A 72,089-nucleotide genomic window follows, 5' to 3' on the forward strand; every position below is an offset into this window, starting at 1 on the left:
TTATAGGTTGCGTCTCTTGGACGTGAGCCGAGCCCGATGGGGCTATTTGTGGAGACGCACGTGTGGAGTCAAGACCGCCAGAAGAAGGCGCAACATTTCGTTGATAACCGTGCTTAGCATTTCGTAGTATGTTTGTTCAACCATTTTATTTTGTAAGTTATTATGTTTATTGTATTGAATATGATGATTACTTTTTATTTTTATTTTCAGGAGACCTATAATAATCGATTGAGGGAGAGATACGGGGACGATATTTTGACCCATCCGGAATTCGATCCGGATTTGTGGATGGAGGTTGGCTCGTCAGGTGGACCCGATAAAAATCGGGTTTACGGGCTCTCTAACACTACAGCCGACAACTTGCGGTCGACCCGTAGTGTTTCAACCGTTGGGAGCTCCCAATCAATATCGAGCTCCCAATCTAAGGAGTTCGTGGCCTTGCAACAACACACGGCTCACCTCACCGAGAAATACAATAACCTATCAACGGAGTACGCACAACTCAAAGCGTCTCATGCACAACAAAGAGCGGAACAAAGAGCGGAGTTTGAGCAAATCAAAGCGTCTCAAGCACAACAAAAAGCGGAGTATGAAGCGGCTTGTGAACAACAAAAAGCGGCTTATGAACAACTTCGCGAAATGATTATGAACTTGACAAATAGTGGAACATGTGCGCCTAATCTTTTTTGGCCGTATAACCACTAGCCTCCTCCAGGATCTCCTCCTCCTCCTCTAGCTCCACCTTTATATTAATTTTAATCAAAATTATTTACCTTTAAAACTTCATTTAATATTTTTCTTGAAACATATTCAGTTTGTAATGAATATTATTTAACTTTGTTTTTTTTTAATGTTTAATATAAATTTTATTTGCATAATTGGTTTGTATTACAATTAATTTATATAGTTTTATATTATATATCCTAAATAATTTTTTTTAAAAAATATTACCGACGGATGAATTCGGTCGGTATTTTAAACCTCACCGACAGACTTACCGACATAATTAATCCGTCGGCATTTAACAGTAGCTGCCAACAGTACCGATGAATTTACAGACGGATATATTCCGTCGGTATTTCATACACTCACCGACGGATTTATTTCATATACTCACCGACGGATTTACCGACGGATATTTTCCGTCGGTCAATCACAATATCACCGATGGAATGAAAATCCGTCGGTATATTTCAAGCGGGAATCTTTTTTTTTTTGGCGCGCAAATTCCGTCTGTAAAACCATCGGCAAATGGTTTTTTTGTTTTTCCGACGGATATAGCGACGGAAGGGGGAATCACCGACGAAGGGAAAGCCGACGGACGTAATCCGTCGGTGATGACGTCGGTAAAAAAATCATCGACGAACTTCCTATCACACACCGACGGAATTGGTCCGTCGGTAAAACTGTGAAATCTTGTAGTGTATTCCTAAAGATGACACTTAATGAAAAAACTAAAAAATATCTAAGAACCCTGTTTTGTTAATATTTCTTTCTTCAATGAATTAGATTGTTTCAACTTCAATTTTATATGTGACATATTTTTTATTTCAAAAACAATTTCCTATATAACACAATAATTTTTCTTGCATGACCAACATTATTGACTTTTACTCATATTTATTAAATATATGGCCAAATTGATATATGTGCACCATAAATATCTCTAAAAAATGATTTTATTTTATATGGTTTGAGCTCCCTTCAACTTTTGCTACACATGACTTTATTAGCTTATTTTCAAACTAAAACGAAAAGATATTGATTTTATTAGATGATTTTTTTTACCTTATTAAATTTACTTCTTTAATATATAAAAAATAGCAAAATTTACATCTCTCTCTCTCTCTAAAAAGTTGTTATCCTATGTGATTTTAAGTACTCTTTTATGTTTTTTTTCCAAAGATCAGACTAATGATCATAAAAGTTTAATCTATATGCATGAAATTTATATGATCAAGGTAAACTTACAATTAAAATAAAATGTTAGCATGCATACTAAATATATAATGAAACTTGCATAAGATATTAAAATAAAATCCTAGCATGCATACTAAATATATATTGAATTTTGTATTTAAACAAAAAAAAATATAGGTACTTGTTGAAGTAATTAGAAATTGATTAAGCTAAATATTTTGTTGTCAATAATTAATTATTTGTTCTCGAGGATGTATTTCTCATTTCTTAGTGCAAATGGACTAATCTCAATAAGTTTTTAGGATTTTGATAACACCATTTTATTTAGTTTCACTTCTAAAGAAAGTCCATGAAATTAAAGAAATTTTCCTGAAATATCTCTTTAAAAAGACAAAACTTAAGTTTTAAAGTAGGTGGAAAATTAAAACAAATTCTAGCTTAAAACAAAAGAGAATAAGATGAAAAAAAAAAGGTGAAAAAGAGTCTACAAAATCTATAAAAAGTTTGTCCATAAATTGTCCATAAATACTCTTTCTTTATTTCCTTTTTATAGAAGACTTTGGAACCAAAATTGATAAAGAATTAGTTTTGTTAATTACTAGAATTAATTTTCATCATTATCAGACTTAATCACTTGCCATAAACTAGAATTAAACCTGAATGTTTTTTGCTTTAAAATAAATGTTTTGTTTGAATAAAAATTATTTAGAGGAAGAAACTGTTTAGTTTAATGAAATTGTTCATAGGCTAGAAAAACTAATGGGTTGGCAAAAAATAATTGTTTATAATCCAAATAACTATAAACTCAAACCCAAGCCAAAAATAGATTGGCAAAATATAATTCTTTGTTGTAAAAAAAAATTTCTACATAAACCCAAACGTAAGCCTAGCCTGAGACTCATGTGCGAGCCGATTCAAGTGAGCATGCTTGTGTGACTTAAGCTCAAAACCCACTTTGCTTAGCTCCTCTTTTCTAAAAGCTTTTGTGCCATTTAAAACTAATTTTAACTCTTTATCTTCCTACTATATAAATTACAAGAAAATCTTGCTTCTTTTCTATGTTTGATAAAAGGTTTTAGGTTCTACAAAACATGCAAATAAAAGGGCTTTTTGAGATTAATTTTTTAGTCACCCACAATTTATTTTAATAATGTTTATATAATATGTTAAAGAGCTTTTGTTGGATAATAAATTTCAATAAAGTCTTAACTCTAAAAGTTAGTGGACTTCGTTTTTAATTTGGCCTCAAATGTGCCAATTAACCATGGTTTCAAAAATATTTTTCAACAATTCTCCACATGAATAGAAATTATCCGACAAGAATAAAAGAATCAAAGATTCATAAGAGATACTAAGTTGGGGGATCATTAGATATGATAGGTAGATTTTGACTATGAATCTTTTTTAGTAAAATACTATCTGATATAGTTGTCTAAATAGTGAACACAATGTCTTGAATTATTCAACTTTTTATATAAATCAAGACAATAATATTCACATAGTTCTCTACCTAGTACATTGGGAATTGATAAATTCTTCATGTTCAAGTGTTCACCATCCACTTATTTGTAAGTGAAAAACATTATATTCTTCGTGCATAAATGTTTTGTTACACAAATATAAACCCATCACCACTTGAAATTGTTGATTTGGTTGACATCGAAAGCAAAAAAAATAAAAAAACAAATTCATTTTCAAAACTTCATTACGGAGGTGATCAACATCAATGATATTGGCTTGGGGAGTCCTTTCCTTTTTAGGGTTTCCTTGTTGAGTTTTATTTTTGCAATCCTTAGCCAAATATCCAGTCTTGTTGTAGATGAAGCATTTTCCATTGAACTTCTTGGCAATTTATTTTCTCTTTACAACAAGATTTTTCTTTTGATTTTTTTATTGGGACTTTGCCACTTGTTCTACAATGTTTGCTTTAGGGGTCATACCATAAGAGTTCACTTATCTTTTAGGCCACATATTTTCCTCTTCTATCCTTAACATCAAGATAAAGTCTTCAACTCTTATTTTCTTCAGCTTATGCTTAATGTTATTCTTGAAGTCTTTCTAATATTTGACAACTTTTTAATAATTACAACTACTTGGAAAGACTCATTTACAACAATACCTTCAAAAAGAATATCATGGAAGATGATTTGAAACTTTTGAACTTTGCTTATAATTGTCATTTAATAAACTATCTTAAAATTCAAAAGATTTTTTTACTACGAATGTTTTCATAACAACATCACAAACCTTGTACTTTTTATCCAAACCTTCCCATAATACTTTAAATATACACATTATATAATACATTATCCAGTCCATTCAAGATACAATTTTTGCATACAAAATGGTTATGATTCCAAGCATCAACATTTACCATAATAGTATGATTATATTCATTATCTAACAGCTTTGACATTTATTTAGTCAAGAACTTTGCTAAATTAAAGATGGTCAGATAGAACATCATCTTTTGCTACCACCTCTTGAACTTTTCATATTTCTCACCATGCAAGACGTTGATTGTAGAATCCTTCCTATTAAAATAGTGCTTGACAAATTAAAATTTTTTAAAAAATTGTTTGACAACTATAAAATGCTAAACAAATTAACAAACAAAAGATTTATAACTATGCAAAATTATATTAATCACGTTTTTAATAGTTATAATTCAATATTGTGGCCTTTTAACATGCATGAACTTATACCAAACTAGATAAAAATTTAATTTATAACTTAAATAAATGTTTTTAACAAGCTCCTGAAAAAATAAATTGGTTTGCATATAAGTAAAAGTATAAACTATAAGAGAATAAAACTTTAATATTGTTTTTCAAATATTAGACTAGTGATCATAAAAGTTTAGTTTATATGCATGCAATTTATTCAAGGTAAACTTGAGATCAAAATAAAATTCTACCATCGATTCTAAATATATATTGAAACTTGTATAAGAGATTGACACAAAATCGTAACATCAGTACTACCATATATATATATATATATTGAATTTTATGCTTCAACAAAAAACAATGTAGGTACTTGCTGAAACTATTAGAAATTAATTAAGTTGAGTATTTTGTTGTCAAGAATCAATAATTTATTTCAAGGTTTTATTTCTCCTCTCTTGGTGTAAATGAACTGACTATAAAAAGCTTCATAGGGTTTCAAGAATACCATCTTATTTAGTTGTACTTCTAAATTAGATCCACGAACTCAATAGAATTTTACTCAAATATCTCTTTACAAAAACTAAACTTAAGTCTAGAGTAGGAGAAACATTAAGAATAAAAACTAGCTTAAAACATAAGAGAACAAGCTTGAAAAAACTAAGGTGAAGAAGAGTTTAAATGTCTGTAAAAAAACTTTTTAGAAACCCTATTTTTTAAAACCTTTTTTTTAATCAATTTCTTTCGTTATCAGCCTTAATTACACGTTATAAACTAGAATTAAACATCAAAATTTTAGCTTTAAATCTAACATTTTATTTGAATAAAAACTGTTTAGGTTGAAGAAATTGTTCAGAATTTTTATTCATGAATTAGAAAAACTAATGGGCCAACAAAAAAAATCTTTATAAGCCAAGAAATTATAAACCCAAACTCAGTCCAAAAAATAAGCTTGCAAAATATAATTATTTATGATTCAAAAAATTATTTTACGGTATACACAAACCCAAGTCAAGCCTAGCTCTGGCCTTAGCACACACTTGTAGTTTAAACTTTAAATTCAAAGATCACTTTAATTAAATTCTCTTTCCTCTAAAAGATTTGATGTTTTTGGGGTTTAATTTTAATTTTTCATCTTTTTAACTAAAAGAAAATCTTTTGTTTTTTGGGATAAAAGGTTTTAGGTTTTTCAAACATGTCAAATAAAAATGTTTTTAAATTAATTTTTTATTTACTTATAATTTATTTAAATCATATTAATATTTCACTGTAAAAAGCTTTTATAGAAAGAAATAAAATTTTCAAAGTAAAGCACTCAATAATAATAAAAAATTGATAGGTAGATGAATTTTGTCGAACTCTTTTTTGTCCCAACTAATCAAAATCTACATACTATTTACCAACCCTTCCTCGTTATTGGTTTTCACCAGCGGCAAACCCTTTTTTCCCTCACCTTCCCCCGCCCGACAACCCTTGATCAAATACTTTTTTATTAGATATGTTGGTCTTTTAGTGTAAGATAAATTAAATACTTTCAAATATAAATCATAATAAAAATTAATAAAATATATACTTCTTGTCATAGTTTATTAATTGTTCAGGAAATTATCAAAAAGAAAACGTCTTCTAGTCTATGTTAATATTTTTAAATTAGGCTAGAACCCTCTTCTTAATTTTAATTTTTGCATTATCATTCATCTTAAATATACTCATATATTCTAAAACTTTAATTTATCACTTATAGATTTTATTTAAAAATAATAAATAATGCTAAATAGTATTAATTTAGAACATGGCATGGCTTATAGGAGGGAATTTAAAGGATATTTCTTACTTTTATCTTAAATAATGATGGATATTTTTTTTTATTAACATATATATTCTGGTTAGTTTATGCGCACTTCAACTAATTTTACAGGTCTTGAAATTAACAACCGTGTACGTTTCCAGTAGTTATGAGGTTTGTAAGATCGACTCGAACTGATAATTTATAAAAAACAAATATAAAACCTAACTAGTTAAATTATATATCTTAAGATTTAAATATAGAAGAGTTGTGTTGTACTCGTTAATTTTGTTTTTTATGTTTTTTTTTTAATTTTATTTTGAGAAATTATGGAAAATGTGTTTACGATTGTTCAAATCCAAATACTTCGTAGATGTACCAACGATGCAAAATTATTTTGGGCCCAGTCACGGTTTTGTTTTTTTCTTAATTAATTGTGATGACAAGTTATTTTTGAGCTCCCAGGATATGAAAAAATCTCCAAAAGGTTAAAGCTCAAAAAGAAACTATTTTTTACTGCAGTTTTCAATTTTTTTTCTTTCGACCACGGACCTTTTCTCTTTTATTATAAGCCAAACAAGCAAGAGAAAATAAAACATGAAACTCGTATAAATTTACTTTATATTAAATTTTTAATTTAATTAAAGAATAAGGTATAATCATTTAATTATCAAGGTTTAATGTCATATTAAATTTAATAATTGAATTTGTGTTTCATAAAAAAAATTAAGTTTTGGTGAGCAGTTTTTAATTTTTTTTATAGAACATGGTATTAGTTTTTAAAATTATATAGAAAAAATGCTATGAGAGAGGCATCGAGATATTAAACGTCAATTATAACAATACAGGGCCTTTATGTAATTGCGTTAAAAAAGAAGCTATGGTCGATTTCTATATAAAGGCACATGAGGAGCACCCAAATACCATCATTCCATAAAGCAGTTGCATTTATCTAAAGTATTCTCACTTTACTTAACACTTGAGCTACATAGAATGTCTACAGTCAATTTGGCAGCACTGCTGTTGCTTGGGCTGCTGCTGGTTATGCCACAGCAGTCCATGCAAGCGAGTTTGATAGACCCCATTGCTGAAATCGAGAGAAGCAACTGCAAAATCGCACACCTTCGCTTAGGGCTTGTTTTTACGTCTGATAACAACGAAAGGGCTCTGCAAGACTCTGGACTCTATAGCCCTGACAGTGAAGACTCTTCTGTTGACATTGCGGGCAGAAGGTTCCATAGCGGGACACTAAACGGTTCTTCTATTGTATATGTCAAGACAGGGAGTCATTCAGTAAGACTAACTCCACCTTTGTTTATTTTTAACGAAAGAAACTTGCATCTCTCGTGTTTTAAATATTTTTTTATGACAGGTAAATATGGCAACAACTTTGCAAATCCTTCTAGTTAGATTCAGCATTCACGGAGTCATCTATTTTGGGAATGCTGGAAGCTTGGATAAGAAAACAATGGTTCCAGGTGATGTTTCTGTGCCGCAGGCTGTTGCCTTCACAGGAGTTTGGAACTGGAAGGTGCGTAGGGCCTTTGCTATTATTTATGGTTTTCATTTTCTATTTTTGTTTTAAAAGTTGATTTTTTTAAATTTTTTTAAAGACGTACATCATATCTGACATAGTGACAGTGATGTGGTATAATATATAGCTAATAAGAAATAACAATGATAGATTATAATCTTGACAAATAACAAGAATAATCTATAAAAATAAAAAAAGTTATTACATTGTATATCCGCAGTGGTGCTGGGACTAATTACTACTACGTAATCAATTCTATATCATGCAGAAATTCGGATCGGAGAAAGGTAAACTGGTATTTGGAGATTTCAATTATCCAGAGAATGGAGAGAACTTGTTGGGGACTGTACAGTATGAGAAAATTAACATGTTCTCTCCAAGTGAAGCGCCCAAGGAAGTTTTCTGGCTTCCCATCACCAAATCCTGGTATAATGCTGCCACTGAAGCGCTCAAGGTTTGTCAATCTCAGAATATTCAGATGAATTAGCTGCATGTTTCTTCTTCATTACCATTAAAACTATCGCTAAGCCTATAATGATTTTATTGAGACCATGAATATTGAGGGATATATGTATCTTTGAATTTTCAAGTGGATTAACTACAATAATTAATTGATTATTCATTGCAGGATATGAAGTTAAGAAAATGCTATTCTGATGAATGCCTGCCCGGAAAACCCAAAGTTGTCTTTGGATCGAAGAGTTCTACTTCTGATTTTTACGTTCGAAATAAAGCTTACGGAGACTTCCTTAACGATAATTTTGATGCAAAAACTGCCGATACAGCAAGTGCTTCTGTAGCTTTGGTTAGTAAAAAAACCTTCTATGAGCTCAAAAGTTTGTGTTTCTTCTTCTTCTTCTTGAGATGCCTTTTAGCATGATTAATTTGGCTAACGAATTTGTTTGTGTCCCAATTTGCAGACATCTTTGTCAAATGAAAAGCTCTTCGTGGTGTTCCAAGGTGTTTCAAATGTAGCTGGTGAAACAAGTTCAAACAAAGGAGTTAGCTATTTAGCCTCCTACAACGCCTTCCTTGCTGCCACCAAGTTCATTAATTCAATTCCTACGCCACGACTTGCTTGTGAGTGATGAGATGATGAATGTCCTCGATCGTGAGTCTTGTGAGTCTTTTGAGTTGTATGATAAAAAAGGATGCCCTACTGTACTAGAATAAATTATATGTTATAAATGGCCTCCTAATTTAAATAAACTGGGGTGTATATCATCCACATGTACGTTCCTTTTTTGATGAAATATATGGGCGTACTTATGCTTGCAGTTTTTGTAATGCTAGATCTAATTATATGTTTCAAATGGATGTGCAAAATAGTTAGTGTTTGTGCAGAAGCACGTACCCTGCTAAGAAACAGCAAAGGGATAAAATGGCCAAAATGAAAGTTAGATTTTATTTTTTAATTGGAATTTCATTAATACACAAAATGAAAGCACATGCATAATAAAAAGAAATGACTCAGAAAATAGATTTTCATCTATAAATTGAAAAAATACAATTTTCTCCATTTAATTTTCTTAATAGTTGTTTCATACCATCACGCTATATATATATATATATATATATATATATATATACCCTACATCCTTGGAAAGTTAAAATATTTAAACTATATTATTTATTGAAAAATTCTTAATAGTTGTTTCATACCATCACCCTCTCTCTCTCTCTCTCTATATATATATATACCCTACATCCTTGGAAAGTTGGAATAAAAAAACAATCAACCACAAAATATTCATCCTCTTAAATGAGGAAGGACCTCTTGGATTATGAGGGATAACCTTGTTTGGAGAAATATTTATAATGATTGTATTTGCACATCATCTTTTAGGCCTCTATATATATATAGTTTGAAACATCATCTTTTAGGCCTAATTTGAATACCTTTCTAACCTCACCTAGTTATAGTGAGATGACCTCCTATTAAACCGGGTCTATAAAATCTAATGAGATGACCTCCTATTGGACCGGGTCTATAAAATCTAAATATAAAATTTGAGTACAATCCAATAGTTTGATCGAAGTTTATGGATTTGTTTTGTTGAGATCGGTTATTTGATGCTATCATGCCTCTTCTTAGGCTTAACTCTATCTCACCAATCCATAAAATCAATTTACTAAGCTTTTTATGTGATTTAGTTAGGATTAATTTGCAACTAATCGTTCAAAACCTTCAGATTCTCTAAACCTACCTACAATAGTATGTTAAAGAGTTAATATAAAACCATTGTAGATGATAACTCAACAACTTAAGTTTTTGTATTGAAATGGTTTTTTTAACAAAAATGATAAAATGGACAAACTAAGTGTTTACAACCCATAACATATATGGAGATTTCTTAAGCACTTATTATTAAATTGATAGTATTCTTGTTAGTGACTCATATTAAATCTTTTTTATTGAATGATATTCTTGTAATTAATATAGATGGGATATGTAGCCTAACACCTTTTTCACTTAGAAGTCATTTTTTTTATCAAGTGGCGTGGACTATAGAATCCTTGCTAGACCATTGAGTGTTTTTGAGACTTTGATACCATATTTAATTTGACAGTAGAATTTAAGTGTTATTCAATAGACTTAAGCTTAGTTCGTGGTGGTCTTTTCTTAATCTTTTATATTATTTTATTTTCTTATAATCACATGATGTGGGATAATCTCTAGTCATATATTATCTATGAATTCATCTTGTATGAGAGAGGAAAGAACAATGTTATGTATGTTGAATAATTTTTTAAAACCTTTTCTTATATAGTGACATATATCTCACTGTTCAAAAGTAAAAACTTGTAATTTATGCCATGAGTTTTGCAATAGAGAAGTAATTTTAACAAAAATAATAGAAAACAATAATAATATTTTCTTGTCCATGGTGAACTCTAGAAACTCCTTGCTCCGAAAGCCATAAATAGCTTTAATCACATATTTAACTAATCCTGGCTAGATATGCTTCCTGGTGGTGCGCTTTACTCAAACAGACTAAATTGTGTCCATTTGGGCCATAGCCTAAATGGGTGAAATAAAATAAAAAAAACAATCCATTTAAGTTATGGTCTAAATGAATTGAAATAAAAAAAAAAACAAGAAGAAAAAACCAGTTTGTTTGGACAATAACCTAAACAGATCAAAACAAAAACATTTGCATAAATCATTTAATACTCCACTTTCACCCATGCAAAAAGACTTCTTTCTATCTTTATGTACACATACATTTAGAGAAGGAAATAGAAATGGAAATATTCATTACAATGCTAATATGGCATGAGAGAAGAGAGATGAAAGATAAATGGAAGGATAAAAAAAAGGAATGAATGGATCACATAGGACACACTTTTATTTTCAACACCGTCAACACCATTAGAAAGAGCTTGATGAGATGATTCCTGAAACACCTTGGAAGAATATATTTGCTTTCTAGGTTTCCAACACCACTAGCATCTAAAGGAGACAACACTACCTACTCTCCTAGTGAGTTCATTGCACGAATAAGAAGGAGAAAAATAAAAATAAAAATTGACTATTTGGGCTTCAATTCAAATAACCAAATGTTTTCTAACCCAAATAGCTAGCACTTACCATCTCTCTTCTCTTCACTCTTATTTTTTCTCTCACACATTCTCTCTCCTCCTTCCTCTCGTATATCTTCTGCATCTCTCTTTTTTTCACCACATTGATTGTCCATTACGCATATATCTAAATATTTTTTCAATCTCTAAGGAGTCAAAATGTTGAACTAATGCACACAACATTTTCTTATGATGGTTGACACCATCTTTTCTAGCCAATGATCGACATTGCAAATACAAATCACTTTCCATGTAAATTAGTCAACTATTTCTTCATTATATCCAACGTATCACTCACATTCACCCACTTCTTCACCAATAAAGTGCAAGGTACTACAACCAATGATGGAAACTAATGTTTTCACCAATTATGAAACTCTTCACATCTTATAATGAGCGTGACCAAGGTGTATAAATACCTTGAAATACCAGGTTAACCCAATAGGTTGTAAGCTTCTTTGACTAAACATTTCAAACTTGGAATACCAAGTAAACCCAATAGGTTATAAGCTTCTTAGACTAAACACTTCAAACACAATATATTTTTCTCTCCATTGTTTCATACATTATTTTCTTCTCATATCCCTATTGACTTAAGTATCAAAGAGTCTCCCATTCTACAAGGAGCTTATATTTTTAGGATAACCAAGTCCATACACCAAGCTCATATTCAAATCCATATGTCTTCGCCTAGGATCATAGCTTGTAGAAAACCTATTTTTTATGAAAGTTTCTTCACGAGTTCACTAGGGGTATAATTTGTGGGAAATTGAACTAAAAACTAGATTAACACCTTTCATAAAAATATTTTCCATGCTAATGAAATTTTAAGATAAAAGAGAGTAACTAATTTCACCACTAAGTGGGAAAATCTCAACAAGCTCAGGATATTGAGAATACATATAAAATATGAGAAGCATCATAGAGCTTGTCATATAAGATAGTGACGCAATGTGTAAAGTTTTTCAAACAACACAATGTGGATCTACTCGTGTATGGTATCATAGAGTTACCAAAAATAATACCATTGAGATCTTCTCTATCACACATAGAGAAGATGAGAGCACTATGACCTATCTCCAAAGGTTCAAAGAGAAAATGTTCAACGTGGAAAGACTCGTTAAACCTATTTCCAGAGAAGCTTTGATTAATAGGCTTTATAACTTTGATTAAATAGTGAATGAAAAATTCTATTAGGATGGAAAAAGTCAACGTAACTAGTATCCTCAACATCACTAGTCTCTAACTAGATTATCTAAAATGAGCACCAAATGACACATTTATGATCGTTTGACATTCTCTAAGCTCTTGACTACCTCTCTAACCACCACACAGACTGAGATGTCAACTATTAATGGAGGGAAATAATTTATGAAATATCCTTATCCCATTAAAAATGGTGCAAACACGAGGAACACTAATAAGTTTTACCTTTTTTTTTTATCATGATCATGGGCATGACACTAAAGAATGTCATGCCTTGAAAAAGAAAGAAAAATTGATCATCAAAGGTTATTTTCACCAGTTCATGAAAAAGGAAACAAAACCTGAGAATAAAAGGACAAAAGTCTACACATGATTTACCTTAGATTAAATAATCCTCGAATTAGCTCTAGGAATTATATTTCCATATTTTCAAATCTTTAATAAAAACAATGATTTTCTTCATATCTCCAATGTCTCTAATAAAAACCTACATTAAAATATCTAAATATATCTCTATGAAAATCTTTACAGCGAGATCTTTAGTCTCCATACATGTCTCTATGAAAAATCTCTATGCCAAGTCTTTATATCTTTAAATATGTCTTAATTAAATCTCCTTATATGTCTCGAATGTCTCCAAAATAATTAAGGATCTTTATTCAGGTCTCCACGATTACTTATCTCTAAAAGGATCAAAGATCCTTCTCAAAAGAATATTATCAGAAATTTACATGAAGAAAGCTTTCATGCAGACACTTCATAAGACACAAATAGGTAAACGTTCAAATGTCTAGCATGGTAACATTCTCTTATCCACATCAGGTAAAATTTATATCTTAAGTATTTTTTTCCTCCACTTCTGCTAGTTAAGTCTTTTAAACATGTCCATTTGAAAGACTTAATGATGTATATGATGGTGCACATTAAAAAATATATATGTTTGGGCTATGACACAAACAAGCTGACATAAAAAAAATTCCATTTGGGCCATGTCCCAAATAGACTAAAATAAAAACAATTGCATAAAACATTTCACCTCCTACTTTCACCCCTGTAAAAACACATTTCCCTACCTTTATATACACATGCATGAAAAGAAGGAAATGGGGCTGAAATATTCATTATAATATTGATATGTCATGAGAGAAGAGAGAGGAGAGAAAAATAAAAAAGAGAAAAAAGAATGAAAGAATGAGCAACCAAGGACATGTCGGAACTTCTTGGAAATAACTTGATGATATGATTTTAAAAACACCTTAAAAGACCATATTTTGCTGTCTGAGTGGTTATACACACAACCTAAAAGCGACAACACTATCCATTATCTTAACGTTTATAATGTATGAACCAAGGAGAAAATAATAAATATAAAAGTCAGATGTTTGGGCAAACCCATATGGTTAGCATTCATCCTGTAACGCCCTGAATTTCCACAATATTGAAGGATACTTTGAGTATTGAACATCAAAGAAACATAAGGTCAAATATTTTTTCATTCCTTTAACATCAATAAATCTTATTGACTTTTTATCCACCTAATTATATTCTTATCATATTATTTAACTCATCTCTAGTCTTTATCTCAATCATACAATTATGATTTATGTCTCTTAATTTCTATCATAATTTCAGTAAAGTCTCCTCTATTCGAGTCCCTAAAATAATTATTCTCCTCATATATAACACTTGTTTATCAACCAATGGATATATAAATCTAACAATGTCTTTTAGTCCTTTTATTGTAATACAATTTAATCATAAAATTTGTCTATTACAACCACTTTACTACAATATCCCATGTGAGCACTAGCCATGTGTAACCTATCCATCAACCTGTAGGAATGCATATAGACCCATGTAAAACATAATTTTTTTTATTAACTCTTTTATTTTATGAATTAATAAAAATTATGACTTAAATGTCTAAGGATTGGCCATATTGTAATACAATTTAATCATAAAATATGTCTATTACAACCATTTTAGTATAATAGCTCGTTTGAGCATTGACCATGTGGTTAGCCCATCTATTCAACATGTAGGAGTACATAGAGACCCTTGTAAAACATAATATTTATATAAACTCTTTTATTTTATGAATCAATGAAATTCATATCTTAAACCTCACAAGTAAAATGAGTTAATTACCAATATCATAGACTATACATCACATGTGGTAACCTATATACCTATCAGCATAATTATGTTTTTTTTGTTTTTCATTTTAAGCCTTAGCAAGCATTTCATTCTTTATAACTCTTACTCAAGGTCTCATATATTGTATATTCGTTATCTTATATAGTAAGGTAAACACATAACTTGTTTGGAGGCATCATCATATATAGGAAGCCACATAAAAGAAATTTTCTTTAAACCCCCACCTCACCAATTTATCTTTTGCTTACTTAATTTCACAGCACTATTCTTTATAGAGAGGGTTATTTAGTATTTTTTTTTGTAGAAAGAAGAAGAAAAAGAATAAGAGGGGGAGGGAATTCTCATTTATAACTTATTTATATTTGCCGATTGAATAAATTGCATTGGATTTTACAACAAGTTTGTAAAATTTCAAAGGACTTTGGTCTATATTTAAAAATATTTTTTTTTTTGGGAAGAAAAATTATTCATTTTTAATATAAGGATAAAAAACCCTAAAAGGAATTCATATCCAAAATATTATTAGGAGTAATAATTATTATTTATTTTAATATAAGGATAAAAAAATATAAAAGGTGTTAATATCCAAAATATTATTATGGATAATAATTTTATTACTCACATTAATATAAGGATAAAAAAAAACTTGTATGAAGTTAATATCCAAAATATTATTGTGAATAATATAACTCATTCACTTCTAATATAAGGATCAAATCTAGAAAGAATTTTATCTGAAATATTATTTGCATTGACGCAACGAGTAAAAAGATTATGACATGAACCAAAAGAAATTATGAGGTTTAAAATCATGTGAACATGAAAGGATTAAATTAAAAAGCAATAAGTGATTGAAATAAATAATTACTAAAATAAAAGAAAAAAGGTTGAATCACGTGCACCTTAACATGCACAGTGCACCTCTATCTACATTAATACTAAAAATATAAAAAAAGAGAGTAAAAACCATTCATGGTGATGGTGAGGGAGGAGGCAATGGTATGATGGTGATAGTAGAGAAGAAGGAGGTTGTAATTGAATTGAATGATATTAAAAGTAAATTATTATTAGAAAAATATTTTACATAATATCATGAATTGAATATATTTTAAAAAAAATAAATTAAGTTTAAAAATTAACTGTAAAATATTTTTTATTAACCTATAAAATATTTTATAAAAACAAACATAAATAAAGATTTTTTTTTATTTTTTTTTCTAAAATTAAACACAGAAAAACTCGGAAATTTCTTTACCGTAAAATATTCTACATAAGGCCTTAATATAATAATAATTTCTAAAATTAAGTAACATTTTTTTAAAATTTTACTGACCGAAAAAAACCTAGGATGATGGAGGAGGTATAAGGTGGAATTTTCTTCCTTATTATATGTGGGCTCTTGTTGATGTGCCAAAGAAAAGAATATCTTCGTGATATTCCCTTCCAAAAAACCAAATATGGGACTCCATAGTTTGGAAATGCTGTCCAATATTTTTAAAATTTTTAATTTTTTTTTATTTAAAATCAATATGTTTTAGTATTTTTAAATTATTTTAAGGTTCTGATATCAAAAATAATTTTTAAAAATAAAAAAATATTATTTTAATATATTTTTAAATAAAAAATATTTTAAAAATCAATCGTACCTCTACTTCCAAACACACAAAAAAAAAACTATCATTATCCATCCAGCTGTTCTCACCAATCATTTGCTGCGCCATGTTTCCGCACTTTATACATTACTGTTGGTATGAGTAATAGAAAATGGTAAACCACGAATTTTCTTGGTTTTATTGGAGTGTTCCACTCCTATGCCATCAATTAATTAGTATTAGGCTTTAGTATACCCTCACAAGTTGATTATAGGTAGGAGCACACAACCAACTTTGTTAGAAAAAAAGGAAAAATAGACGGAGCTCAATAGTTTGATAAGAAAATCCATTATCTAATCATCAATGGCAATAAACTGAAAATGTAATTCTCATTTCATAACTAAAACAATTTCAATAGGTTTCATGCATGAATGAAAAAAATCAGATAAGTCGTTAGATAAGTTGCTCCAAAACTATAACACTATAAGATAAAAGAAGAATACGATAGATAACCAAGTTTAGAAGCATTAGCAATAACCTTATATTCAACCTTTATAGAAGATTGATAAACCATTTTCTACTTACTAGACTTTTAAGAGATAAGGTTATATGCAAAATAGATAACATAATCATCTATAAACTTTTCATCATCAATATTACTACGAATAATAGTAACTAAATCCATGTAATTAAATATCATAAGAGGCAATAAAAGATATGCCAAATTGAGATGTACTACGAATATAATATAAGATACGTTTAACAACAAGTCAATGATCCTCTAACGAGAGGTGCATAAACTGACAAACCTTATTAACAGTATATATTGTAAAAGTAACATGCTGAAGAAATTCAACCACACGATGATATAAAGTATGATAAAAAAAAAAGGCAGAACTATTATTAGAGATGTTGGAAAGACAAGAACCAATAATTATCGGTGTGGAAACTAGTTGACATTCGTACATGAAAGCTTTGTGCACAATGTCAAAGGCATATCAAAACTAAGAGAAGAATAACCAATGAGAAGTATATTGTATCTCAATACCAAGAACATAACTCAAATGACCCAAGTCTCAAATAAAGAGTTTTGTGTTATGGTAAACAATCAACTGAGTCATGAAAGAAAGTTCATTTCATGTGAAAATGATATCGTCAACATAAACTGAAATATATATGTAAATAGTCTATTATCTATATATAAAAAGTGAAGTTTACTATTAATGTCAGACTTTAAAAACTTGATCCCTGATAAGATATAAGTAACCATGATAATAATAAAACAAATTATTATTTAAAACAATTTATCATATAGAAAGCAGGTATTTTATAATAGTTGGAAAATACAAAATGAAAGACAATTTTATGAAACGTTGAGTTGTATGAATTGAAAAATGTGTAAGATATTTAGTTTCTTGCCATCACCTATTTTGAATTGTTCAAAGCCAATATAGGGTTCCATGTAAATGTGTCCAGTAATGTATGGCATGATATGATGTGTTGCTCTGGTATTAAAATGTCATAATTGGTTATAATTCAAAGGGAAGTGACTAGTTGAAGCATGTTGGCCAAAGATGGAGAATCTAAAATTAAAGAGGTAAAAAAGTTTCCTTTAGGAAGTGAACTAGCACCTAAAAAATAAAAGGAACATAAGAGGGTAGTATGATTATAGTTACTATAAATTTAGCACTAGATTTTGGGTGTTTTGTCGTGGTTAATTCCACCCTGATTCATTTTCTCGTCTAAAATTTCTTCTATTTTAGTGATCTCTCTAATTTCAATCACACATCATATTGAAAACATCATTCCCACCAGAGAAGAAATAAGAGTTAAAATTGTTACATTTGTCAATAAAAGTTGATTATGTATCAATGTTAGTCAAATGGACATTCATGTCATCAACAAGTGTGGATCTAATAGAAAGCATACAAAATTCATAATTGTGTAAGAATTTATTATTCAAGAGTAAACTATGGAGTTCTGAGAAGGTAACAAGTTTGAATCAAGCTATGAAAGTGTTACTAAGTCTTTGAACTCTGGTCGTAGGCTTTTGAACATATACAAATTAAAATTTAAAAATGGGTAGCATATCAAATATTGCCAATTCATCATTTTATGTTTTCTCATTATGTGTATAAGTCAAACCGATTCTCTATGGAGTTGTCATAGTTCAAAAAAGTTTAAATAAAATAATATAATTTGGGTTATTGATGGTCATGCCGAGGCTAATTCTAGTACTGTTCAAATAGAGTAAGAAATCGACAATAAATGACATTAGATAGTACATCATTTTTTTATAAAAAAGATGCAATTAAAATGCTAGTGGATCCTATTTAACTTGTATAGGTAATTTGAGTTTGTTATGGTAATGGATGTGTTTTCTATAATAAGAGGGCTAGTAGACATGATTTTAATCCAACAATGAAGCTATACAAGAATTTTTTAATAAAAAAAACTCTTGGTTTTAACCTTTCAAAGCAAGTACTTTTTATTTGTTAGTTTTAGAAATATTAATTAATTACTATAGATTAATTAATACATCAAAATGACATACCTCCCACATCTTACATGGATCACAGGCCCATTTTGTCATCTTGCACGGTGTAGCGAGTCATTTCAAAGAGGCAGTACAGGGATTGGTAATGTCCTATCCCATCATTTTTTTACTTTTTCATTTTACGGTTCTAAAAGGTTTGTCTGGCATCGATTAAATGACTTCCGACAAATTATATCATGCATTTCCCGACAAACAAATTCATGCGTGATTTTTTTATTACTTATCCGGAGAGATTTCAACATCACAAAATGAAAGCTTTTGAACTTGAAGCACATCTTCAGTGCAAGGCTCGTATCTCAAATAATTAAATTTGGATCTTAGGTCCTTGTCAAATTATATATATATGATCTGCCGACAAAAAAATAACGTAAAAAATAGTTTTACTTTGGAAAAATATGATTATTAAAACAATAATTTTTCTTAATTATATAAACTGAATAACTTAATTACAATTCAGTTTAGTTCCAATAATCACACTCATAAAAAGTTAAGAAATAATTAAAATCTTTATACAATTTTATATTCAAGTTTCAAGTGTCATTGTCATAATTATTCATATATATAAATGACCCATCAAAACATAACATGAAATCAAAGAGGAAGAAACCGCATGAATTGTTACTTATCAAGACAGTATGAGTACTCTGAGGAGGTTTATTCTAACATGAGAGAACTTTACTTTTTTATATTCAATGCAACTTTTCCAACGGATAGCATAATTGTTACTTAATTTTTTTTTTGAAAGATAATCAATGAACCTGCCTGTAGTTAATAGAGATATATATTTCATGCTCTATCCAAATTTGTCAATTTATCAAGACAGTATAAAAAAAGGATCACATTTATTTTATATGCTCTTGCGAAGAATATGTGTGTCTAATTATTGTTAAATAATATTTATGTAGTCTTATTTATTAAGGGTAGAATAGTACTTTCAGTTTAACCTATATATACTTTATTTGTATTTAGGTTAAGTCTAAGCACTCATAATATACAGATTATTCAGAATTCTAGCCTCCTTTTTGTGTTTGATCTTAATTATTTTAACATGGTATCAAAGCTGGTTTTATGGGACGAGGCTTAATCCCGAACACAACTTCGCAGAGCGCCGAAAATTTTTTGGAGTGAGATTCTGTCTTCCGCTTCTGCAAAATTTGGTATTTCGTCAGTTTCTGCAATTATTTTGGTATTTCGACTTCCCTTCAGCTTTTGCAATTTGGTATCTGCGTTCAGTTTCTGCAAATTTTTTTTGTGTTTTGGAGTAATCATATAATTTTGAGAAGATATTTGTTTAGTTTCTGCAATCTTTGTTCAATTTCTGCAATTTGGTATTTTGTTTTCCGCTGCTTTTGCATTCTGGTTCTCTGTGATTGTTGATTATGGCTACTGAAAGAGATGATTCGCTTCAATTTGTGCGTGTGAGGTTGGATGGGAAGAACTATTCATATTGGAGCTATGTAATGCGAAATTTTCTTAAGGGTAAGAAGATGTGGGGGTATGTTAGTGGAACTTATATGATACCTAACAATATTAAGGAGGGGGATGTTGTTTTGATAGATACATGGGAAGCAAATAATGCAAAGATCATTACTTGGATCAACAATTCTGTTGAGAATTCGATAGGTACGCAGTTGGCGAAGTATGAGACAACAAAAGAGGTTTGGGATCATCTGCAAAGGTTATTCACGCAATCAAATTTTGCAAAACAGTATCAATTAGAGAATGACATACGAGCTCTACATCAAAAGAATATGAGTATTCAAGAGTTTTATTCTGCTATGACAGATCTTTGGGATCAATTGGCTCTTACAGAATCGGCAGAATTAAAGGCATGTGGTGCCTATATTGAGCGTAGAGAGCATCAACGATTGGTACAGTTTTTAACAGCACTTCGCAGTGACTTCGAAGGACTTAGAGGTTCAATTCTGCATCGTTCTCCACTGCCTTCTGTTGACTCTGTTGTCAGTGAGTTATTGACTGAAGAAATACGTCTTCAGTCTTATTCTGAAAAGGGAATTCTTTCTGCTTCAAATCCTTCTGTACTAGCAGTACCTTCTAAGCCATTCTCTAATCATCAGAACAAGCCTTACACAAGGGTTGGCTTCAAAGAGTGCAGTTTCTGTAAGCAGAAAGGTCATTGGAAGGCTCAGTATCCTAAGTTGAAACACCAAAATCAAGCTTGGAAGTCTGGCAGTCAGTTACAATCTAATGTTCATAGACCACCTCAGGGTTATAAACCACCACACCATAATACTGCAGCAGTAGCTTCCCCAGGCTCTATTACTGATCCCAATACTTTGGCTGAGCAATTTTAGAAGTTTCTCTCCTTGCAGCCACAAGCAATGTCCGTTTCTTCTTCCATAGGTCAGTTGCCTCATAGTTCCTCAGGTATGTCACACTCTGAATGGGTCTTGGATTCTGGTGCTTCCCATCATATGTCTCCAGATTCCTCATCTTTTACCTCTGTGTCCCCTTTGTCCTCCATTCCTGTTATGACTGCTGATGGCACTCCTATGCCCTTAGCAGGTGTTGGTTCTATTGTCACACCTCACTTGTCTCTCCCTAATGTTTATCTTATTCTAAAACTCAAATTGAATCTTGTGTTTGTTGGTTAAATATGTGATTCTGGTGATTATTTAGTCATGTTTTCTGGTTCTTTTTGTTGTGTACAGGATCTGCAGTCTCATAAGCTGATTGAGACAGGCCGTAGGGAGATATATACAGCTTTTCGAGCTCTTATCAAAACTCAACATTTTACTGTGATCAAATGCTTTAGGTGTGATTTAGGTGGGGAATACACCTCTAATAAATTTTGCCAATTGCTTGCCTTAGATGGAACCATCCACCAAACTTCATGTACAGATACTCCTGAGCAAAATGGTGTTGCTGAAAGAAAACATAGGCACATTGTCGAAACTGCTCGTTCTCTCTTGTTGTCTGCTTTTGTTCCTAGTGAGTTTTGGGGAGAAACTGTTCTTACTGCTGTAAGTTTGATTAATACAATTTCATCTTCTCATAGTTCGGGTCTATCTCCTTTTGAAAAGTTATATGGGTATGTCCCTGATTATTCCTCATTTAGAGTCTTTGGTTGTACTTGTTTTGTTCTTCGTCCTCATGTAGAACGCAGTAAGTTATCCTCTCGATCTGCTATTTGTGTCTTTCTGGGTTATGGTGAAGGTAAAAAGGGGTATTGTTGTTTTGATCCAATAACTCAGAAACTTTATGTGTCTCGTCATGTTGTCTTCCTTGAGCATATACCTTTCTTTTCTATTCCATCCACTACTCATAACCCAACTAAATCTGATATTATTCGTATAAATCCCTTTTCTGAGGATTCTGGTAATGATACCTCTCCCCATGTTCAATCAATTTCTACTCATAACTCTGCAGGTACTGGTACTTTACTCTCTGGCACACCTGAAGCTCCATTCTCATCTACAGCCCCTCAAACTTCATCTGAGATTGTGGATCCACCTCCACGTCAGTCCATCCGCATTCGTAAGTCCACAAAACTACCAGATTTTGTTTATTCTTGTTATTCTTCATCATTTACTTCCTTTTTAGCTTCTATTCATTGTCTCTTTTAGCCCTCTTCCTATAAAGAGGCAATTCTTGATCCGCTTTGGCAGCAAGCTATGGATGAGGAACTTTCTGCTTTGCATAAGACAGATACTTGGGATCTAGTTTCTCTACCTCCTAGTAAGAGTGTTGTTGGTTGTCATTGGGTGTATAAGATCAAGACTAATTCTGATGGGTCTATTGAGCGATACAAAGCTAGGCTGGTTGCAAAAGGATACTCTCAACAGTATGGTATGGACTATGAGGAGACATTTTCCCTAGTTGCAAAAATGACTATTATTCGTACTCTTATTGTCGTAGCTTCGATTCGTTAGTGGCATATTTCTCAGCTTGATGTTAAAAATGCCTTCTTCAATAAAGATCTTCAAGAAGAATTTTATATGGCACCCCCTCCTGGTATTTCACATGATTCTGGATATGTCTGTAAGCTTAAGAAAACATTATATGGTCTCAAACAAGCATCCCGTGCTTGGTTTGAGAAATTCTCTATTGTGATCTCATCTCTTGGCTTTGTTTATAGCAGTCATGATTCTGCTCTTTTTATTAAGTGCACTGATGCAGGTCGTATCATTCTGTCTATATATGTTGATGACATGATTATTACTGGTGATGACATTGATGGTATTTCAGTTTTGAAGACAGAGTTGGCTAGACGATTTGAAATGAAGGATTTGGGTTATCTTCGATATTTCCTGGGTATTGAGGTAGCATACTCACTTAGAGGTTACCTTTCTTCTCAGTCGAAATATGCTGCAGATATTCTTGAGCGAGCTAGACTTACTGATAACAAGACTATAGATACTCTTATTGAGGTTAACGCAAGGTACTCTTCTTCTAATGGTTTACCTTTAATAGATCCTACTTTATACCGTACCATTGTTGGGAGTTTGGTATATCTCACCATTACTCGTCTAGATATTGCATATGTTATTCATGTTGTTAGTCAGTTTGTTGCTTCTCCTACTATTGTTCACTAGGCAGCTGTTCTTTGTATTTTGAGATATCTTCGGGGTACAGTTTTTCAGAGTCTTTTACTTTCATCTACCTCTTCCTTGGAGTTGCGTGCATACTCTGATACTGATCATGGTAGTGATCCCACAGATCGCAAGTCTGTTACCGGGTTCTGTATCTTTTTAGGTGATTCTCTTATTTCTTGGAAAAGCAAGAAACAATCTATTGTTTCTCAATCATCCACCGAAGCAGAATATCGTGCCATGGCATCTACTACCAAAGAGATTGTTTGGTTACGTTGGTTACTTGCTGATATGGGAGTTTCCTTTTCTCATCCTACTCCTATGTATTGTGACAACCAAAGTTCTATTTAGATTGCTCACAACTCGGTTTTTCATGAGCGAACTAAGCACATTGAGATCGATTGTCATCTTACTCGTCATCATCTCAAGCATGGCACCATTGCTTTGCCTTTTGTTCCTTCTTCCTTGCAGATTGCAGATTTCTTTACCAAGGCGCATTCCATCTCTCGTTTTCGTTTTCTGGTTGGCAAACTCTCGATGCTTGTAGCTGCCGCATCGTGAGTTTGAGGGGAGATGTTAAATAATATTTATGTAGTCTTATTTATTAAGGGTAGAATAGTACTTTCAGTTTAACCTATATATACTTTATTTGTATTTAGGTTAAGTCTAAGCACTCATAATATACATATTATTCAGAATTCTAGCCTCCTTTTTGTGTTTAATCTTAATTATTTTAACAATTATTACACGTCTAACTATCTAATTCATATACTAATAATGTTATTTTAAAATAGAAAAAATACCGATAACATTCTAGATACACAAATTTTTTTTTCTAAATTTGTAATGATATCGTATTTGATTATCATATAATAACAAATAAAAAACATCTTAACAAGCATATTAACTAAGCAAACTTAATTATAATTAAGATTTGCTCTCTAGAGGTCACTAGTTCAAGTCTCACAAACCTTATAGTCATTATTGAAGGCTACATGGTCGTTAACTTCAGGACCCATAAGATTAGTCGAGGTACACGCAAGCTGACCCAGACAGCCACGTTAATAAAAAAAAAACAAAATAAAAACTTAATTTAGCTATAGCTTATAATTTGAGAGAAGCAAGAGGACTCATTTCTATAGTTGGTTTCTCGACACATATATACGCACTGGAAACTGTAAATTTAAAATTAATATAGGGTTGTTTAGTATTTATAAAAAGATTACCTGGAAATAAGATATTCTTTTCAGCTTTAAAATCATTAATGAAAAAACATATCTTATTAGAACAAAATAAAATTAGTTTATGTGAATTAAAAAATAAACACTTATATGTTGATAAAATCCTAAAAAGAGTGTTTAATAAAGGTACATTTATAAAATATGATTTAGAAAGACCATTTCGTTTTCAGTTTTCTATGGACTGGCAATGCTATATATGTAAAGCAGGCATCCATTTCGTTGTCTCAAATAGTTCATGCTCATCTGGAAATCTCTATTTTCATGTTTGTCGGTATCAAAGGGTCAATAAATACGTGGAGAAAAGGTTATGGGAACAAATGCTGAGGGGCCTCTGGGTTTTGGCAGCTTGTTTTGAATTAATGTCTCCTTCTATCCGCTTCCAAGTAAAAATATTGATGACATTCCAACCACATGGAGCATAAGTTTCGATTACTGTAATGGATAGAAATGGAATCTCGTGAGCGGCCTATGGATGGTGAGAAGAGAGCTGGAGGGATAATGTTATGTTTATATTTACTTGTTGAGAGTGAATATGGTTGAAGACATTATTTTCATGGGTGCCCACGTACGATAAAGAGAGAAAACTCGTCGTCGATGATATCTTAGGCTTTATTCATACAATAATAATAATAATAATAAAAGATATCTTAGTTCTTTTCAGTTGATATAAGCTGAAAACATGCAGGTTTATTACTTGATATTTGAAGAAACGTCCAGTCGTAATTCAGGTTTTTTTATTTGATATTTTAAACTGATTTGGGGATCATTTTTTAGTACAAAACTTAGTTTTCCATGCAGAATCATACTAAGAAATCACTTTTTTTTTTCTGGATACGTTGTTTTAGAAGTTCAAAATCATTGTTTTAAAATAAGTAGTCATATACAATGAGCTTTGGCAGAGTCTTTTGATCTTTGGGCTCCCTAGCAACCATTTGTAAAACGTGAGTGCGCACTTGTGATGGGAAACGGATAAGGAGTCAATTTCGAGGAGTTGCTGTCGCAATGCATGACTAGACGTCCCATGATCATATCCTAGATTTACTCTCTCTTTTTTTCGTTTCTTCTTTTCGCGGTTCTAAAATGCTTCGGAGTCTTTGTCAGGGATTATTGCCTGAATGATCTCCGACAATATATATCCCTAATTTCCTGACAGACAAATTCAAGGGTGGCCGACAAAAAAAAAAAATAGCGATTCCTGGGATTTTTTAAAAAAAATATTAGCTTAGTGAATTAAATTTTTTTGGTAGGATATAACAGTTTGAAAAAGAAATTATGAAATAATATAGTTTGAGTTTGTTGTGATTCATAATTATATTACCTTAAATTTAACTTGAATCTTTCGTTTTTTCCCTTCACAGCCAACACCTTTCTTCTCTTAGAAAAACCACCAAAAACTTCTCTAATTCACCTTAAAATTATTGAGTTTTCTAAAATATAAATACGCGTCAAAAAATATAAACATAAAGATGTTTATGTTAAAAGAAATAAATTTAAACATATTCCAACAAATAAACTAAGAAAGAGTATACTAAAATTAAAGTTAGTTGATTTGCTAATGCTAATTAAATGCAAAAATCAAAACTAATCTTTTACAAGCAAGTATGCAAATATTTAAACAGCAGATGTTTAATTCTGCGTAGTGAAATAAAAACTTGTTACCGATACTTTTATCTATCAAACATGTCAGTGTATTTTAATACCAATTAACACAATGTGTATAGCATTGTTATAATTTCTTAATTCCTGAAGTTTTATATCCTTTAACTATAGAAAAACAAATTGAGATTCTTAAGCCTTAAGGTTAGAATCCTTAACTATAGAGAAAACTTTAAAAATCTTGGAAGGTTTTTGAAAAGTCTTTATTTCATCAATTCATTTCTAAAAAAATAGCCTACAAGATTGTTTAAATACAAGAAAAATATTCTAATTAATACAATTCTAATTAAATTGAATGTTCTAATCTAAATAGAAAAAAAAACAATAAAAAGAATAAATAAAATTATGAAACAATAGCTTCTAGGTCTAATTTGAGCATAAAAACAAAAATAACTAGCAAGTTAGCTGCTATATCAAAATAATGTAAGTTTTATTGGACTAAGTGTTGAACTCTTTTAAAACTCATCAAAACCTAAAAAAAACCTTGACAATCAAGAAAGCAATACCATAAAAAATAATAATATAGAAAATAATGAAAATATAGTGACCCATGTCACAAAAAATAGCTCTTCTACCTTGAAAACCCTTCTTTCCTTTTGTCAAGTGATTAGCTCCAATTTATCAAGATTAATTAATTAAATGAGTCTTCAAAGAAAACTCCATATGAGTAAGGAAAAATATTCATTATCTCTTAGACCCATAAAATATGAAAAACTAGATAAATTAGATATTACAAAACAAAAAATTAGATAAAAAATACTCGGCCTTTTGTCCTTGATAATCTTTATAAAGAAAGAGCACTATAAGCACATATTCTCTCATGTAAACACACACACACACACACACACGCAAATTGCTTTCGGAATGATGCACTTTATATATATATATATATATATATATATATATATATATATATATATATATATATATATAGAGAGAGAGAGAGAGAGAGAGAGAGAGAGAGAGAGAGAGGTTTTCTTGGACGAATATGAAAATAATGAAAGATATTGTGACATCTAATTATCACATCCATAGGCTGTTGCTTAGAAGTGATTTTCACTAGAATCCCACATAATTTTTCTTGAGCATAGAGATTCGCACATCTAATTTTTCACTAGCTTATAAGAGGATGCACGATGTTGGCTTATCCAAACCCCAAAGAGTGATGCGAGGCTATCTATAAATTGTTAATTTCGAAGACAGGCTAGGTGTTCTCTAATTTAGTAAAGACCAGCTCTAGCTCTTAATTCCAGAAACATAGATTTGGGATTATTAAAAAACAACATCAAAAAAAAATGCCACTTCTAAAGATGACAACTAATGAAAAAACTAAAAAATGTCTAAAACCCTGTTTTGTTAATATTTCTTTCTTCAATGAATTAATAGATTGTTTCAACTTCAATCTTATATGTGACATATTTTTTCTTTCAAAAACAATTTCATATATAACACAATAATCTTACATGACCAACATTATTGACTTTTACTCATATTTATTAAATAAATGGCCAAATTGATATATGTGCACCATAAATATCTCTAAAAAATGATTTTATTTTATATGGTTTGAGGTCCCTTCAACTTTTGCTACACAAGTCTTTATTAGCTTATTTTCAAACTAAAACGAAAAGATATTGATTTTATTAGATGATTTTCTTTGACCTTATTTAATTTACTTCTTTAATATATAAAAAATAGCAAAATTACATCTCTCTCTCTCTTTTAAAAAAGTTGTTATCCTATGTGATTTTATGTACGCTTTATGTGTTTTTTTTCCAAAGATTAGACTAATGATCATAAAAGTTTAATCTATATGCATGAAATTTATATAATCAAGGTAAACTTGCAATTAAAATAAAATGCTAGCATGCATACTAAATATATAATGAAACTTGCATAAGATATTAAAATAAAATCCTAGTATGCATAGTAAATATATATTGAATTTTGTATTTAAACAAAATATATATATATACACTTGTTGAAGCAATTAGAAATTGATTAAGCTAAATATTTTGTTATCAATAATCAATTATTTGTTCTCGAGGATGTATTTCTCATTTCTTAGTGCAAATGGACTAATCTCAATAAGTTTTTTAGGATTTCAATAAATCTTGTTTAGTTTCATTTCTTAACAAAATCCATGAACTTAAAGAAATTTTACTGAAATATCTCTTTATAAAGACAAAACTTAAGTTTTAAAATTAGGTGGAAAATTAAAACAAATTTGAGCTTAAAACAAAAGACAATAAGATGGAAAAAAAAGGTGAAAAAGAGTCTACAAAATCTATAAAAAGTTTGTCCATAAATACTCTTTTTTTATTTTCTTTTTATAGAAGACTTTGGAACCAAAATTGATAAAGAATTAGTTTTGTTAATTACCAGAATTAATTTTCATCATTATCAGACTTAATCACTTGCCATAAACTAGAATTAAACCTGAATTGTTTTTGCTTTAAAATAAATATTTGGTTTGAATAAAAATTATTTAGGAGGAAGAAACTGTTTAGTTCAAAGAAATTGTTCATAGGCTAGAAAAACGAATGGGTTGGCAAAAAATAATTGTTTATAAGCCAAATAAATACAAACTCAAACCTAAGCAAAAAATAGATTGGCAAAAAATAATTCTTTGAAGTAAAAAAAAGATTCTACATAAACCCAAACGTAAGCCTAGCCTGAGGCTCGAGTGCAAGCCGATTCGAGAGAGCATGCTTGTGTGACTTAAGCTCAAAACCCACTTTGCTTAGCTCCTCTTTTCTAAAGCTCCTATTTTCTAAAAGATTTTATGCCATTTAGAACTAATTTTAACTCTTCATCTTCCTACTATATAAATTACAAGAAAATCTTGCTTCTTTTCTATGTTTGATAAAGGGTTTTAGGTTCCCCAAAACATGCAAATAAAAGGGCTCTTTGAGATTAATTTTTAGTCACCCACTATTTATTTTAATAATGTTTATATAATATGTTAAAGAGCTTTTGTTGGATAATAAACTTCAATAAAGTCTTAACTCTAAAAGTTAGTAGACTTCGTTTTTAATTTGGCCTCAAATGTGCCAATTAACCATGGTTTCAAAAATATTTTTCAACAATTCTCCACATGAATAGAAATTATCCGACAAATATAAAAGAATCAAAGATTCATAAGAGATACTAATTTTGGGGATCATTAGATATGATAGGTAGATTTTGGCTATGAATCTTTCTTAGTAAACTACTATCTAATATAGTTGTTTAAATAGTGAACACAATGTCTTGAATTATTCAACTTTTATATAAATCAAGACAATAATATTCACATAGTTCTCTACCTAGTACATTGGGAATTGATAAATTGTTCATGTTCAAGTGTTCACCATCCACTTATTTGTAAGTAAAAAACATTATATTCTTGGTGCATAAATGTTTTGTTACACAAATATAAACCCATCACCACTTGAAATTGTTGATTTGGTTGACATCGAAAGCAAAAAAAAAAAAAAATCATTTTCAAAACTTCATTAGTGAGGTGATCAACATCGATGATATTGGCTTGGGGAGTCCTTCCCTTTTTTAGGGTTTCCTTGTTGAGCTTTATTTTTGCAATCCTTAGCCAAATATCCAGTCTTGTTGTAGATGAAGCATTTACCATTGAACTTCTTGGCAATTTATTTTCTCTTTACAACAAGATTTTTCTTTTGATTTTTTTTTGGGACTTTACCACTTGTTCTACAATGTTTGCTTTAGGGGTCATACCATAAGAGTTGACTTATCTTTTGGGCCACATATTTTCCTCTTCTATCCTTAACATCAAGATAAAGTCTTCAACTCTTATTTTCTTCAGCTTATGCTTAATGTTATTCTTGAAGTCTTTCTAATATTTGACAACTTTTTAATAATTACAACTACTTGGAAAGACTCATTTACAACCATACCTTCAAAAGGAATATCATGGAAGATGATTTGAAACTTTTGAACTTTGTTTATAATGGTCATTTAATAAACTATCTTAAAATTCAAAAGATTTTTTGACTATGAATATTTCCATAACAACATCACAAACCTTATACTTTTTATCCAAACCTTTCCATAATACTTTAAATATACACATTATATAATGCATTATCCAGTCCATTCAAGATATAATTTTTGCATACAAAATGGTTATGATTCCAAGCATCAACATTTACCACAATAGTAGGATCATATTCATTATCTAATAGCTTTGATGTTTATTTAGTCAAGAACTTTGCTAAATTCAAGATGGTCAGATAGAACATCATCTTTTGCTACCACCTTTTGAACTTTTCATATTTCTCACCATGCAAGACGTTGATTGTAGAATCCTCCTTATTAAAATAGTGCTTGCCAAAGCAACATTAATTGAGACGACCACATCTTGATATAAAGTTATGATTATTTTCTATTTGGACAATAGCAAAAAAAAAATATAAATAAAAAATTTGGCTTCTCAAAAGCAGGTATGAAAAAAATAAAAAAAAAATTGTTTGACAACTATAAAATGCTAAACAAATTAACAAACAAAAGATTTATAACTATGCAAAATTATATTAATCACGTTTTTAATAGTTATAATTCAATATTGTGGCCTTTTGACATGCATGAACTTATACCAAACTAGATAAAAGTTTAATTTATAACTTAAATAAATGTTTTTAACAAGCTCTTGAAAAATAAATTGGTTTGCATATAAGTAAAAGTATAAACTATAAGAGAATAAAACTTTAATATTGTTTTTCAAATATTAGACTAGTGATCATAAAAGTTTAGTTTATATGCATGCAATTTTTTCAAGGTAAACTTGAGATTAAAATAAAATTCTACCATGAATTCTAAATATTTATTGAAACTTGTATAAGAGATTGAAACAAAATTGTAGCGTCAGGACCATGAATATATTGAATTTTATACTTCAACAAAAAAAAAAAAACAATGTAGGCACTTCCTGAAACTATTAGAAATTAATTAAGTTGAGTATTTTGTTGTCGAGAATCAATCATTTATTTCAAGGTTTTATTTCTCCTCTCTTGGTGTAAATGAACTGACTTTAAAAAGCTTCATAGAGTTTCAACAATACCGTTTTATTTAGTTGTACTTCTAAATTAGATCCACGAACTCAATAAAATTTTACTCAAATATCTCTTTACAAAAACTAAGCTTAAGTCTAGAGTAGGAGAAACATTAAGAAAAAAAACTAGCTTAAAACATAAGAGAATAAGCTTGAAAAAACTAAGGTGAAGAAAGTTTAAAAGTCTGTCAAAAAACTATCTAGAAACCCTATTTCTTAAAACCCTTTTTATAAAGGATTTTGGAACAAAAAATGAAAAACATTAATTTCAGTAATTACCATAATCAATTCCTTTCGTTATCAGCCTTAATTACACGTTATAAACTAGAATTAAATATGAAAATTTTGGCTTTAAATCTAACATTTTATTTGAATAAAAATTGCTTATGTTGAAGAAATTGTTCAGAATTTTTATTCATGAATTAGAAAAACTAATGGCTGAAAAAAACAAAATCTTTATAAGCCATAAAATTATAAACCCAAACTCAGTCCAAAAAATAAACTTGCAAAATATAATTATTTATGATTCAAAAAATTATTTTACAGTATATACAAACCCAAGTCAAGTCTAGCTCTGGCCTTAGCGCACACTTGTAGTTTAAATTCAAAGATCACTTTACTTAAACTCTCTTTTCTCTACAAAATTTGGTGCTCTTGGGGTTTAATTTTAATTTTTCATCTTTTTACTATATAAACTAAAAGAAAATCTTTTGTTTTTTTTTTTATATGGGATAAAAGGTTTTAGGTTTTTCAAACATGTCAAATAAGAATTTTTTAAAAACAATTTCTTATTCACTCATAATTTGTTTGAACCATATTAATATTTCATTGTAAAGAGCTTTTATTGAAAAATAAATTTCGATAAAATTTTATGCTATTTACAGCAAGCTAAGTTTTCGTTTTCGTTTTATGCTTTTTAATTTAATGGATCTGATAAATAACAAAAGAATACTTTTCCATTCACAGAAATATGTTATATGATAAATCCTATTTTTGTTCAAAACTAGAGTTATTATGATACTTTTGGATCGATTTAGAAATTGTTCTTGACATTTATAAAATGAGCTTTGGTATAAAGGTAAAGTTTTTCATCTACCATAAATAAAATGTGATCAAATTAGGAATTTGATTTTATTTTTTACGATTAGTATAATTATATGAAATGTTCCTGGCCATCAATTAACAATCTAAGGGTTAGGATTTAACTAAAATGAAATATTATGTTAGCATTTACTTGAGGGGAATTTAATCCTATTTAATATTGGATTTAAGATAGACATATATATATATATATATAGTAATAAATAAAGTAATAAATAATCCATTAGTTTCAAATGATTATTTAAAAAAAAATTATAAAGTACATATTATAAAAGCACTATTTTTTTTTAAAAAAAAAAAACTTATTGTATTGGCAATTATGAGAATATTAACTAGTTGTAGCAATTTTTTTTTTTAAATCCGGATTAATTTACATGTATCTTAATTAATTTTATAAATTTTAAAATTATATGTATAAATCTTCAGTAATCGAGAACATTAACTAGTTGCAGAAACTTCCATTTAAAATTTGACTTGGATGAATTTATCTCTCTTTTTTTCCTCTTTACCAACCCTTCCTCGCTATTGGTTTTCACCAGCGGCAAACCCTTTTTTCCCTCACCTTCTTCTTCTCTCTCTCTTTGACAACCCTTGATCAAATACTTTTTTATTAGATATGATGGTCTTTTAGTCTAAGATAAATTAAATACTTTCAAATATAAATCATAATAAAAATTAATAAAATATATACTTCTTGTCTTAATTTATTAATTGTTCAGTAAATTATCAAAAAGAAAACGTCTTCTAGTCTATGTTAATATTTTTAAATTAGGCTAGAGACCCTCTTCTTAATTTTAATTTTGCATTATCATTCATCTTAAATATACTTATATATTCTAAAACTATAATTTATCACTTATAGATTTTATTTAAAAATAATATATAATGCTAAATAGTATTAATTTAGAACATGGCATGGCTTATATGAGGCAATTTAAAGGATATTTCTTACTTTTAGCTTAAATAATGATAGATCTATTTTTTTTTATTAACGTAGATATCCAGGTTAGTTTGTGCGTACTTCAACTAATTTCATGGGTCCTGAAATTAACAATCATGTACGTCTCCAGTAGCCATAAATTTTGTAAGACTCGAATTGATGATTTTTAAAATACAAACATAGAACCTAACTAGTTGAACTACACCCCTCATGATTTGAATCTAATTTTTTTTTTTTTGTTTAAGTGTTGTGCTGTCTTTTTTTATTTTGTTTTTTATGTTTTTTTTTTAAATTTTATTTCGAGAAATTATGGAAAATGTGTGTATGACTGTTCATATCCAAATACTTCGTAGATGTACCAACGATGCAAAATTATTTTGGGCCCAGTCACGGTTTTGTTTTTTTCTTAATTAATTGTGATGACAAGTTATTTTTGAGCTCTCAGGATATGAAAAAATCTCCAAAAGGTTAAAGCTCAAAAAGAAACTATTTTTTACTGCAGTTTTCAAAAAAAATTTCTTTCGAACCACGGCCCTTTTTTCTCTTTTATTATAAGCCAAACAAGCAAGAGAAAATAAAACTTCAAACTTGTATAAATTTATAATTATTTTATACTAAATCTTTAATTTAATTAAAGAATAAGATTTTAATGTCATATTAAATTTAATAATTGAATTTGTGTTTCATAAACAAAATTAAGTTTTGGTGAGCAGTTTTTAAATTTTTTATTGTTTTTTATTTTTATTAAATATGAAAAATGTTCATTAACACTACTCATTCTTACTTTCAATCCGTTTGTGATATTGTAAACTAATTTGGGTTCTAGGATCTTTTAATAAATTCTTTTCTACTCGAACTAATTTAACTAAAAAATTGCATTAATCTTCTTGAAATTAACATCTTGAAATTTAGCAACTTTTTTTCAAAAAAGTTTTAATAGAGTACAACAACATATACTAATAATTTATCAAAAAAAAAATTTAATTTATCAACTCCAAAGAATAAAGCTTAATTGGTCAGATTTTAGGTTTGCTCCGTAGAAGTCACCAGTTCAAGTCCTACAAATCTCAGGGCTACTGGAGATTTATATGGTCATTAACTTTAGAATTCGTGAGATTAATCAAGATACAAGTAAGCTGGTCCAGACATCCACATTAATAATATTAAAAAATTATATATATATAAAAGGCTACGAGAGAGGCATCGAGATATTAAACGTCAATTATAACAATACAGGGCCTTTATGTAATTGCGTTAAAAAAGAAGCTATGGTCGATTTCTATATAAAGGCACATGAGGAGCACCCAAATACCTTCATTCCACAAAGCAGTTGCATTTATCTAAAGTATTGTCACTTTACTTAACACTTGAGCTGCATAGAATGTCTACAGTCAATTTGGCAGCACTGCTGTTGCTTGGGCTGCTGCTGGTTATGCCACAGCAGTCCATGCAAGCGAGTTTGATAGACCCCATTGCTGAAATCGAGAGAAGCAACTGCAAAATCGCACACCTTCGCTTAGGGCTTGTTTTTACCTCTGATGTCAACGAAAGGGCTCTGCAAGACTCTGGACTCTATAGCCCTGACAGTGAAGACTCTTCTGTTGACATTGCGGGCAGAAGGTTCCATAGCGGGACACTAAACGGTTCTTCTATTGTATATGTCAAGACAGGGAGTCCTTCAGTAAGACTAACTCTACCTTTGTTTATTTTTAACGAAAGAAACTTGCATCTTTCGTGTTTTAAATATTTTTTTATGACAGGTAAATATGGCAACAACTTTGCAAATCCTTTTAGCTAGATTCAGCATTCACGGAGTCATCTATTTTGGGAATGCTGGAAGCTTGGATAAGAAAACAATGGTTCCAGGTGATGTTTCTGTGCCGCAGGCTGTTGCCTTCACAGGAGTTTGGAACTGGAAGGTGCGTAGGGCCTTTGCTATTATTTATGGTTTTCATTTTCTATTTTTGTTTTAAAAGTTGATTTTTTTAATTTTTTTTAAAGACGTACATCATATCTGACATAGTGACAGTGATGTAGTATAATATATAGCTAATAAGAAATAACAATGATAGATTATAATCTTGACAAATAACAAGAATAATCTATAAAAATAAAAAAAGTTATTACATTGTATATCCGCAGTGGTGCTGGGACTAATTACTACTACGTAATCAACTCTATATCATGCAGAAATTCGGATCGGAGAAAGGTAAACTGGTATTTGGAGATTTCAATTATCCAGAGAATGGAGAGAACTTGTTGGGGACTGTAGAGTATGAGAAAATTAACATGTTCTCTCCAAGTGAAGCACCCAAGGAAGTTTTCTGGCTTCCCATCACCACATCCTGGTATGATGCTGCCACTAAAGCGCTCAAGGTTTGTCAATCTCAGAATATTCAGCTGAATTAGCTGCATGTTTCTTCTTCATTACCATTAAAACTATCGCTAAGCCTATAATGATTTTATTGAGACCATGAATATTGAGGGATATATGTATCTTTGAATTTTCAAGTGGATTAACTACAATAATAATTGATTATTCATTGCAGGATATGAAGTTAAGAAAATGCTATTCAGATAAATGCCTGCCCGGAAAACCCAAAGTTGTCTTTGGATCGAAGAGTTCTACTTCTGATTTTTACGTTCGAAATAAAGCATACGGAGACTTCCTTAACGATAATTTTGATGCAAAAATTGCCGATACAGCAAGTGCTTCTGTAGCTTTGGTTAGTAAAAAAACCTTCTATGAGCTCAAAAGTTTGTGTTTCTTCTTCTTGAGATGCCTTTTAGCTAGGAAGCTACGCATGATTAATTTGGTTAACGAATTTGTTTGTGTCCCAATTTGCAGACATCTCTGTCAAATGAAAAGCTCTTCGTGGTGTTCCAAGGTGTTTCAAATGTAGCTGGTGAAACAAGTTCAGACTCTGGAGTTAGCTATTTAGCCTCCTACAACGCCTTCCTTGCTGCCACCAAGTTCATTAATTCAATTCCGACGCCACGACTTGCTTGTGAGTGATGAGATGATATGAATGTCCTCGATCGTGAGTCTTGTGAGTCTTTTGAGTTGTATGATAAAAAAGGATGCCCTACTGTACTAGAATAAATTATGTCATAAATGGCCTCCTAATTTAAATAAACTGGGTGTATATCATCCACATGTACGTTCCTTTTTTGATGAAATATATGGGCGTACTTATGCTTGCGGTTTTTATCATGCTAGATCTAATTATATGTTACAAAAGGATGTCCAAAATAGTTAGTGTTTGTGCAAAAGCACAACTACACCATATACTTAGATGGGGTGTATATCATCCCATCTAAGTCATATTTTATTTTTTAATTGGAATTTCATTAATACCCAAAATGAAAGTACAACTACACCATAATTTTCATGACACGTATAAGAATGAAAGTTAAGCATAATAAAAAGAAAAATGACTCAATCAATTGTAACAGAAAATAGATTTTCATATTACAAATTATAATAATAAAGTTTAAGAGATTATTTAAAAATTTTTGGAAATATATTATTTTTTTTAATTTAAAATATTTAAAATAAAAAGATTTCATATTATATATTGAAAAAAATACTATTTTCTCCATTTAATTTTCTTAATAGTTGTTTCATACCATCACCCTATATATATACCCTACATCCTTGGAAAATTGGAATCAAAAAACAATCAACAACAAAATATTCATCTTCTTAAACCTTGCTGGGTTCTTTACTTCCTTTTCTTTTTTAACTTGTTGTTTCTACTTCCCTCATTTTGAGGAAGGACCTCTTGGATCATGAGGGATAACCTTCCTTGGAGAAATATTCATAAGAACTGTGTTTGCACGCCTCAGGTTTTGTTTTTTATTTTTTTATGTTTTATTACAAATGTTTTTTCCAACAAATTGTCCTTTACGTTTTACATGCCCGTATGTATATTTGTAGTTTTATCTTTTATGGTAAAAAGAATGTGTAATATTGTCATGGATATTTGTGTTGTTGTGTGCAAAACTATCTAGAAGTAAAAGTGATTTAATAACATCACACAATAACTTAGATTTTAAATTAAAATAGTTTTTTAATATGATATTAAATTTTAATGTCTAAAAAACAATGCGTTCAGTCTCACCTTCTCCATAATTTTAATTAAATTAAAAATTAAACATAAGATATTAATTGATATATGCAAGTTTTTAAGTTTAAAAAATTTTTACTTGAGAGGGTGTGTGATGCAATCGATATAATATGTAAAAAGCAAGCACAAATAAAACATAGGTATGTTAAAAGTGTCTCAACAACTAGAATCCTAATTTGTATTTTGTTATTAAATATTTCACTTTAATATAGTATGATTCTTTAAGAGATTTACAACTCCTTAAATAAGTCAATAAATGACCTTTACAAGGAATAAAAATTAAAATTAAAATTCTAAATCAAATAGAGAAACCAATATAAAATCTAGGATTAAACTATATATATATTTGAAACATCATCTTGTAGGCCTAATTGACCTTTCTAACCTCACGTAGTTATAGTGAGATGATCTCATATTGGACTGGGCTTATAAAATCTAAATACAAAATTTGAGCACAATTCAATGGTTAAATCAAAATTTATGGATTTTTTTTGTTGAGATCGGTTATTTTGTGTTATGATGCCTCTTCTTGGGCTTAACTCTATCTCACCAATCCATAAACCAATCTACTAAGCTTTTTATATGATTCAGTTATGACTAATTTATAACTAACTGTTCAAAACCTTCAGATTCTTTAGACCTACCTACAATAGTATGTTAAAGAGTTAATATAAAACCACTGTAGATGACTAACTCGACAACTTAAGTTTTTGTATTGAAATGATTTTTTTAACAAAAATAATAAAATGGACAATGACTAGCCTATAAAAACTGTAAAATCTAGGTGCTTACAACCCATAACATATGGAGATTTCTTAAGCACTTATCATTAAATTGATAGTATTCTATCCAAGATTTTTAAGCCTTCTTGTTAGTGACTCATACTCAATCTTTTTTATTAAATGATATTCTTGTAATTTATTTATGTAGGATATCTAGTCTAACACCTTTTTCATTTGGAAATCATTTTTTTTTTATCATGTGGCATTGACTCTAGAATCCTTACTAGAACATTGAGTGTTTTTGAGACTTTGATACCATATTTAATTTGATAGTAGAATTTCAGTTTTATTCTATAGACTTTAAGTTTAGTTCGTGGTGGTCTTTTCTTAATCTTTTATATTATTTTATTTTCTTATAATCACATGATGTGGGATAATCTCTAGCAATATATTATCTATGAATTCATTTTGTATGAGAGAGGAAAGAACAATGTCGTGTATATTGAATAATTGTTTTTAACCTTTTCTCATATAGTGACATATATCCCACTGTTCAAAAGTAAAAACTTGTAATTTATGCCATGAGTTTTGCAATAGAGAAGTAATTTTAACAAAAATCATAGAAAACAATAGTAATATTTTCTTGTCCGTGGTGAACTCTAAAACCTCCTCTCTCCAAAAGCCAATAAAATAGTTTTAATCACACATTTAACTAATCCTGGCTAGATAACCTTCATGGTGGTGCACTTTACTCAAACAGACTAAATTGTGTCCGTTTGGGCCATAGCCTAAATGAGTTGAAATAAAATAAAAAAACAATCTATTTAAGTTATGGTCTAAATGAATTGAAATAAAAAAAAACAAGATGAAAAAACCAGTCTATTTGGGCCATAACCTAAACAGATCGAAACAAAAACATTTGCATAAATCATTTAATACTCCACTTTCACCCATGCAAAAAGACTTCTCTCTATCTTTATGTACATATACATGTAGATAAGGAAATAGGGATGGGAATATTCATTACAATGCTAATATGGCATGAGAGAAGAGAGATGAAAGACAAATGGAAGGATAAAAAAAAAGAATGAATGGATCATAAAGGACACACTTTTATTTTCAACACCCTCAACACCATTAGAAAGAGCTTGATGAGATGATTCCTTAAACACCTTGGAAGAATATATTTCGCTTTCTAGGTTTCCAACACCACTAGCATCTAAAGGAGACAACACCACCACTCTCCTAATGAGTTCATTGCACGAATAAGGAGGAGAAAAATGAAAATAAAAATTGACTATTTGTGCTTCAATTCAAATGACCAAATGTTTTCTAACCCAAACAGCTAGCCCTTACCATCCCTCTTCTCTTCACTCTTATTTTTTCTCTCACACATTCTCTCTCCTCCTTCCTCTTGTATATCTTTTGCCTTTTTCTCTTTTTCACCACATTGATTGTCCATTATGCATATATCTAATTTTTTTTCAATCTCTAAGGAGTCAAAACGTGGAACTAATGCACACAATATTTTCTTATGATGGTTGACACCATCTTTTCTAGCCAATGATTGACATTGCAAACACAAATGACTTTCCATGTAAATTAGTCAACTATTTCTTCATTCTAGCCAATGTATCACTCACATTCACCCACTTCTTCACCAATAAAGTGCAAGGTACTACAGCCAATGATGGAAACTAATGTTTTCACCAATTATGAAACTCTTCACATCTTATAATGAGTGTGACCAGGGTTTATAAATACCTTAGAATACCAGGTAAACTGAATAGGTTGTAAGCTTCTTAGACTAAACACTTCAAACACAATATATTTTTCTCTCCATTCTTTCATACATTATTTTCTTCTCATACCCCTATTGACTTAAGTATCAAAGAGTCTCCCATTCTACAAGGAGCTTATTTTTTTATGATAACCAAGCCCATACACCAAGCTCATATTCAAGTCCATATGTCTTAGCCTAGGATCACAGCTCGTGGAAAACCTATTTTGTATGAAAGTTTCTTCATGAGTTCATTAGGGGTATAATTTGTGGGAAATTGAACTAAAAACTAGATTATCACCTTTCATAAAAAAAATATTTTCCATTGCTGATGAAACTCTAAGACGAAAGATAGTAACTAATTTCATCACTAAATGGAAAAATATCAACAAGCTCAGGATATTGAGAATACATATAAAACATGAGAAGCATTATAGAGCTTATCATATAAGATAGTGATGCAATACGTAAAGTTTTTCAAACAACGCAACGTGGATCTGCTCGTGTATGGTATCATAGAGATACAAAAAATAACAACAAGATCTTCTCTATCACACATAGAGAAGATGAAAGCACTATGACCTATCTCTAAAGGTCCAAAGAGGAAATGTTCAACGTGGAAAGACTTGTTAAACCTATTTCCAGAGAAGCTTTGATTAACGGGCTTTATAACTTTGATTAAATAGTGAATGAAAAATTCTATTAGGATGAAAGAAGTCAACGTAACTAGTATTCTCAACATCACTGGTCTCTAACTAGATTATCTAAAATAAGCACCAAATGACACATTTATGATCGTTTGACATTCTCTAAGCTCCTGACTACCTCTCTAACCACCACACAGATTGAGATGTCAGCTATTAATAGAGAAAAATAATTTATGCAATATCCTTATCTCATTAAAAATGGTGCAAACACAAGGAACACTAATAAGTTTTCCCTTTTTTTTTATCATGATCATAGGCATGACACTAAAGAATGCCATGCCTTGAAAAAAAAGATAGAAAAATTGATCATCAAAGGTTATTTTCACCAGTTCATGAAAAAGGAAACAAAACCTGAGAATAAAAGGATGAAAGTCTGCACACTTGATTATTTAGCTCAGATTAAATAATCCTCGAATTAGCTTTAGGAATTATATCTCCATCTTCTCAAATCTTTTAATAAAAACAATGATTTTTCTTCATATCTCCAATGTCTCTAATAAAAATCTACAATAAAATCTCTAAATATATGTCTATTAAAATATTTACAGCGAGATCTTTTGTCTCCATACATGTCTATGAAAAATCTCCATTCCAAGTCTCTATATCTTTAAATATATCTTAATTAAATCTTTTTATATGTCTCCAATGTCTCCAAAATGATTAAGGATTCTTATCCAAGTCTCCACAATTACTTATCTCCAAAAGGATTAAAGATCCTTCTCAAAAGAATATTATTAGAAATTTACATGAAGAAAGCTTTCATGCAGACACTTCATAAGACACAAATAGGTAAACATTCAAATGGCTAGCATGGTAACATTCTCTTATCCACATCAAGTAAAATTTATATCTTAAGTATTTTCTTCCTCCACTTCTACTAGTTAAGTCTTTTAAACATGTTCATTTGAAAGACTTAGTGGTATATATGATGGTGCACATTAAAAAATATATATGTTTGGGCTATGACCCAAACAAGCTGACATAAAAAAAATATTCCATTTGGGCCATGTCCCAAATAGACTAAAATAAAAACAATTGCATAAAACATTTCACCCCCTACTTTCACTCATGTAAAAACACATTTCCCTACCTTCATGTACACATGCTTGAAAAGAAGGAAATGGAGCTGAAATATTCATTATAATATTGATATGTCATGAGAGAAGAGAGAGGAGAGAAAAACGAAGAAGAGAAAAAAGAATGAAAGAATGGGCCACTAAGGACATGTCGGAACTTCTTGGAAACAACTTGATGATATGATTTTAGAAACACCTTAAAAGACCATATTTTGCTGTCTGAGCGGGTTGTACATACAACCTAAAAGCGACAACACTATTCATTAAATTGACGCTTATAATGTATGCATCAAGGAGAAAATAATAAATATAAAAGTCAGATGTTTGGGCAGACCCATATGGTTGGCGTTCATCCTGTAACGCCCTAAATTTCCACAATACTTAAGGATACTTTGAGTATTGAACATCAAAGAAACATAAGGTCAATTTTTTTTCATTCATTTAACATCAATAAATTGTATTGATGTTTTATCCACCTAGTTATATTCTTATCATATTATTTAACTCATCTCTGGTCTTTATCTCAATCATACAATTATGATTTATGTCTCTTAATTTCTATCATAATTTCAATAAAATCTCCTCTATTCGTGTCCCTAAAATAATTATTCTCCTTCATATATAACACTTGTTTATCAACCAATGGATATATAAATCCAACAATGTCTTTTAGTCCTTTTATTGTAATACAATTTAATCATAAAATTTGTTTATTACAACCACTTTACTACAATATCCCATGTGAGCACTGGACATGTGGTAACCTATCCATCAACCTATAGGAATGCATATAGACTCATGTAAAACATAATATTTTTATTAACTCTTTTATTTTATAAATTAACAAAAATTATGACTTAAACCTCTAAGCATTGGCCATATTGTAATATAATTTAATCATAAAACATGTCTATTACAATCATTTTAGTACAATAGCTGATTTGAGCATTGGCCATATGGTTAGCCCATTTATCAACATGTAGGAGTACATATAGACCCTTGTAAAACATAATATTTATATTAACTCTTTTATTTTATGAATCAACAAAATTCATGTCTTAAACCTCACAAGTAAAATGAGTTAATTACCAATATCATAGACTATACATCACATATGGTAACCTATATACCTATCAGTATAATTATGTTTTTTTTTTCATTTTAAGCTTTAGCAAGCATTCCATTCTTTATAACTCTTACCCAAGGTCTCATATATTGTATATTCATTATCTTATATAGTAAGGTAAACATATAAGTTGTTTGGAGGCATCATCATATATAGGAAGCCATGTAGAAGGCCATTTCTTTAAGCCCTCACCTCACCAATTTATCTTTTGCTTGCTTAATTTCACAGCACTATCTTTTATAGAGGGGGTTATTTAGTATTTTCTTTTTGTAGGAAGAAGAAGAAGAAGAATAAGAGGGGGAGGGAATTCTCATTTATAACTTATTTATATTTACAGACTGAATAATCTTTTTGATAAATAATGATGTGTCAATATTTTGATAGAATTGTCAATGAAACTCTTATTTATTTATTTATTTTAATTTTGTAGTAGTGGTGGCTGAAATACAAGAAAGATATGAGTGAGAGGAAAGAGAATCAGTCTTCTTCACCATGGAGTAAAAGAGGGAGAGAGAGGTGGTGTCATATTTTATAAGTGGTTGTTTTGTGGTGGGGGGGTAGAGGGAGATAGTGGTGGTGCATAATGGGTCATGAAAGGATCAAGGGCAGTGAAGGAGAAAAGAAATAATGAAAGAAAGGAAAGTGAAATGAGGCTTGAGTCTAGCTAAATTGTGTTAATTAAAAAAAAGTTATTATGTTATTCATTTGACTTATGCTATTCTTTGAATTTTGTTTTTGTTATTATGCTAAATTTCAAAAAAGAAAACAGAAAAAGAGAGAGAGAGAGCTTGGACTGACCTTGGTTCCTCTAACAGCAATGCATGTCGCATTGCCCAATTTGTCATCTTCCGAGACTATTTATGGGTTGTTTGAGAGTGTAGTAGTCGTTGCTTTTCAAAGTGTTTTTCACTCGGAAATGCATCAAAATAATATTTTTTTCTTAAAAAAAAATATTTTTGACATCAATACATCAAAATTATTTGAAAACGCCAAAAAAATATTAATTTGAAGCAAAGAAAAAAATTAAAAATTTTCTAACTTTTTTTAAAATTACTTTTAAAATATATATAAAAAAACATATATGTGAGATATGCCTGTTTGAAAGTGTGGTTGCGGTTGCTTTTCAAAGTACTTTTCATTCCAAAATGCATCAAAATAATTTTTTTTATTTTTGAAAGATTATTTTTTAGATTAACATAACAAAACTATAAGTAAAAACTATTCAAGCGGAATAGTTTATTGTATTGATTATGTTCAATATGTATACAGGATACATTAAGGTTCCCTTATAAATCAGAGACTAATAAGGAATGACAGCTAATTGAATGCAGATTGATACAAAATATTCTTACGTATCTTTCCTACTTATCTCAAGATATAGCTTTCCTATTTATATCAAAACACTATTAAAATAATTTCCAACACCCCCCTCAAGTTGGAGAGTGAATATCAATAACTCCCAACTTGCACATGAGCTACTTGAACTTCTCTTTTCCCAAAGCTTTTGTAAACACATCTGCTAATTGTTGTGAAGAAATCACATATCGAGTAACAATTTCACCTCGTAAAATTTTGTCCCGAATAAAATGGCAATCCATTTCAATATGCTGAGTTCTTTCATGAAACACAGGATTTTTTGCAATGTGTAAGGCAGCTTGATTATCACAATGAAGAGTAACAGGATCTGAAACTGGCATATGCAAATCTGTTAATAAATATCTTAACCAAGTAAGCTCACAACATGTACCTACCATTGCTCTGTATTCAGCTTCCGCACTTGATAAAGAAACTATCTTTTGCCTTTTGGTTCTCCATGAAATTAAGGAATTTCTAAGGAATACACAATACCCAGTGGTGGAGCGGCGAGTGATAAGACAACCCCCCAATCAGAGTCACAAAATGCCCTTAAGTGTAATGGGTTATTTGAATGAAGAAGCAAACCTTGACCATGAGCTGATTTTAAATAGCGAACAACTCGAAGAGCAGCAGCCATGTGAGGTTGACGTGGTTCATGCATGAATCGGCTGAGAATGTGAACTGAATATATGATATCAGGTCTAGTGATGGTTAAGTAAATCAATCGACCAACTAGACGCTGGTATACACAAGGATCTTTGAGCAATTCTCCTGTATTTGAAAGTCTGCATTCTTCCATAGAAAATTCAACTAGCTTGGCACCCAAGTATCCACTGTCTTTGATAATTTCCAAAGCATATTTGTGCTAGGAAATGTAAATGCCCTTCTTAGAACGGGCTATTTCAATGCCTAAGAAGAATTTCAGATCACTAAGGTCTTTGATGCGGAAACGAGTATGAAGGAACTGCTTTAAACCTTTGATGGATTCAATGTTGTTTCCGGTTATCAAAATGTCATCCACATGGATCAATAGGATAGTAAGAGATGTGCCGTCTTTTTTTATGAACAAGGAATAGTCGGCTTTTGACCTAAAAAAACCAGCAGCAAGAACAACTTTTGTGAACTTAGAGAACCACTGTCGAGACGTTTGCTTAAGGCCATATAGTGACTTGTGAAGGCGACACACAATGTTCTCCCCCTGTCGCCGAAGACCAGGACGAGGAGACATATATATTTCTTCTAATAAATCACCATTTAAGAAAGCATTATTGACGTCAAGCTGATGTAAAGGCCAGTACAGACTGGCAGCAATAGCAAGGAGGCAGCGGACAGTGACCATTTTTGCGGTAGGGGAAAAAGTATCATGATAATCAATTCCAGCATTTTGTGTGAAACCCCGAGCGACCAGGCGAGCTTTATAGCGCTCAACTGACATGTCAGCCTTGCGCTTGATGCGATACACCCATTTACAACTGATCAGGCGTTTGCCAGGGGGCAAAGGAACGAGACTCCATGTCTGATTGTCAATAAGAGCTTGAAGCTCAGAATTCATAGCTTCCTACCACTTAGGATCAGTCATAGCAAGTTCATATGAAAGGGGTTCCTCATCACGACTAACATTAGCAATATAGCAGAGATGTGATGGAGAATACTGATTATAAGAAATAAAATGACAGAGAGGATATTTCGTACCTGGTGTAGGTGCAGACGAGGCCGAGAACAATTGGTGTGGAGGCAGAATCACCTGCTAGCAAACATAATCCTTGAGGCGGACGTTGGCTTCTCGAGTGCGTTGAGAACGACAAAGTGGCTGATCAGGAATAAGCAAAATAGGGTCAAGAAGGACAGGGTCATCCGGCTGAATAGTGGGTTGCTATGCAGCTGGTGGATTTAATGGAGTATAGGAAGGTAGCTCAAGAAGAGAGGGTACTGAGTCGGTTGGTGCGGGTGAAGAGGACATGGGGGGATCGAAAGGGTCGATGATGGCTGATGAGGGAGGAAGATGGGAAAAAGAATCAGACATAATAGGAAGAGGAAGGGGCAAGGCTGGTGGATTGTGTGCTGTAGGATTGACTTGTGGTGGATGATAAAAGGTATCCTCAAGAAAGACCACGTCCCGATTGGTGAAAATTTTCTGAGTTGCAATATCGTAAAGTTTGTAAGCTTTTTGTCCCATAGGGTAACCAAGAAAAATGCATTTTGTGCCACGGGGAGAAAATTTTGAGGATGGATTGACTATGGTTGTAAAAGCAACACAACCAAAAACTCGCATGCGAGAATAATCAGGAAGTTTGTTGTAAAGAATCTTAAAGGGTGTCTTTTTGTGAAGCAACATAGTAGGAAGGCGATTAATAATATGGACGGCAGTAAGAATACATTCTCCCCAGAAAGTAATGGATAAATGAGATTGAAAGCGAAGAGCGCGAGCATTTTCAAGGATGTGTCTATGTTTGCGCTCAACGACACCATTTTGCTGAGGTGTATATACACAAGACTATTGAAAAAGAACGCCTTCCTCAAGGAAAAAAAATTTTAATGAAATAAATTCAGCCCTATTATCAAAACAGAGTTTTTGAACCTTTGTATTGAATTGAGTGTGAACATAATGAAAAAATTGACAGAGTAGAGTTTGTGTCTCACTCTTGTTACGCATGAAGAAAACTTATGTAAAGCGAGAAAAATCATCCACAATGGTCAAGAAAAAAAAAGCACCAGAAATAGAAGGGGTTTTATAACGACCCCAAATATCACAATGAATAAGAGAAACACACTTCGAAGTTGAAATTGAACTAGAAGGAAAAGTGTGACGAGTTTGTTTTGCAAATGGACAAATTTCACATTTATGACTGGAATCAAAATTGAATTTAAGCGAATTATCAACTAAAAATTGTAAACGATTAGAAGAAGGGTGTCCCAATCGGCGATGCCAAAGATCGGATGAGATAATCAAATTGCAAGCAAAACGGGAAGAAGGAGGAGTTAAAGCCAACACCACAAGGTAATACAGGTCATCACGTCGCTTACCCACACCAATCATCGTCCTCGTAGCCAAGTCCTGCAAAATACACCAAGATGGAAAAAAAGTCACTGAGCAATGTAAATCATCGGTTGTCTTGCCAACAGACATAAGATCAACTCTAAAGCTTGGCACATAGAGGACATTATTCAATTGAAAAGAATTGTTAAATTGAATTGAGCCAGTCACAGTAATTCTAGCCACGTCTCCACTAGGTAAGGAAGCGGTGCCAAAGACAGATTCTTGTCCACATGCTTTATTGATGTAGGAGAAGAAGTAATATGATGGGTTGCCCCACTATCAAGTATCCAGCGATTATGAGCAACCAGTAATAAACCTGATGTACGTTTGAAGGCTAAAGCAGCAACAACATTAGCCTGTGGAGTGACAGGCTTGGTGGTCAAGGCACTGAGTATCTGAACATATTGATCCTCAGTTAAGTTGGGCAGAGAGACCTGGAGTTCCTGAAAAGTGGGATTAAAATCCACTTGATTTGCAGAGGGGTTACCAGATGCTGAGTTTGAGTTATGCCTGTCGTAGCCTTGGCGCTGGTGTGGTGCTTTTTCTTTACTTTTTGGATGACTAAGAGGGTAGCCAATTAATTTGTAACAGGTTGCATTCCTGTGATACATATCACCACAGTAAGTGCACTGAAAAGGTTCTTTGTTACGTGAATTATTTGATTGATTCCCATGAACTTGATTACTTTGCCGACCCTTAGACATGCTGTAATTTCCATGCACAGCTATGGCTGCTGTATTTGACGGTATGTTGACAGCAGCCCCCAACTCTCGTTGTTTTTCTTCTTGCACAACAGAGGCATAAGCTTGACGAACCAATGGCAAAGGGTTCATTAGTAAAATCTGACCTCTTGCACCTGAATATGACTCGTTGAGTCCTATGAGAAACTGTATAAGCTTGGTTCGATCATTCTGCGCACCACAGGTACATGTTTCTGAATTAAAGGATACAAGCTCGTCCCATAAACCCTTCAATTTTATGTAATATGCTGCAACTGACATCTGACCTTGCTCAATCCTGTAGATGTCTCGCTAAACCTGAAAAATACGAGGAGCGTTCCCTAAAGAAAATATTTCACGAAGATCTTCCCAAATGGCATGAGGGGTGTTGCATGAAAGGACAGAATCGGCTAACACTGGCTCAAGAGAATTTAGGATTCATGAAAGCACTTTGTCATTGCAGCGCTGCTAAAGGGCGTGTTCTTCAGGATTTGAAGTCTCATGGGGTTCTTTGATTTTGCCAGTAATAAAACGTGTCTTATTCTTGGCACTTAAAGAAATTTTCATAGCACGGTGCCAAGAATTATAGTTGTCACAATTCAATCGTTTTGAAACAAGAAGCAAACCAGGGTGATCTGAGTGGTGGAGGAATAATGGAGAACCAAGGGTGCTGGGAAGAGCAGAGGATGAATCGCCAGAACTCAAAAATTCAATATCATTAGTAGCCATGATTTAAAAGAAAAAAAAAAAACAGAGGCAAGGCAGAGACGCAACAAACAGATGCTTTGAAGAAGAAAAAAATAGGGTTAGGTCATAGCCTGCTCTGATACCATATAAGTAAAAACTATTCTAGCGGAATAGTTTACTGTATTGATTATGTTCAATATATATACAGGATATATTAAGGTTCCCTTATAAATCAGAGACTGATAAGGAATGACAGCTAATTGAATGTAGATTGATACAAAATATTTTTACGTATCTTTTTTACTTATCTCAAGATATATTTTTTCTATTTATATCAAAATACTATTAATATAATTTCCAACTAAAAAAAATACAAAACATATAAAAAATTTATTTTTTATTAAAAAAAATTAAATTAAATTATTTTAGAAATACAGGTAGGCCGCGTTTCCAAACTCATTCACAAGTCTCTATTATTACTGCCGTATCCTAGCATTACGCTACTCATTTCCTTCTATCCTAGCATTTATTATTGTAGGCAGGTACTAGATTCTCGTACATGTATTATTGTCCTTTCCTAGCATTACTTTGTAGTCCTTGTCAGGCATTGAATGGATGACTTCCGATAATATATCTCAGGCACTTCCCGACAGACAAATTCATGTGTCCGACAAAACAAATACTACAAATTTAAAGATGGTATAAGAAGATGAATCACATTCTTGAATTTTTTTAAAAGGATTTTTAGGATAGATTTATTAGAGTTATATGTGGAGATAGTTCAATTCTTAAAATCAACACTCTACATGTTCTTATAATGTCTAGTTTCCTTTGTGCACACACTACTTTCTTTAAGTGTGGATCTATTCCTTTTTTAATGTGGAGCCAAGGGAAACACAAAAAGAAAAAAAAGAGAGAGAAAAAAGACAACAGAAAAAAACAAATAGGGAGCTTTGAAAGCCTTAGTACAAAGGAGTAATTGTCTTGACCTGGGATTAAAGTTTGTAATATTTTCTCAATTTAGTTGATTAGTTTTTCCTTTGATCGTGGGTGTTTTCATACTTAGGTGTTCTAAAAAAATAGTATTCTTAAAATTTTGTATATCTATTTTTTATATCTACTTTTATTTAATTTTAAAGTAACTAAAATGAAAACCTATTTTTTATATCCATTTTTTTTTTAGTAAAAAGTCCTCTATTCTTGTGCTCCTTTTTCTTTGTTCGAAAAAGCATGACTTTTTTATGCACATAATTTTTTTAATAAAATTTAATGCAATTACTCTAAATCTTTGTAAGAACTCCAATAATTTAAATTAAAAAGAATAAAAATATATTTCTTTAATTAAAGATCCATCCCACTATCAATGTTTTTTTTTTTTTCTATTTCAATAAAAAGATATCTTTTTCTTATCAGAAGAATATTTTTTTAAAAAAAATAACTAACCATAATCTAAAAAGTAAGCTTTAACAAAAAAAACATGCTTTATAATTTTCATAGAGCTGCATGAAAAAAAAATCATTAATTTATGTAAATTATATAAAAATATTAACAATAAAAAATAACAAAATAGATATTCTATTCTTATTGAATATTCATAAGTGAATTTTCTTAAAAGATTATAAATAGAGCTATTGTTAATATTACCATAAAAATCTTAAATCTTAATTGAAAATTATGGCATAATGGGATGATTTTTTATATATCATTTTAATAATTCTATTTAAATAGGATAAGGAAAAAAATTATATGGCATAAATAATAAAGCCCAGGAGCACCAATGACTATAAGGCTAGGGCTAGGTGCACTTAGGCTTTTTAAAAAGATCAGGTCTATGCACTTGACTTATTAAAACAAGCTGAAGTGCACTTGAGTTATTTAAAAAATAAAGGGTAAGATGTGTTGTCTGTATAGGTAGATGATTTTTTTTGTCCTGTACAACAAATTTTAGCCGCTTCTAGAGGTTGTAAAAATAGAGTCTAGGTATTTTAAACCTATAACCCAAATTTCAACCTTTTTTTTTAGCAAAAAAAAACAACCCTTAAAAACACCATATTAACTTTAATAACCCTTTTTACATGATTGAAGGATGAAGTCATCTCCATTGAAGCATATCTCATTGCTGAGCCTATTGAAATTAATGTTTTTTTTTTTGATCAAATGTTAGAATTTTATAGATCAAAAAGCAATATTAGCTGGAAAACCAGCATGCCAAAAATACATATGTACAGAACAAGCTAGTGAAAACAGGCTCCCAACAAGTGCAAACAAAAAATAAAACCCAGAGAAACAAAACTTCTCATACATAGAGAGAAGGTAACCTCACTATAGGTGCCAAGAACCCAAAGATATAGGTGCCAAGAATAACCGAGGGAACAGAAAACCACAAGCCATCAAGACAAAAATGCTTAACTACATTTACCCAAAATTCCAAAAGCCATGGATTGAGACCACGGACAAAATCAGGTGGACCCGACAGCAAAAAGATGAACGTGTAGCCAATCTGCATGAACCAGAAGCAGCATTTCTCTATGGAAAAACCATAACTGAGAGTACTATCTTCAAAATTCCAACACCCAAAAATATATGAGCGCACAGCCACCCGAAGACAAAGCCTGGAGGGCCCAGAGAGGTGAACCTGATGTGATGAACATACCACAAGAGCAAGCATCGCACTTCCTCATGCAGTCACGTAGGGGAAGGGAATCGATTAGCCTTGCCCATGCAGCAACGTGGTAAAGAGAGTGGTCTTTTTCATGGAAATGCAAAACTGTGTAGAAAAGAATTTGGAATCTTCGGAATGTGGCATCTACAGAGGATGACTTGTGTGCAAAGATGCGGTTGTTTCTTTCATCCCAAATCAAATAAACAAGCAGGGCAAGGGACGCACGTCTCATTCGTTGCGTCAGCTCTTTTCTCCTACCATTGAGACCGCTTATGGCACTGGAAAGTGTAGACATAGGCCGGTTGATTCTTAACCAGCTCTTAGCACGATTCCATAGTAAAGAAGTCCAGCTGCAACTGAAAAAAAGATGGGCATGTGTCTCATCATCACTATTGCATAAAGAACAAAGAGTTTCTGTGGAGAGGTAGCTGAGTCGGTCCCTTGTTCGGAGTCTACCGAGGGCTGCGAGCCAAAGAATGAATTTAGTCCGAGGCAGAGACCATTCCTCCCAAACAACCCTAGTCCACTGGACACTCTCACCTTTAGACCTAAAGAACTCATGAGCATTAATAAGAAATGTCCCCGAACCAGTATCCCAACTTTGAAGAGTGTTGATTGTAGCAGGAACGCCTCCGCATTGTTCTACCAGCTGGTTTTTGAGAGTGCAAATGGACTTCCATAGAGGTGATGAAACGCTCCTTACACCCACATCCCAGATTGTGGTATGAGAAAGGTAATAATGCGCCACCCAACGAATCCACAAAGAGTCTGTTTTAAGGTGAAAGTTCCATAGTTGTTTGACCAAAAAACCTTTGTTACGAGCCCTGATATCTAGGAGAGCCAAGCCTCCTTCCTGTTTGGGAAGACAAACCTTTTGCCAGGAGACAAGAGCAGAGTGAGGCGAACAAGAGTTCCCAGACCAGAGAAAGCTACGACAGATGCTATTGATCTTGGTAATAACTATACCTGGAATCGGAAAAATTCTGAGCCAGAATTGAACCATGCCATGCAGTACTGATCTAATGAGCTCAAGGCGACCAGCATAGGAGAGGAGTTTCCCCATCCAGCTCTGAATAGAAGATTCCAATTTCTGAAGGAGAGGGGAGAATTGACTAGCCAATAATCTGTGAGGACTTAGAGGGACTCCTAGATAACGGAAAGGAAAACTCCCTTCTAAAAAACCAGTGAGGCGCAAGATGGCAAGCTTAACACTTTCCCCCACTCCACCAAAGTATATAGAGGACTTTGCAGCATTAATAACAAGACCTGGCATCCGTCCAAAAGCAAGAAGTTGCTGGTTTAAAATGCTAACTGACTGCATATCACACCGACAGAGTAATAGGACATCATCTGCAAAAGCTAAGTGGCTGACCCCTAGAGCACTACACTTGGGGTGGAAATTGAAATCAGTGTGCTGCGTACTCTGGTTAAGCATTCTAGAAATGTATTCCATACAAGCAAGAAAAAGATAAGGGGAAAGGGGATCTCCTTGACGAACTCCGCATTGCCCTTTGAAGAAACCATATAAATTCCCATTAACAGCAACAGAAAAGGAAGCAGTCTCAACACATTGTATAATGAGCCGGACAAAAAGAGGAGGGAAACCCAAGGATAGCAAGACTTGTTGCAAGAAAGACCACTGAATAGAGTCAAAAGCTTTCCTGAAATCAATCTTGATAATACATCTAGGGGATGCCCTCTTCCTCCCATAATGACGTAGAAGCTCCTGCATGAGGTGGATATTGTCAGCCATATTCCTTCCTCCTAGAAAAGCATTCTGGGCAGGGCTGATGAGATCCTGAAGAACATGTGCCATTCTCCCCGCAAGAATCTTGGAAATAACCTTATAAATAACATTGCAACAAGAGATCGGCCGAAAATCAGCAGCCAAGTTGGCACTGGATGATTTTGGAACAAGGGCAATGATCGAATGGTTGACCTGCTTGAGCAACTCTCTAGAAGCAAAGAAATCCTTGACTGCAGCACAGAATTCACCGCCAACTATACTCCATGCTTTCTTGAAGAACAGGGATGAGTATCCATCTGGCCCTGGGGCCTTCTCGTTGCCAATGCTGAAAAGTGTTTGCTGGATGAGGTCATCTGTTACTGGTCCCAAAAGAAAATCATGAGAAGCAGCATCAAGGCAGGGGCCACAATGGATGACATCCTCATTGATGGGGATAGTTTGTTTTGTAGAGCCGAGGAGACTTCTATAGTATCGGACGAACTCATGCCCCACCTCATCAACCGAAGAAGTATACATGCCAGAGGGAACCTGGATTGCTGGAATATGATTTCTCCTATGCTTTTGGCTCAGCAAAGCGTGGAAGAAACGAGTGCCTTTGTCCGCTTCCTTTAAGAAAGTAAATTTGAGTTTCTGCCCATAGTAACTCTGCTCTGCCGACTTAAGGTGCAAAAGTTGTGATCTGAGATGCTTGTCCTGAGATAGAAGATGGATGTTATCACGGTCTTGGTGCAAAAGGGATTGAAGGCTAGCTAGTTCTTCCTCTGCCCTGGTAACTCGTTGAGAGATGTGACTATAATGAAGTTTGTTGAGATTCTTCAAGGCCTTTTCAACAGTTTTAGCTTCCGACACAAAGTGAACATATATGAACCATAAACAGGAGTATTCCAGCATTGCGCAGTCAAATCCAAGAATTGAGAGTGATCAGCCCACATGTTAAAAAATTTGAAGTTCCTGTTCCTGCAAGGCTGCCGTGGACCCAGCTGAACAGAGGAAGGGGAGTGGTCCGAGAAAGCCCTAGGGGTATCAAAATGCACGTGAGCCTGCTTCTGCAAAGTGGACCAATGAGTGTTTACCATAACTCTATCAATTCTGCTCCAGACATGTCCATTTAACCAGGTGAATAGGCAGCCAGTCGAGTTTAAATCTGCAAGCCCCAGGTCTGAGCAACAATCCCTAAAGTCTGTAACCTCATATTTGGAAACAGGAGCTCCATTGTGTTTATCCTCCTGAGAAAGCACCGAATTAAAATCACCAAGAACCAGCCATGGAGAGTTAGGACTCCACCTCCGCAGGTCATCCCATAGGGATCTCCGAAGAGAGATAGTGTTGAAACCATAAACAAAAGAAGCTGTGAAACTGTAATGACTTTCCAAACAAGTAATAAGAACATGTAGTACTTGAGCAGAAAAGTTAAACAAAACAACATTTACAGAGCTGGGGTTCCAAAAAAGAACAATTCGGGCAGTGGAGGCCACCTCACTGTTACTGATACACTTCCAGGATTTCAGTCTAAATCTATGCATGAGACCAACTCTGGAAGAGGATAGCTTGGTCTCTAAAAGGCAACAAACATCAATCTTCTTTCTTTTCATGAGGCTAACAACCTCATGCTGCTTCAGAGGGCTATTGAGCCCTCTAATATTCCAGCAATGGATAATCATCCTTTGGCAGGAGTGGCAGGTGGACCCCTACCACTTCCTTGGGCTTTGTTGGCATGCTTACGTCCTCCACTTTTAGTAGAGACTTCGGCAGAAATCCCTGCATGTAACTCCACAAAATGCACATTGTTGCCTTTGTGGGTTTGAATTTTTTTGTTGTGCTTCCATCTCACAACCTCCCATTCATCTGCTTCCACATGCATGGGGTCCAAACAGGTATCCTCAACAACTGTTTTCCCTTTATCATTTTCCTTATTATTGTGTACAACCTCTGTTTGCCCCTTGTCATTCCCCTTGTTGGAGTGTGCAGCCTCTGTTTGTCCCTTGGCGTGCCCCTTATGAGTGTGCACAGTTTTCCCCAAACGTTGAAAAGCAGTAACTCGCTGCACTTGAGGAGGGCCAAAAAGAGGGGCAGCCATATCTTCGGAGCCCTCTTTATCAGGATCAACAAGTGTAGAGGATTTAGTACATGCTCCAATAGAGTGACCAAGAACCTGGCAATGTTTGCAAAATCTCGGCAAACTTTCTTATACAACAGATTGATGTAGAGTAGTGCCGTTAGGAAGACAAATAGGGATAGAACTAGGCAGTTCATCCATTAAATCAAGCTCAATCAAGACTCTAGCAAAAGATAGCCGCTCCATAGTGGCTGTAAACTTGTCACTCTGTAATGGCTTTCCAAGGACACTAGCTATCTTGGAGAGACCCTGAACTGACCAGCATTTCAGTGGAAGGTTTGGAAATTTCACCCATACAGGCACTTTGGTCATAGGTTCAGCAGAGAAATCAAAGTATTCTGTCATGGGTTTCAAAATAAGAGGACGGCCATACACCGAATAAGGCCCGTCAGCAAGAACAGCTAGTTTGTCATCCACATTTTTAAATTGGTACACTAACCAGCCAGATTCATGGATAGTTAACTTGGCTTCGCAGTGCCAAGTATCTGAGATAACATTGCTCAAAGCTTTATAACCAGGAGATTTACCAGCAACATAGCCCACAATGCACAAATTCCAAATATCAGAGTGACTAGTCAAGTCATCATTTAGAAGCGTACAAGTTTTGATAGTGCTAATCTCAGAAAAATGAAACAGTTTAGGGCAGACACCTGGGTTAGGATTAGGTGCAAATAAGTCACGCCATGTACTAGGGGCAGTCGCAGGAGAGTTACCTGAAGAAGATGCGTGTTGAACAGGGGGAGCAGCAGTGGAAGCCGATTTCCCAGAATCACCCAGTGGCGGAGGAGGGGCCACCGGCTCACCGCCAGAGGGCAAGTCCAGCTTCCCTAAAGCAGGGAGTGGAGAGGGGGAGCAGAAAAACTTAGAACTTCCTCCAGATGCATACTCAGAAACAGAGTAGTCAACCTCATCCTCATCTTCTTCAAAGGCATCGATGTCAGAACAGTCCTCAACCCGAACATGGTCAGCGGTGGAGGGGGAGATTGCTTTCTCTGTAACAACCAACTCATTCTCAGCACAGATCAGATACTTGTCAGGGCTGGACCCATCCGCTAGTGTTTTTAGAGGAGAAGGACGGGCTGGGGAGCTAAGACAAGCAGGTATAGCTGCTAGCGCAAGAGCAGAATTTTCAGGGAGATCGGCCTGAATATACTGCCTAGTCCGCACAGGAGATCGGCGTGAAGATGCAGTTTTCTTCTTGTTTTTAGCCATGAAGGCCAACAAGGAAGAAGGGGGGAAGCTACAGTACACCGAGAAATTCAAATTTCAGCCTGCTACAGTAAACCGAGAGCATTCATTTGCTATTTTGATTTACTCCTTTGCCGATTAGTGATTCTGTTTTGAAAACCCTATTGAAATTAATGTTGACCTGTTTTGTGATTGAATTCTTTTGTTCAAAATTTTTCTCACTCACCTTATTTCTATAACTTTCTTTTTACTCCTCCAACACTCAAGAATTGCAACATGATAAAAATAAAGTTTTAGACCAAAACACAAACACTTAAAATTAAAGGGTCTAAAACAAAAGAAAGAGAAAACTACATAGACTAAACTATGCATTTCCACACGTAAAAAATGCATTGTTGATGAACTCTCAATCCACAATGCATTAAATGTTAATGCATAGTATTTTTGGTTATATATTGCAACTTTAGAGGGGGACTAAATGATTTTTTTTAATAAAAGAAACCCCTTTAACTTCCCTGCCCTTAATATACATAAATTTTATTTTCCATCTCTCTTTTTGAAACCCTAAAAAAAACCTTCAAACGATATCATTTCAATAAAAGATGGTTTTTTCATCGATCTAGTTTAGGCCAAACCTTAGATCAATAGGTTACCGGGTTGACTTGCTAAGTTATGCTAGGTCTTATAATTATGCTCTCAGGTTTCATTGTTTTTTCTTCATCTCTTGAAAAAATAAACAACATTGTTCCACCTTTCCTTTTTGTTTTCATATCTTTTATTTGTTTGTTTTTTTTCGTATTTAGGTTGGGCTGGTCTTTTGCCTTCAGCATGGGGTTTGAACTGGCAATCTTGGACCTATTTCCTTGCATTTTTTTTCCTTTCATTTTTCTATTTCCCAAGTATTTTTCTTGTTCTATAAAATATGAAAATATGCCAAATGACTTGAAATTTCATTTAAAAATTACAAAATGAAATAAACCTTAAAAAACCATATTTTGTTTTGCTAATTTTGGATTTTGTTTGAATTTTATAAGAGCTAGGATTAAAAGAATCCTTTCATTAATTTCGTATTAGATAAACTTGTTTGTTTTTCATTGGTTTGGACTCAAAATATTATTTTGTGTAGCGATATCCATTTTGTTTTCTCTAATAGTTTGTGGGTTTAGCATTGTAGTAGCTTTTGTTATTATGGTTTGAAGAAAATAGGTTAAAAAAACTATATATTATAGCTTTTTCATCATCAAGCCTTTAAGAGAAATTTTTCAATAAGAGCCATACAAAACTATGTTGTGTATTTATTAACTAAATACTATTAAAATTATAATTAAAGCAAAACATAGTTTCAACTACATCGCACCACACTCCTAAATAGGCTTTTCATGCTCATCTAGAAATCTCTAAACATATCTTGATAGGGTTGTCTTTTCATGCTTATTAGTATCAAAGGTCAATACATGGAGAAAAGGAAATATAACTTGGATGGTCCAATGAAGTATTTAAACAAATGTGGGGGGCCTTTGGTTCTTGACAGTTTGTTTAAATGAACGTCCATCCAACCCAAGTTAAATTACATGCACAATTCTTTGGAATAAAAGAATTACATTCACTACTAAATGCATGTTTAGTATTGTCATAGCTTATGCTTTTCAAATTGTTTTTTTGTCTAAAAAAACATCAACATTATATTTTTCAAGTGTTTTTTAATGATTTTGATGTGTTGATGTCAAAAATAAAAAAAAAATCTAAAAAATCATCATTTTAATGTATTTTCAATGAAAAACACTTTGAAAAGCACCCGCACTCTGCACCTTACACCAAATTACCAAACACAATTATAAAATTTACAATGTCACCCATTTTCAAATAAGATTACTACATTATAACGTCATTTATAAAATAGTCATATTATGACAATTAACATTATTGTTTGAGTAATTGGCTTTGAAGACAGGAATACAGTGACATATATGTCATTTTGATAAAAGTTAGAGTTATTATTACTTTAAACTAAAGTAAAACAGATAGAGAAAATCTTGATATTTTCTAAAAATTTATAATTTAATAATTTGATGGAAAAAAACACCAACCGTTTATATGGAGATTCGAAACTGACCTAACCAAAAGAATCAAAAGTTAAGTAGAAAAAGTATTAAAATCCAAAATTAAGTAGAAAAATAATTAAAACAAAAAGCAACATCTTTTATGCTTAATATGAGCATCTTTCAACACTCAAGTGGTTATAACAAGTTGGCCTCTAACAGATTGAGTTTGTAGAATCATTTAGTAAAATTTCAGTATGATCCAACGATCATATCTAAAGTTATGGCTATTTTTTATAGCTGTGTGTTTAGAACGTCCAAGTTTCTTCACGGGCTTCTTGTCCATATAGTTCATAATGTATCCACAACACATTCTACATTATATAACAATTAAATAGACTTGGATGTTTGGATAATATCTTTTATTGGTGTTTATTTGTACCATAAAAAACATCTCTAAGATAAAATCAAATCTTTAAACTTTTTATAATAAATAAAAGTTAGAAAGAGAAAAATGTTACTTTTTATGTAGTAACAAACTTTATTCACAAAACTTGAAATCTTTAGAACAATACAATAGTTAGGAAATCATTTTTTAATTAAACTAATTTAATTTCAAGTCATGTCAGTTAAAAAATAATAAATAATCTTATTGTTTTTTATTGTCATTTTTAATTTTATAAATATCTATATTAATAACCAATCAAAAAGCACATAAAGAAGCCTAGAGAATTTATTAATCATGATATTATAAGTTATTGCACTATAAAAAACCATCCCTTATAAACGCTTGGGAATGTGTGTTCCTTTTTTATCCAATATAGGACGACTTTTCATTTTTATATTCATTGCAAAATATTTTGATAATTCTCAATTAGTTTATAATAAATATCTTTTCAGTTGATAATATTATGGTTGCAGGAAGGGATTTTTCAAAAGTTATCAGTGTTTTTTTATTAAAATAATTGTTTTAATTGTATTATGATCATGAGTTAAAATCCTTTATGCAACTGTCTTAGCACTATTATGGTCATGAGTAGGTGCGGAAAAAAGGGGCAAGTGAGGGCTTTGGCCATGTAAAAAAATTAAAATTTTCTATGTTGTATACATATTTTATATGCGCGGCTTCAATAATAACAAAAAAAAAAAAAACAAGTTTTGACCCCGAAAAAATTATCATAGTTTTAGCTTCCCATATAAAATTATCCTAGCTTTACCCTTGGTCATGAGCTAAAATCCTGTTTACTCTTGTTAAAAATGAAATCACTTATTTTTATGTTCTTATTACTTTAGACACCAAACTATAAATGTTATTAAGAGCTTTCACTTATACTCCTTTATGTAATAGTATGCATCCATTCCTACTAAATGATGATCTAAGATTTTAATTTTAGTGCTTCATAGATGTATAATAGTAATTTGTTATTGCTCATTAAACTTTGAGACAAGGTTTTGGTGAATTCAAAATTAGGTTCCTTTATATGTATATTTAATAATAGGTTTCAACCGCATTTGAGTAGTTGTTTTTCTTACTTTGTGATAGTTTCTTTTATAAATGGATCTATCAAATTGTTTGCAAACTTTATATATATAATAATAATAATTTTGCTTGTAATGAACTTTTTAATATATTCATGTTAGATACTTATATGTTTAGATTTATTATTATTGTAACGACTTGAAATTTCCATGTAACTTTCATATTTCTAATCATTATGTCTAAGTATAGTGAGGTAATTTTTTTTGTGCAATCTGTTTAACAATACATCCCATTATTAATTCTTTGATTTACTAAATTTACAGTAGAGTTTTTTCTATAACATATACATTTTCGTAGTTCTTTTTTTATTTTCCTAGGTAACACAATATCAAATAACTCTATTATATATACGCAGAAGCCTTCGGCTACCCACCAATTCAATTGTTTTTCTATTTGATTCTTTCGCATCACTTCTCACAATTCATCTTATATTCTTTTTATTTTTTATTTACTTAAAACATATGTGTGATGGATACACAAACACACATTACAAAAGAGATGAATAACCAAATGTTAGAAATACAATCATGCCATTTAGTACATTTCAAGGTGACATTATTAAAACAATTTTAAGTATTCATAGTACATAAAATAAATACTTAATAGTATTAAAAATAAGTACACAATTTTGGTGCTCTTTGTTTTTCTTTATTTTTTGTGTGTTTTATCCATTTTATTTAAGTTTTTATGAGTTTTTTGTGTTTTTAGCAAGTTTAATCCATTGTTTTTTTCTTTAGTTTTGTTTCTAGGTCAAACCAGAATTTTTAGTTCGGTTTATGATCGAACCAAAGATTTCGAGTCAACCCGGTCGAGTTGACCCGATTGGGTCGACCCAACCGGGTCAAGTAAAAAAAGAGAAGAGAAAAAACTTATACCCTGTTTGGTTTCACAACTTTTTGACAAGTGTCTTTTGATAAACTGATTAGTACTTAAAAGTGCATTTTTATCAAGGTTCTATATCATCATTTTGCACTTGAAGTATCAATAACTCCTTAACTAAAGCATGTTTTATACTAACATATCTAATAATATAAGATACCTTTAATTTATGGTAAATGTTCATCTTAAATGCAGGCCTATCACATAAATGAAAGAATTGATTGATGAGTTGAAGTACTGCAATTGAAAGGACAAAGAGATGGGCAAACTTAGAAAAGAGATGATTGGTGTAGTCCAAACTTGAACACTGTTCGGTAATCGGGTGATATCTGGAGCTGCAGATCTTGGATTTAGGTCCATCTTATATGGATGGAAAGCTGAGACATAGGCCTACAACTTTCATAAGGAGTCCAAGATTTAATAAGGCCGTTTTCAAGTCCAAATTGTAGCAACAACGAAGAAGTCCGAATCTGTCCTGCAGCCCAGACACTGTTCAGTGTTCAGCCCATATCTCGAGTTCTAGAAGTCCAAATGATCTCAAATTTTTACCCTGGAAAGATTAGACAATTCCCTAGAACTTTCATGATTGAAGTCTGTTCAAATGATGACGTTATCAATGACGTTTTTGGTAGACAAGAAGATAAGAATTGTCACCAAGTCAAGATGTGGCCACTCACTCATCAATTAGTCAACAAATCAATAGTTCCGAATTTTGGCCTATAAAAGGAGGCATTTGCCATGTATTTAGGCATCTTGGTGTTCAGATCAAGATCATGCTCTTGTTCTCTCTTTATATTTTGTAATGCTTAAGTTTTGCTTATATTAATTTCTTGCTTATGCTTTTCATTTCCTTTCCTTGTTTATTTATGTTTCTTTCTTTCATTATGTGTTGCTAAGTTAATTATGTCAAGGTGAAAAGGGTACACTAATGGTGTAAGAATAAGTATAATATAAACTTAACATGGACCTTAATGTTGGATACTAACATGCTTTATATTTGTTATCTTGTTCACTTTTAATACTTTGCTTGTTAAATGGTTAATCTAGATTTATGTTGTATAACACCTAGGTACAACAAATACTTGGCACTTTCATAGCCCATACTGTATGGTATAACCGACACCTGAGCTATGAAAGGAACTTGATTTGTTGTTAACATAAGTTATAATCATGAATGCCTGACAACATTTACAAGTATTAGCATTATTCGAATAAGATAACTAATGTAATCATGTTAACAATTTATAATCCGATTGGAACCTCCTTTGTGTGTGGTTTCCAGTTGAGTAATAAAAAGAGTTTATACTATACTTGTTTGAAATACCATTAGTGGATCCTCTAACCTTGACATATGTTTTTATCATTGTTTAATTCTCATATTGATCTTCCATCTCAAAGCTCTCTTTATTATTACTATTGTTGTTGTTATTATTATTTATAATTTATACAATTAACCTCCCTGTGGTTCGACCTCGGTCTTGCCGGGTTATTTATTACTTTGACACTCCTGCACTTGGGAGAAGACATCAATCTTTTGGTCGTGTCAAGTTTTTGGCGCCGTTGCTGGGGAGGTAAATTCTTGTACAAATTATAGTATTTATTTTATTTTCTCTTTTCTCTTTTCTCTTTTCTTGTATCTAACTTTGTTTCTTTTGTTTTGTTTCTTTTTCTATTGTTTTTATTTTCTTTCTTTTATTCTCTTCCTGCACATGCATGAGAGTGTGGTCACGTACATTAAGTGGTAGACCTTGTAGGGTATCCTCATCATTTTCAGAAAATATGGCCGAAGAAGATAACCAATCGCTTCATAATGAGAATATTCGGGTTAGAACTCTTAGAGACCACATGAATCCCACAAGAACAAGTGCACCCTCATGCATAGTTTTTCCTCCTGATGCATCTCATTTTAATTTTAAGACAGGACATTATTCAACTTTTACCATCTTTTCATGGCTTAGATTTAGAAAATCCATACTTGCATTTAAGGGAATTTGAGGAGGTTTGCAACACGTATAATGACTCAAATTGTAGCATGAACACCATTAGATTGAAGCTTTTTCCTTTTTCATTAAAAGATAAAGCTAAAACATGGCTATAAAATTTGAGACCAGGATCTATTCGTGCTTGGGATGAAATGCAACAACAATTTTTAAAGAAGTTTTTTCCATCTCACAGAACAAACTCTTTCAAAAAACAAATCATCACTTTTACTCAAAAACCAGGAGAAACATTTTACCAATGTTGGGATAGATATCGAGACTTGCTTAATACTTGCCCCCATCATGGTTTTGAAACATGGAGATTAGTGTCACATTTTTATGAAGGGTTAACTCCTAGAGATAGGCAAATGGTTGAATTGATGTGCAATGGAACTTTTGAGGATAAAGACCCTAATGAAGCCATGGAATACCTAGACTTGCTAGCTGAAAATGCGCAAAATTGGGACACTACAAGGAACTTATGAGGCACCAAGTAAAACCCAACCTCATACATCTAGTGGAGGTATGTACAACCTTAGGGAAGATCATGACCTCCAAGTCAAGTTTGCATCCTTAGCTAGAAAAGTCGAGGCACTAGAATTAAAAAAGAGTGGTCAAGTAAAATCTGTTCAAGACATTGTGTGTCAAATTTGTGAAACCAATGAACATTCAACCAATGACTGTCCAACTTTACCTTCTTTTAAAGAATGTCTCCATGAACAAGCCCATGCATTAAACAGTTTTCAAAGGCCCAATCATAACCCATACTCGCAAACATACAACCCTGGTTGGAGAAATCACCCAAATTTCAATTGGAAGAGTGATAACAATAATGCACAAACTTCACAGCCACCGTTTCAAGCACACCATAATTTCCAAAATTCTCATGGATATGCACCTCCTTATGCTCCACCTCCTAGAAGAAATCTTGAGGAAACATTGCATGCATTCATGGAAAAGCAAGAGACGATCAACACTCAACTTGCTCAAAGCATGACAGATTTTAAAGATACTCTTGCAAAATTGACATCTGCTCTCAGTTTCCAAGAGAAAGGTAAGTTTCCATCTCAACCACAACAAAATCCAAAGGGGCAATACAATGCGAATGCAAGTAGTTCTGGAAGCCAACACATGGATCAAGCCAAATCAGTCATCACTCTTCGCAGTGGTAAGATTATTGAAAAACCCAGTCTTGAACCTTGTGAGAATGATGATGAGTCAATCTCTGAGGGTAAGGAAGAGGTTGAATCTGATCATTGCAAAGAAAAGACTGATTCTTCGCCAGCACTTCCATTTCCTCACGCCATGACCAAACAAAGGAAAGTTAATCACAACTCTGAAATCTTTGAAACTTTCAAACAGGTAAGGATCAATATACCTTTGTTGGATGCTATTAAATAGGTTCCTTCTTATGCTAAATTTTTAAAGATCTGTGCACTGTGAAGAGAAAACTGAATGTGAAAAAGAAAGCCTTTTTAGCCGAACAAGTAAGTGTCATTCTTCAGAACAATAATGCATTGAAATATAAAGACCCTGGTTGTCCTACAATTTCTTGCTTTATTGGAGAACATAAAATTGAAAGAGCTTTACTTGATCTTGGAGCTAGTGTGAATTTACTTCCATATTCAGTTTTTCAAAGCCTCAATCTAGGTGAGTTAAAACCAACTTCTGTAACTCTTTTACTTGCCGATAGATCTGTAAAAGTGCCTAGAGGAATAATTGAAGATGTGTTAGTACAAGTCGATAAGTTCATTTATCCTGTGGATTTTATTGTCTTGGACACACAACCTGTTGAAGCATGTAATTCATTTCCTGTTATTTTAGGACGTCCGTTTCTTGCAACTTCTAATGCATTGATTAATTGTAGGAATGGACTGATGAAGCTATCTTTTGGAAACATGACATTGGAGATGAATATTTTCAACATTTGCAAGCAACCTGGAGATGATAATGATTTACAGGAAGTGGACTTTACTGAAAAATTAGTTCATGATCAATTTCAAACCACTTCTAGTGAAATTGAGATTGATGAATCTGATGATTTGCAAATGGTTTATTTTCAGGAAGAATCAAAGGCAAATAGTTGGAGACCGAAAATTGAGGAATTGCCACCACGATCAATTGAATCCATACCTTCAAGTGTTCAACCACCAAAACCGGATTTGAAGCCGTTACCATTCAATATCAAATACTCGTTTTTAGGAGAAAATGAAACTTTTCCGGTAATAATCTCTTCCAAACTTAATGCACATCAAGAAGGTAAGTTATTACAAACTCTGAAAATGCACAAAAATGCATTAGGATGGACCATAGCTGACATAAAAGGAATTAGTCCTTTGATTTGCACACACAAGATTTATTTGGAGGAAAATGCTAAACCGTCTAGAGAAATGCAACGAAGGCTTAATCCTAATATGAAAGAAGTAGTGAAAAATGAAGTCATTAAGCTTCTAGATAATGGAATCATTTATCCTATTTCTGACAGCAAATGGGTAAGTCCTACCCAAGTTGTACCCAAGAAGTCTGGAGTCACTGTAATAACAAATGAGAAAAATGAGTTAATTCCAACTAGGACTATTACTGGTTGGCGCATGTGCATTGACTATAGGAAACTTAATTCAATGACTAGAAAAGATCATTTTCCTTTACCTTTCATGGATCAAATCCTAGAAAGAGTTGCAGGTCATGAATTTTATTGTTTCCTAGATGGCTATTCAGGTTATAACCAAATTGAAATTGCATTGGAAGATCAAGAGAAGATTACTTTCACATGTCCATTTGGTACTTTTGCATATCGAAGGATGCCTTTTGGATTATGTAATGCACCAGCCACGTTTCAAAGATGCATGCTCAGTATATTTAGTGATATGGTTGAACGTTTTCTTGAAATTTTTATGGATGATTTTTCTATTTTTGGCGATTCATTTGATGATTGTTTGACTAACTTAGAAAAGGTTTTGAGCAGGTGTGAAGAGAAGAATCTTGTACTGAATTGGGAAAAATGTCACTTTATGGTAACAAACGGCATTGTACTTGGTCACATTATTTCATCAAAAGGAATTGAGGTTGACAAATCTAAAATCGAGTTAATTGTTAACTTGCCAACACCAAAATCTATTAAAGATGTTAGATCATTCTTAGGACATGCTGGTTTTTATAGAAGGTTCATCAAAGATTTTAGTGTAATATCTAAGCCCTTGAGTAACCTTCTAACAAAGGATAATATTTTTGAATGGACTGAACATTGTGAAGAAGCCTTTGTTAAACTTAAAAACCTGCTTACTTCTGCTCCTGTCATTCAACCTCCTGATTGGTCATTACCTTTTGAAATAATGTGTGATGCTAGTGATTATGTCGTGGGTGCTGTCTTGGGACAAAGAAAAGATAAGAAACCCTATATGATTTACTATGCAAGTAAAACTTTGAATAGTGCTCAAATGAATTACACCACCACTGAAAAAGAATTACTTGCAGTAGTATTTGCATGTGAAAAATTCAGGTCTTATCTTGTTGGCTCACCTGTTGTTGTTTTTAGTGATCATGCAGCATTGAAATATCTTATTTCTAAGAAAGATTCTAAGGCTAGATTGGTTCGATGGATTTTGTTACTTCAAGAATTTGATATCACAATCAAAGACAAGAAAGGCACCGAAAATGTTGTTGCAGATCACTTGTCAATATTGACAACAAAATCGAGATCTGACATCACACCAATCGATGACTACTTTCCTAACGAATCTTTATTTTCTGTCTCTACAATGCCTTGGTATGCTAATATTGTTAATTTTCTTGTTTCAGGACAATTGCCGGCTCATTGGAGTACCCAAGACAAAAGAAAGTTCTTGAACGAAGTAAAGAACTTTTATTGGGATGACCCTTATTTATTCAAATATTGTCCTGATCAAATATTTCGAAGATGCATTCCTGACAATGAGGTAAGTAGTGTCATTAAATTTTGTCATTCTGAAGCATGTGGGGGTCATTTCTCATCAAGAAAGACCACTGCAAAAATCTTACAAAGTGGATTTTACTGGCCCACCATGTTCAAGGATTCACATGCATTCTGCAAGACTTGTGAAAACTGTCAAAAGTTGGGATCTATTTCAAAACGTCACATGATGCCTTTAAATCCTATTCTTGTCATTGAGATCTTTGATTGTTGGGGTATAGATTTCATGGGTCCATTTCCTCCATCATTTGGTTTCTTGTACATATTAGTCGCAGTAGATTATGTTTCAAAATGGATAGAGGCAATTCCAAGTCGAAACAATGACCATAAAACAATGATAAAGTTCTTGAAAGAAAATATTTTGAGTCGATTTGGAATCCCTCGAGCCATGATAAGTGATGGTGGAACAGATTTCTGCAACAAGCCATTTGAGTCTTTAATGAAGAAATATGGAATCACACACAAAGTTGCCACCCCTTATCATCCTCAGACAAGTGGACAAGTAGAGCTTGCTAATAGGGAGATCAAACAAATCTTAGAGAAAACAGTGAACCCTAATAGGAAAGACTGGTCTTTAAGACTTAATGATGCACTTTGGGCTTATCGAACTGCTTATAAAACATCATTAGGTATGTCACCTTATAGACTAGTCTATGGAAAACCTTGTCACTTGCCTGTGGAACTGGAACATAAAGCTTATTGGGATATCAAAGCTTTCAATTCAAACCTTGATGATGCTAGTCAGCTGCGTAAGTTACAAATAAATGAGCTTGAGGAAATAAGAAATGATGCTTATGAGAATTCAAAAATTCATAAAGCAAGAATCAAAGAATTTCATGACAGGAGAATCTTGAGAAAAACATTTGATGTTGGTCAAAAAGTTTTGCTTTATAATTCTCGACTCCATTTATTTCCTAGAAAGCTAAGATCAAGATGGAGCGGTCCTTTTATTGTGAAACATGTGTATCCATATGGGGCCTGTGATATCGAGAATCCAAAGAATGGCAATGTTTTCAAGGTAAATGGACATCGTTTGAAAGTTTACTTTGATAATTTTTCAGTTGAAAATGACTCTATTGATTTGCGTGATCCTGTATATAAAGATTGATTCATTTTCTCACATTGTTTTGTGTTTCGTTTTGCTAGTCTCTCTCACCCCGGTCAAATGGCGGATAACGGTACTCCGTGACTTCAGTCGGTTCTTTCAGTTTCCCATAATAACTGATATTTGTATATATTTGTGCAATACTTTGCTTTTTCTCCCTTCTCTAAATCTCTTCTCCAATTCTCATTTGAAAATGGACACCACTCTTGAAAAATTGAAAAAGTACTTTCCCGCTCTGCCTCAGAATGCGATTACAAAAATTTACCGTGCTAGGTGTGCAAGATTGAGGTTGTTAATGAATCATGGAATTCCTGAAGATATCCGTTGGTTGATTGAAGCAAAGGTCCGATTATCAGGTGAGTCCTCCAATTCTTTCATCTCACACATGCCTGGAACAGGTAAAAGCACTTTTGCAAAGAAACGTCGTGCAAAACGACTGAAAGTCTGTCACAGATGTGCCAGATGGACTTGTAATGCAACATGTCGTTCTTTAGGAATGGTATCTATAAACCGTGAAGATAAAATACAATTCATTAAGGATGGCCTGAGTAAGGGGTCTTTAGATAATCTTCTATTAACCCTTGAGACGCATCCTAGTGGAGATGTGCATCGTGCTATTCATGATTTATGGCCCCATTTTCATAAAGAACATGATCGACTTAGTCTTGGGAATCTGACTAAAAAAGACCCTGTTTGCCAGTTTTTAAGAAAACTGGATGGGAAGCCTATCCCCGACCCATAGAGGGTGTTTAAGCCGTTCTTGGACGTAAAACCAAGGGAAGATGTGAGCCACAATCACAACTACCTGTACATACACATGCTTTTTCAAAATAAATAATTAAATAAAGAGAGAGAGAGAGAGAGAGAGAAGAGTGTGTGTGAGACTCCAGCTGGTCTGCATATAGGGGTATGATTGCATCTTTAATTTCTCATCTATAAAATCTTCTCTTCCTTCCCCTCATTTCTACTCAACCCTTACATTAGACAGATATAGAAGTGTGTAGAAATGGCAGGTCCCTCAAGTTATCACATAAAAAATATTTGTGTTTTCGGTGGATCCAGTCCTGGGAAGGAAATAGCATTTTTAGAAGCAGCAAATCATCTTGGTCAGGTCCTAGCTGAGAGAAAGATTCATTTAGTGTATGGAGGAGGCAGCCTTGGGTTAATGGGGGGTGTGGCAATAGCTGCATTTTTAGGAGGTAGTCAAGTTTTGGGGGTCGTCCCCGAAGCTTTAACAAAAGGGGACATCATTGGAAGAACAATTGGAGAGGAACTACAGGTCTCCACAATGTTTGATCGAATGAATACAATGTTTAACCATGCTGATGCCTTCATTGCCTTACCAGATGGTTTGGGCACATTGGAAGAGATCTTTCATATTTCCTCTTGGGCCCAACTTCACATTCACCATAAACCTATAGGTTTGCTCAATGTTAATGGTTTTTATGATAATTTGTTGTCTTTTCTTGATCAAGCTGTGGAACATGAATTTCTAACATCTTCGGCACGACAAATCATAATCTCTGCTGCTACTGCTGAACAATTGATCGACAAACTACAATCTTTCACCCCTGTAATTGATCCTTCCATGAGTCGCATAAATTGGTCAACTACAGAAAGCCGTAAAAAGCTTAGATTGGATTTTAGCCTTCGTTTGTGAATCCTTGTGTCTTTTGGTTTTATTATTAGCATATTATTTTGTTTTGTTATTTCTTATATTTGTTTAAGTGTGTTTCAGGTTTGTTAGTGTTCGTTGTTTCAGGTGATGTCTTCTATACTCTATCTTTCTACCTTAGGACATTGAGGACAATGTCTTGTTCTGGTTGGGGGGAGAGGGTAGTAGTTGACATTAAAAAAAAAAAAAAAAAAAAAAACTAACTTACTAACTGTTTTTGCTATTTTTAAAACCATTTGACAAAACTGTTATTACTAGGATGGCAGAGTAAGGGGGAATTTTATTGACTCTTGAGACGCATCTTAGTAAACATTTTCTAATGGTTATTTGCAATATTCATAACAAGGCCTATTAGAATACTTCTTGAAATATTCAGGTTTACAAACTCTCACATTATTATCACTTGATTCTGCTCATATACTCATTTAACAAGTATTCTTAAACCTTCATTTTCACACACACACTGTAACATATGATTGTGGGTTGCATATTGGATTATTACATTATTTATGTTCTTTTGTTAAAGGTAACAACTAAGGGATAGGGATAGTATATAATTTTCAAAAAAAAAGAGAAAAAAAAAAGAAAAAAAGAAAAAAAAATGATGATAATAAAAACGTAGATAAGTTTGGTTTCGTAGCCTCCCTAACCTAAGCAATTAAGCCCGAAGGGGTGTTTTAACACCTAATACCCTAAAGTCAACTGACTTGGGAGCTTATCGGCCCAAAGCTTGTTACATGGGTTAAGGAGAAAAGCTTAAGGGAATCAAACATTGCACTATCTACGTATCAGTATCTGCAACCCGAGTTACTAAGCTCGTAGGGGTGTCTCAACACCTAATGCCCTAAGACCAACTGGTCTGGGAGTCATTAGCCGAAAGCTCGTTACATGGGTTAAAGATACATTGTGTTTTAAGTATATGTATATATATATTGAAAAAAAGACAAAAAAAAAAAGAGAAAAAGAAAAAAAAAAAAGAAGATAATAATCCCAACCCAAGGAAGTTAACCTTAAACATTAGAACAAAATATTGTTTTCTTCCAATAAAAGCCCCATCATCTATGTTTTCATACATTGAGCACATAAAAAGGAAGGTTTAATAATATTTTGTTTAAGAGGTATTCAGCAGATATATAAAATTTAATGAGAGTTTGTTTATCTGGATAGATTAATGGAAGTTGAATGATGAATGCCTTGCTTTGTGGAATTTGCAAATTGTTTCTCTATTTTAACGCTTTGATTACTAGGGACTAGTAATAAGCTGGTTGGGAGGGTGTGATTAGTACTTAAAAGTGCATTTTTATCAAGGTTCTATATCATCATTTTGCACTTGAAGTATCAATAACTCCTTAACTAAAGCATGTTTTATACTAACATATCTAATAATATAAGATACCTTTAATTTATGGTAAATGTTCATCTTAAATGCAGGCCTATCACATAAATGAAAGAATTGATTGATGAGTTGAAGTACTGCAATTGAAAGGACAAAGAGATGGGCAAACTTAGAAAAGAGATGATTGGTGTAGTCCAAACTTGAACACTGTTCGGTAATCGGGTGATATCTGGAGCTGCAGATCTTGGATTTAGGTCCATCTTATATGGATGGAAAGCTAAGACATAGGCCTACAACTTTCATGAGGAGTCCAAGATTTAATAAGGCCGTTTTCAAGTCCAAATTGTAGCAACAACGAAGAAGTCCGAATCTGTCCTGCAGCCCAGACACTGTTCAGTGTTCAGCCCATATCTCGAGTTCTAGAAGTCCAAATGATCTCAAATTTTTACCCTGGAAAGATTAGACAATTCCCTAGAACTTTCATGATTGAAGTCTGTTCAAATGATGACGTTATCAATGACGTTTTTGGCAGACAAGAAGATAAGAATTGTCACCAAGTCAAGATGTGGCCACTCACTCATCAATTAGTCAACAAATCAATAGTTCCGAATTTTGGCCTATAAAAGGAGGCATTTGCCATGTATTTAGGCATCTTGGTGTTCAGATCAAGATCATGCTCTTGTTCTCTCTTTATATTTTGTAATGCTTAAGTTTTGCTTATATTAATTTCTTGCTTATGCTTTTCATTTCCTTTCCTTGTTTATTTATGTTTCTTTCTTTCATTATGTGTTGCTAAGTTAATTATGTCAAGGTGAAAAGGGTACACTAATGGTGTAAGAATAAGTATAATATAAACTTAACATGGACCTTAATGTTGGATACTAACATGCTTTATATTTGTTATCTTGTTCACTTTTAATACTTTGCTTGTTAAATGGTTAATCTAGATTTATGTTGTATAACACCTGGTACAACAAA

General features: G+C 32.3%; 2 protein-coding genes across 3 annotated transcripts; both read left to right on the plus strand.

Moving 5' to 3' along the window:
- The first annotated feature begins 7,280 nt into the window (after nucleotides 1–7,280).
- LOC18104339 (bark storage protein A) lies at nucleotides 7,281–36,767 on the plus strand. Of its 2 annotated transcripts, XM_052446598.1 has the most exons (6): nucleotides 7,281–7,665; nucleotides 7,745–7,903; nucleotides 8,175–8,360; nucleotides 8,535–8,711; nucleotides 8,827–9,013; nucleotides 36,607–36,767. In XM_052446598.1, the coding sequence occupies exons 1-5, from the start codon at nucleotides 7,366–7,368 to the stop codon at nucleotides 8,992–8,994; spliced, it is 990 nt and encodes a 329-aa protein (XP_052302558.1). In that variant the 5' UTR covers nucleotides 7,281–7,365; the 3' UTR covers nucleotides 8,995–9,013; nucleotides 36,607–36,767. The 2 variants fall into 2 exon arrangements, with proteins under 2 accessions (XP_052302558.1, XP_006376163.3); XM_006376101.3 differs by lacking the exon at nucleotides 36,607–36,767 and having other exon boundaries at nucleotides 8,827–9,183.
- On the plus strand, nucleotides 34,863–36,767 carry LOC18104338 (bark storage protein A). Its single transcript, XM_006376099.3, has 5 exons — nucleotides 34,863–35,237; nucleotides 35,317–35,475; nucleotides 35,747–35,932; nucleotides 36,106–36,282; nucleotides 36,405–36,767. Exons 1-5 carry the CDS (start codon nucleotides 34,938–34,940, stop codon nucleotides 36,570–36,572), a joined length of 990 nt encoding a protein of 329 aa, XP_006376161.1. The 5' UTR covers nucleotides 34,863–34,937; the 3' UTR covers nucleotides 36,573–36,767.
- Nucleotides 36,768–72,089: the final 35,322 nt, after the last annotated feature.

This window comes from Populus trichocarpa, chromosome 13, assembly GCF_000002775.5.
Source record: "Populus trichocarpa isolate Nisqually-1 chromosome 13, P.trichocarpa_v4.1, whole genome shotgun sequence".
NCBI lineage: Eukaryota > Viridiplantae > Streptophyta > Magnoliopsida > Malpighiales > Salicaceae > Populus > Populus trichocarpa.

Coding starts and splice junctions, on each gene's coding strand:
- LOC18104338 (XM_006376099.3), top strand. CDS start 34,938: ATGTCTACAGTCAATTTGGCAGCACTGCTGTTGCTTGGGCTGCTGCTG. Junction 35,238..35,316: donor TCAAGACAGGGAGTCCTTCA/GTAAGACTAACT, acceptor TTTTTATGACAG/GTAAATATGGCAACAACTTT. Junction 35,933..36,105: donor CTGCCACTAAAGCGCTCAAG/GTTTGTCAATCT, acceptor TATTCATTGCAG/GATATGAAGTTAAGAAAATG.
- LOC18104339 (XM_052446598.1), top strand. CDS start 7,366: ATGTCTACAGTCAATTTGGCAGCACTGCTGTTGCTTGGGCTGCTGCTG. Junction 7,666..7,744: donor TCAAGACAGGGAGTCATTCA/GTAAGACTAACT, acceptor TTTTTATGACAG/GTAAATATGGCAACAACTTT. Junction 7,904..8,174: donor CAGGAGTTTGGAACTGGAAG/GTGCGTAGGGCC, acceptor TATATCATGCAG/AAATTCGGATCGGAGAAAGG.